Source organism: Azolla caroliniana, unplaced genomic scaffold (assembly GCF_043228905.1).
Source record: "Azolla caroliniana isolate FFs.n. ecotype wild unplaced genomic scaffold, voAzoCaro1.0.p SCAF_7, whole genome shotgun sequence".
Classification (NCBI taxonomy): Eukaryota; Viridiplantae; Streptophyta; class Polypodiopsida; order Salviniales; family Salviniaceae; genus Azolla; species Azolla caroliniana.
Window position 1 is genome coordinate 8,490,955 of NW_028230442.1, and position 60,948 is coordinate 8,551,902.

A 60,948-nucleotide genomic window follows, 5' to 3' on the forward strand; every position below is an offset into this window, starting at 1 on the left:
TTGATAGATTTTTTGTCACTATTATCATTGGTTATATTTGTTGGTGTGAAAGCAATATCGGCGTAGTAATATTTAATTTCGCCAAACATTTATATTTGTTGGCGTTAAAACAATATCGTGGTAGTACTATTTAATTTTTGTCAAGTCACTTTGGCAGAGTGGTTAAGGCGGGTGCTTGCTAAGTACATGGGGTCTCCCCGCGAGAGTTTGAATCTCTCAGGTGATGACTTCATGGTAGACAAAGCATCCATACATGCAAAAAATTGAAACTATACCGTGATCGCTTAGAATGATTTGTATAAATATTGTGATTGGTTATATTTCTTGGTGTGAAAATAGGATCGAATTACTACAATTTAATTTTCCTAAATATTGTGGTGTCCCTTTCATTCAAGAGCATGCATTTGAACACACCACTCTTTTAGCCACTCCCGTTTAGCACATCACCCATTTTAGTCCACCCTTTTAGCACACCATTTTGGGACACGTGTAGCTAGGCCGTCCCAAAATGGGTCCTTTGTATCTTCTATATATTGAATGATAAGTATGAAGCTAGCTAGGTTGGTTTGGTTTCCTTTTATGTGCATTTCACATAATTGGTGGAGATGCGAGCTCAAATTTTAGCCATTACTACCTTGTTCATGGCATCCTAATTTTTGTTTACCGGCCAGACAATCAGTGCACTTCTCCAAGTGCACGTTCTTCATTGGAATGAGGTTCTCGTCTGCAAGCCTCTTCATCCCCTTGTCGCTCATGTGACACAGCTCACCGGCAGTGTTGGATGCCACGTTCACTTCCTCCGGACATAACCAGGCATTCATCAGGTACAATGTGTTTACCGTCCGGGCCCGAGCCACAATCAGGCTCCCTTTGCTGAACTTCATCACACCGTTCCGGATGCTACCCGTGTAGCCTTCATCATCTAGCCGACCGGCTGATATCAGGTTCAGACGAACCTCTGGAACGTGTCAGACATCCTTCAACATCATCTTGCATTCGGTTGGTGTTGTCAGCCACACGTCTCCTATGCCGACAATTCGGCATGTACCTTCATTCCCCATTCGGACACAGCCGTGATCAACGGCTGAGTAGGATGAGAAGCATTTCCGGTCCGGGGTAAGGTGGAATGACGCTCCGGAGTTGACCACCCAGGTCATCTCGTCACCGGCAAGGTTTATCTCACTCTCCTTGGTGATGGGCATCAACTCTTCTTCACTTGCTGCGATTGCCGTTGTTCCCTTCCGGTCTTTACCGTTCCGGTCCGGTGTCCGCTTCGAATCCGTACCGTCGGTTTCCTTGTCTTTATGGAAATGCCGACAGTTCTTCTAGAAATGTCCCGGCTTGCCGCAATAGAAGCAAGTAGGCCTCCCTCTTGACTTTGACCGTGTCCCCGACTTTACCCGGTTCTGGGGACTACGGTTTCTATGTCTTCCGCGTTCCGATTTGGTAAGGAGCGCTTTGGAGTCTGAGCTCGTATCCTTATCTTTCGGACGCACCTCCTCATCTAGCAAGCTCGACTTCACTCTTGCTAGGGATAACCGTTTCCCTTCCGGCCTGGCGTTGCCCAAGGTGAACGTCTCCCAGCTATCTGGGAGGGAACCGAGCAGGAGTAGTGCTAGTACCTCATCGGCAAGAGGTACTTCCAATGATGTTGCATGGTGGATCAGCCCCTGGAAGGCATTCATGTGCTCCGCCATGCTGGAGCCATCTTGGTACCGGAGTCTCACTAGCTTCCGGAATACCGAAACCTGATTAACAACATTTTTGTTTTGAAACATAATGTCGATCTTCTCCCAGAGCTCATGAGCCTTGCTCTCTTCATTGAAGTTGTTGTATAGGCTCATGTCGATGAAGCACCGTATGTACGCCGTTGTCTTCATGTGCATCACCTCCCATATTGTGGCGTCGATTTTGTCCGGTCTCTTGTCCCCAAACTGAACCGGCAACCAAAGATCTTTAACCATGAGCATGTCGCTCATCTTCGACTTCCACACCGAATAGTTGGAGCCGGTGAGCTTGAACATGCCTCCCAACGAATTGTCCATTTTCTGTGTCGTTTTGCTCTGATACCACTTTGACAGGAACTGCACGCTCCGATGAACACCGCTCGGCCACAACCGAGTCTAAGATCAAACACAGAAAACGGGAATGAAAGCACGACACAAAGGAGAGAAGACAACACAGGATGTTTACGTGGAAAACCCAAACTCAAGAAAAAACCACGGCAGCCCATAGACCACAAACTACCACTATATCAGAATGTACAACAAGAAAGCACCGAGGCCACGACCTCGAGCTTGCTATCTTCGCCACAGGCGGTGGTTACAATCAGAGGAAACGACCTCTTCCTCTCTCTCACTCTCTCTGTACACAGTTTCACTCTCTAATCTTGCGCCAACAAGAACGACAACATCTCTCTCAAAAGTTTGCCCTAAGTCATATTTATACTAATATGACTTTTCGGCTATTTACAAATATAGCCACGATGGACTCTCAGAAACATATTTACGAATATTTCTCTTCATCCGGTGAGTACTCCTCACCGGGCCTGCATCATCCGGCTCTCCGTAGCTGGGTACTCGTCATCTGGTTCTCACCGGGTCTGCAACATCCGGCTCTCCGTAGCCAGGTACTCGTCATCCAGTTCTCACCGGGTCTGCAACATCCGACTCTCCATAGCCGGGTACTCGTCATCCGGTTCTCATCGGGTCTGCAACATCCGGCTCTCTGTAGCCGGGTACTCGTCATCCGGTTCTCATCGTCTTCCGTAGTTGGGTATTCCTCATCCGGTTTTGGCCTTGGCCGAGTTTGCTCATCAATATTGTTCTTCTAACTTCCCATCCGGAGGGACCTGTTTCCTAATAATTAGTTCGAAAGATTTTTCTTCAATATTGTCATTGGTTATATTTCTTGGTGTGAAATCAATATCGAAGTAGTAGTATTTAATTTCCGTAAACATTTAAACTTTCTCGCGAGTAGACTGTGCTTCCATACATCCAAAGAACGGAAAGGATGCACGTGATTGCTTGGAAAGATTTGTGTCACTATTGTCATTGGTAATATTTCTTGTTGTGAAAAGAATATCGGAGTAGTATTATTTAATTTCCCTTAATTTCATAACTAGTAATTAAGTTTATCAAGTCACTTTGGCTGAGTGGTTAAGGTGTGTGCCTGCTAAGTACATGGGGTCTCCCTGCGAGAGTTTGAATCTCTCAGGTGACGACTTCTTGCAATATTGTGTTTACATACATCCAAAGAGTTGAAGGGTTACATGTGATTGCTTCGAAAGATTCTTTGTCACTATTGTCATTGGTTGTATTTGTTGGTGTGAAAACAATATCGTGGTGGTACTATTTAATTTCCCTAAACATTTAAACTTTCGATTTAATTTGTATAACTAGTTTTAAATTTAATTTTTGTTAAGTCACTTTCGCCGAGTGGTTAAGGTGTGTGCTTGCTAAGTACATGGGGTCTCCCCGTGATAGTTAGAATCTCTCTATTACCGATTAGGAACATGGTCTACGGTTAGTCCTTGGACCTAGACCTCAAAGTGACTGTGTTGCAACGAATGGTATCGTCGTAGTGGGATACCTCCCGTATCCTAGTAGTGTATACTAGAGACGGTTACAACCGAACTCCTTAGATAGTGGACTAGCAACCACACTGTTACTCACGCCTACACTCTTATGACTGTGCTACGCCATCGAAGGATCACAGACACACAGTAGATTAACCATAGGTACGGACAGAATCAGAGAAGATAGAACTCTATTAAAATACGCCTTTTACATACAAAATTACATGCTCCCTCTATCAGAGGTTTCCTGCCCTTTATATACCCAGGGTCTTTTAGCCATTCACGCTTCCCGCGTGAACCGTTTACATGCGTTACAATATTACTCTATTCTATAGTACTGCGCTCTTGTCCGCCGGTTACTATTCCGGCAGACAACACCTGGCACGCCTGTGGGACAGTGCCATGGCACCTTGGACCCACCCCTTTAATCTTCCTCCAAAATGGCCCTGATGTTTGGTTCTGCTACGGTGTCCGTGTCCGAGAATGGCGTAGCGCCCGTGAGACGTGTCGTTGTGTGGTTTCCCTGCTTGGTCGGGAGGGCTTCCCATGGTGTCATTGACTTCATGTATGGGCGTTCCGGGTTCTGCTAGCTCTTGTTGGGTTGTTGGGGTTGGTTTAACCGTCCGCGGGCTTGCGGTAGGTCGCGGCTCTGTTTCGTTACGTCCTTCGTGATGTCGGTCGTAGTCGTACGCTTTGGAGAGTGGGGTTGGGGTTCCTCTTGGTCCAGAACGTCCTCCGTGATGTCGGCCGTAAGCGTATGCTCCGGTGGTTGGGGTTCCTCTTGGTCAACAGTTTCGTTGTCTGGTATTGCAGGGGGCTCCGCTCGCCGTTCCGTGCTGTTCACCGTAGTGGTAATTTCCAATGACATGGGCTTAGGTTCCTCTTGTTCGGCAGTATCCGGAATTGGTATCACGATGGATTCCACGTTTATTCGTGTGCTACCAGCTTGCGTGATCTGGTGAAATAGGTCCTCCTGACTTTCACCAAAATCATCCAGTAGCTGCGCGAGTTCCTCAGAATGTTGGTCCGCTAGCGTGTGATAGTCCTGCGCTAGGACCTCATGTACTGCTGCAATGCTTTCCTTATTGAGTTTGTAGAACTCTTGGCCATCTTTCCTTCGGTTCTCCCAGTCCACTTGGTACGTATGCAATTCCTCCGCTTATGTAGCCCACGCCATCCATCCTTTGTCTAGCGCCAATTTTAATTGCGTCATAAACCTCTCTCGATTCATTTGCAGAGGGATGCACACGTTGTCTGTTATGGCTTGGCAATGGTTGCGTGCTTCTTCTACGAATTTCTTGTTTACTAACCGCCGCCGCTTCATCATAAGTGCTCCTCATTCCTGCCCAGAGCTGAGATTCCTTCGAATGTAGTTCTTCCAGTTTTCCCATTTCATTGTTTAGGCGGATTTCTAGCTAATGCCTCCTCTCCTGTTTTCCAACCAGTTGCTCGTCGAACCATGCTTTCTTCTTCTCCAATAAGGCACGGAGTCCCGGGATTGCCGCTTCCGATTTTTTCGCTTCCTCCCGTAATTTGGCATTTTCTTCTTTTGTTTGGGTGTGCTGTGCTGTCTCCGTTGCGAGTTTCTCTTCAAGGGTATTCACTGTCTTTCGGCCGTTGGCCCGGACGTCCTTTTCACTGTCCAAGGACTGGCGAAGTTCGGCGCGGAGAAGGTCAATCTCTAATTCCGCCAGTTGCACGACCCGTTTCGCTTTCGAGGCAATGGCAGTCTGAGCTTCAATTCCTTGCCTCAGGGCTTCGACGACGTTGGTTGTTGGTGGAGTTGCCTGTTGCGCCGTAGTTGCGTTATTTTCCAACTCCGTGATGCGTTCATTGGCCTTTTGTAGCTCGGCTTGGGTCAGTTTAACCTTTTTCCAGACATTTTTATTTTTAATCGCCATATCCTTGGCGCCCATACTGACCTTTGCCAGTTCCCTATGAATTTCGACAGGGGCCGCATTTAATGGGGGTAGTTCCATCCCCATTCCACGTATATCGGCGTTCCTTTGCCTGCCTACTCTGGCTAACTGATCCTCATCGTCGCTTTCCACCGTTTGTGTTAACACGCACTCGATCATTTGGTGCTCCGCGTGCTCCTCGGCCATTCGTTGTGAGACTTTTATCTATTGCGTTTGCAAGAATTCCATGAGTTCAAAAGTGGTTCCGAATTGTAATAGTGCACCGAACTCATGGGCCGTGTCCGGAATTTCCGGACACGCCAGGACCTCGCTTTCCGTTGTCAATACAGCTTTCCCCCACTGTGACTTGGCCATAATGATCGGCCGTGGTTCCCGGATTACTTCGAAGGTGGTGTTGCGCTCCGTAGCTACGGAGCTGTCGCCCACGGTCGTCGTCTCCGTGGCCGTGAGTGTGTCTTTAACTAACCCGCGCCTATCTTTCCTGTCTAGTCTCCGTCGTTTTGGCCTCGGGCTTTCGTGCTGTGGTTCGGCTTCCGGCTCTGGTGCCGCTTCCTTGGTGCGCTCAGCCTGCTCTACCTGTGTTGTTCGCGTGTTCGGCTGGGCGGGTTGGGGTTCATCCTCCCACTCTGTGGTGGCTAACTCCGCTAACATTCGCTTCGTGGATCGAGGGGCCTCTGACCGGAAGATATCAAATTCGTATGCTTATATTAAACAATTAATGGAAAATGAGAAAAGAAAAATTACAATCAATCCCAAGATTGGGATTACAAAAGTTTTAGCTTATGGAGATTACTAGAATAATAGATTATAGAATAATAGATTAGAAGAAACTAAGATACGGATTCGATAGGAAAATTATATGGCTTATGTAGGGAAAATTAGAGTTTATGCCTTCCGAAAGGAAATTTAGGGTTCTTGGTTTCAATAAGATAAGGGAGCTTAGAAGGAAAAGAAAAATAATTAAGATAATACGGAGAGAGCCTAAGTGTAGGAAAAGAAAAATGGAATTTTATATGGAGTTCTCCCTTGATAATCTGCATGTCTAGTTTTTGTTGCATGGCTTCTACTTTTAGTTGCTTAGATTTTTCTTTTAGTTGCATCTATTTTTAGTTGCATGCCTTTTTCTTTTAGTTGCATGCGACCGTCCACATGACCTTTACTTTAGTTTTCTTCACTTCACTTTAATTAACCACATGATCCTTTTATCTGTTTGGTTTGCGTCCAGCCTTGTCCGGTCGCCGGTTCCGTTCAGTCGCCGATTGCCGCCACCTCGCCGGCTCCGCCACCGGTTCCGGTTTGCTTATCGGCCGGTTTTTGGTTTTGCTTACCGGCCCAGTTCCGGTTTTGCTTATCGGCCCGGTTCCGAATTGCTTACTGGCCTGGGTCCGAATTGCTTCCTGGCCGGTTCTGGTTTGCTTCCCGGCCGGTTTTCGGTTTTGCTTATCGGCCCGGTTCCGGTTTGCTTCCCGCCTGGTTGATACGTGAATGTTGAGAAAGAATTAACCGAAATGAGAAAGATGTCGTGAAAATACGACGAGGATACGTGAACGTTGAGGCAAGACCCCGTGGTCTTTGACTAGAGGATATCAAATTTGTGTATTTATGTACTAAGAATTAACCGAAATGAGAAAGATTAACAAATTTCATTAACAAGTAAAAAGAAAGATTACAATTAATCCCATGATTGGGATTACAAAAAGTTTGCTAATGGAGATGGCTAGAGTAATAGATTAGAAGAAATGAGATATGGATTTAATTAGAATATTAGGGGTTTTAGCTTCAATTCGAAAATTAGGGTTTTTGAGTTGTATGGCTTTGATTAGGAAATTAGGGTTTTTGAGTTCTATGGCTTTTATTAGGAAATTAGGGTTTACTTGAGAGATAGCTTCCTTCCCCTCTCAAAGAGAATTATGAGTTTATGAGTGATTAGCCCTTAATTCACGGATTCTTCCTTTTTTTTTCTCTCCTTCCCTTGCATGCGTCCACATGGCGTTTGCTTTGGTTTTCTTCACTTTACTTTAGTTTGTTGCATGATCTCCATCTTTTTGTTGCACACCTTCCACATCACCTTTACTTTTTGCATGCACTCCAACTTTAGTTTGTTGCATGATCCAATCTTCTGTCCGTTCGCGTCCAACCTCATCCGGTAGCCGGTTCCGCCCGATCGCCGAATCCCTCGCCGGCCGGTTCCATTTTGCTTGCTGGCCGGTTCCGATTTTGCTTGCCGGCCGGTTCCGGTTTGCTTGCCAGTTCCGGTTCCGGTTTTGCTTACCAGCTAGTTTCCGGTTTCTAGTTTTGCTTACCAGCCAGTTTCCGGTTTCCGGTTTCCGATTTTGCATAGTGGCCACTTTCTGGATTTGCATACCGACCAGTTTCCAGATTCCGGTTTTGCTTACCGACCGGTTTCTGGTTTGCATACCTGCATACCAGCCAGTTTTTGGTTTTGCATACCGGCCGGTTTCTGGATTTGCTTACCAGCCGGTTTCCGGATTTGCTTACCAGTCGATTTCCGGTTTTTGGGAACTTGGCCACCATCATCCATCAAGACAAAGTGGCCAAAGTGCTCTTAGCACAAATGAAAAATGAGAGAGCTCAAGGTGCTTATATAGTTAGGGTCTTAAGTTTCCTATCTATGTGGGATAGTTCTAATTTCCCTATCTTCTCAAACTTCATTTTCACATAACTTGATATGTATTTCTCCATTTTGTATATAGTAAAATATGTTTTGAAGCTCTTGAGTACATCCATATTTCTATAACAAGCTACTGTCATGATATGGCAAGACTCGAACCCATGACCTTATGGTATATGGGTCGAGCTCGTAACCATCACACCATCTATTGTAATGCATAGGATATTATTTGCATTTATGTTTTATTATAAGAAAGTAATGTATATTCCAGATTTCTCTGGAACATTCTAGAAGTTTCAGGATTACTCCTGACAACACTATAAAAGAAGGCACTAGACATTATGTTGAACCAAATTGGTTCAACGCAAGTGTTAAGCCTCTTAGCTGCTTTGTACTTATCTTTTCACATAATATATTAGCTTCTGTCATCATCTTTCTCTCTCTCTCTCATCCTCGCTATCTCTCTCTCTCCTCTTCTCACTTCCTCTCTCGGGAATCTCACGCAATCCCGTCTTCTTAGTACTAATAGTACTTCCCTTCTTAGTACTAATTCCATCTCTACTTTAGTACTATTCCTGACAGTTTGAACCAATTTTTCTTCCTTTCCTCCTGCCTACTTGTCGTTCTCCCTCATCCTCCTACCCTTTTCCCTATACTATGGCTACTGTTAGTGCCCAAGAATATCAATCCGTTTTCTCCGAGTTACAGTGCCTAAAAGAAAAGTTTGTTGCCCGGGAACAAGAAAACCAACGGTTGATAGGGTATCTGCAACAAATCGCTCTCGAAAAACAACAAACGCAACAACAACATGGGAAGTTAGCGTTACGGGTACAACAACTCGAAGCAGCGTTGCCACAACAAGGATCAAGTCCCCAAGGATTTCATAAAGAGCCCAAGATTGGACTTCCTGTGAAATTTGATGGAACACGATCGCAATTCCGGGGATTCCTTAATCAGGTACACTTAGTCATCCAGATGCATCCTTCCCGATATCCCACTGATGCATCTCGAGTCGGGCTAATAGGCACGTTACTTAGCGGCTCAGCCTTGGCATGGTTCGCTCCACTTCTAGAAAAACAATCACCCTTGCTTAATACCTTTGAAGATTTTATTGGTGAGTTTAAAGCCTACTTTGGAGATACCGACAACATGAGGACGACGATCAACAAGATCCGAAGATTGCGTCAAGGCGATCATCCAGCCTCGGCCTACGCGGCAGATTTCCGTCTACTCGCCTCAGATATCCCCTGGGATGATTAGGCCCTCATGGAGCAGTTTCGCTACGGCTTGCGCAACGATGTCAAAGACTTGCTTTTAACCTTCCCCGAGGAACCAAAGTCTCTTATGGAGGCAATAAGTCGAGCGGTCCGATGCGACAGCCGCCTTTTCGAACGACGTTCGAAATGTTAGTTACAAATACCATGCTCTCGGCCGGAACCCACATACGCCTCAGTCACGGCTTAAACCGTTTGCATGCGATGTACCTAAAGCCAATATTCCGACACCGATGGAGATCGACACCATGCGTCGACGCGGCCCGTTATCGGAAGAACAAAAGCAACGACGACGTGCCAATCGATTATGTCTTTATTGCGGTGGACCAGGGCATATCGCCATCAATTGTCCCCATAGGCCAAGAAGACAGGTAAATCAAATTGTCGCCTGTACTAAACCCGAGTCAATTATTCCCTTCGAAGTGTTTGATAGTATTAATAGTACTAATAGAGTGTCAGATAGTATTCATAGTACTAATAGCCCAAGTATCTCAAATAAATTTGAAATCCTTAGTCAATTAGATGAAGAGTTAAACGATTGAGTCCAGCCAAAATAGGAGCCGTTTGGTTGGACAGCAGCCCTAGATCTGTACAGCCCATTAGTGGTTCCATTCTTTCTAAGCAAGTTAGCAATGTGTTCCTAGCCCAAGTCATTGTTAGTACTAAAAGTACTCCTCCAGTACCCGTCCTAGCAATTTTAGATTCCGGAGCTAATTCCTGTTTCATGGATCGAAATTTTGCCCAAGCTTCTCAGATATCCTTAAGAAAACTTCCTTGTCCCGCATCTGTAGTAGTCATTGATGGTCGTCCCATTGCTTCCGGGAATATTGTAGAAGAATCAGAACCCATTAAAGTTGTCCTAGGTAGTTTTGTGTGTGTAATATCATTTAATATAATTAGTAGTCCAGAGCATCCCATTGTCCTAGGATTAGCTTGGTTTGAATTACATAATCCAGCCATAGATTGGAGAACAAGAGAAGTCCGATACCGACCACCCCAAGAATCTACTCACCGAGTTTCGACCATTTCACTCCATCAATTACGCGAAGAAGGACACAAGGAGGCAATGTTCCTATTTGCAATATCAGTACATCCTTCCAACACTATTAAGAAGGACTCCTCAGTACAACTTCCGGCAAAATATCATCCTTATGCCGATGTATTTGACAAGGTAAAAGCCGGTACCCTTCCTCATCACCGTCCCTATGACTGTCCCATCGATTTACAACCAGGAACCGAGCCACCATGGGGACCAATTTACAACTTTTCACCCACCGAGTTAGAAGTCCTTCCAGCCTACATAGAGGAGAACTTGGCAAGCGGGTTCATCCGTCATTCGAAATCTCCGGCCGGTGCACCCATCTTCTTTGTCAAGAAGAAAGATGGCTCACTTCGTCTCGTCGTTGATTACCGCGGATTGAATAAGGTCACCATCCAGAATAGGTATGCACTTCCTCTTATATCAAGTCTTTTGGAGCGAGTTAATGGTGCCAAGTTTTTTACCAAAATCGATCTACGAGGAGCGTATAACCTGGTGCGGATCCCACCGGGAGATGAATGGAAGACCGCCTTTCGCACGCGATATGGCCATTTCAAGTATACTGTTATGCTGTTCGGCTTAACCAATGCACCCGCAGTCTTCCAACACATGGCAAATGATATATTCAGAGACCTCTTGGATATCTGTTTGATCATCTATCTGGATGATCTATTGATTTATTTGAAGACCCAGCAAGAGCACGATTCTCATGTACTATTAGTACTAAAACGACTCTGCGAGAATGGTCTTTATGCCAAGCTAGAAAAATGTAGCTTTGACTGCAAGCAAGTGGAATTTCTAGGCTACGTCATCTCCTCAAAGGGCATCGCCATGGATTCAGCTAAAGTCCAAACTGTACTAGAGTGGCAAATTCCACGGTCAGTACGAGATGTACAATGTTTTCTAGGTTTTGCTAACTTCTACCGTAAGTTTATACAGGATTACTCGAAGATTATTTTACCCCTCACACAACTTACGAAGAAGGGCCAAGAATTTCTTTGGTCCATTGAAGCAGATATGGCTTTTCGACATCTTAAGAAAGCCTTTACATCAGCACCGATTCCAGCTCATGTGGATACCAGCAAACCATTCATCATGGAGGCCGACGCTTCAGATTTCGCTCTCGGTAGCATCCTTTCTCAACAAGGAGATAAAGAAGAGTTGCATCAGGCGGCTCTCCATTCGTGCAAATTCGATGTCGCGGAAATCAACTACGAAATACATGACAAGGAGTTATTAGCCATCGTGGATTCATTTGTGCAATGGCGGCATTTCTTAGAGGGCTCTCCACATCAGGTCATTGTCTTTAGTGATCATAAAAATCTTGCTTATTTCCAGAACGCTCGTGTATTAAATCGACGGCAAGCTCGGTGGGCACAATTCCTCACGCATTTCGACTTCAAAATCACATATCGACCGGGGAAGCAGCAAGGAAAAGCAGATGCACTATCACAACGTTCGTATCTTACACCTCGTCCTGGTGATCCAACATTTGATAATCAAAAGCAAGTAATCTTGGGACCAACACGATTGCACACGACACAGATTTTTCACATCCCGATGGATTCACGGATTACCGATGACATACATGCAAACTTGAAGACAGATAGCTTTGCTCAAGACATCTTGGCGCACATTGATACTTCTCGGGCATCCTGTTCTCAGTCTCAACAACCAGGTATTGACTACCGACAATTCGAATATCATGATGGATTGTTATTCTGTAAAAAGCGCGTATATGTCCCCGATTGCTCCTGTCGCCTTCAAATCGTTCAGCATTGGCACGACACCCATACAGCGGGACATTTCGGTAAAACTAAGACGTTGGAGCTAGTGCAGTGATCTTTTTGGTGGCCCCACATGCGCCGTTTTGTTGACGACTACGTTCGGACCTGTGATGCTTGTTGCCGAGCAAAGATGCCACGACACCATCCATATGGCTTGTTGGAACCCTTACCGATTCCAAGTAAGCCGTGGCAGTCTATTTGTCTTGATTTTATCACAGATCTGCCGGTCTCGTAGGGGTTCGATGCTATCTTAACCGTCGTCGATCGATATACGAAGATGGCACATTTCGTTCCGTGTACTAAGGCCATCACTAGCGAGGAAACTGCCGCCCTAGTCATGCGTGAGGTATTTCGGCATCATGGCCTCCCAGACAGTATCATCAGTGACCGAGGACCGCAATTTGTCTCCAAATTTTGGCAGCATCTCTTCAAGATGCTCAAGGTCTCTTGCAACCGCTCCTCCGGCTACCATCCTCAGACCGATGGGCAGGCGGAACGAACAAACCAAACGTTGGAGCAATATATCCGGTGTTTCCTAAGTTATCAGCAGAACGATTGGGCCGAGATTCTCCACTATGCGGAGTTTGCGTATAATAATGTTGTTCACTCCTCGATTCGAGTCTCCGCATTCTACGCTTATACCAGTTCTCATCCTCGTTGGTCGGTGATCGACACCCCGGAACTACATTCCAATCCTCGTGCCGGGAATCATTTGGAGAGACTATGCAAGTTCCAGACAGATCTCTCGACTCATCTTTGTCATGTTCAACAGACACAGAAGACTTACGCGGATCGTCATCGGCTTCCCTCCTGTTTTGCCATCGGAGATCGAGTATGGCTCTTACGTCGTCACATCAAGACTACTCGACCGTGCGACAAGTTGGATTATCGACGACTCGGTCCTTTCCGTATTATGGGTAAGGTTAATGATGTCACATTCCGCCTTGATCTCCCTCCACAGCTTCAGATACATCTAGTTTTCTATTGTTCTCTTCTTGAACCTTATAAAGCAAACACCATTCCCGATCGTGTTACACCACCGCCACCCCCGCTCGAGTTGGACGCCGGCCCGGAGTATGAATTTGCTGCCATCCTCGATTCCAAACTTATTCGCAACAAACTTTATTATTTGGTCGATTGGCTTGGTTATAGTCCGAGCTTCTTGAACCTTATAAAGCAAACACCATTCCCGATCGTGTTACACCACCGCCGCCCCCGCTCGAGTTGGACGCCGACCCGGAGTATGAAGTTGCTACCATCCTCGATTCCAAACTTATTCGCAACAAACTTTATTATTTGGTCGATTGGCTTGGTTATAGTTCGAGCGAACGCACTTGGGAACCCGTCGAGCATGTTGTCAATGCTCAGGATCTGCTTGCTGATTTCCATCGAAAGTATCCGGACAAACCCGGTCCGCAATCAACACCGACTCATTCCACTCGTCTTTAAGGGGGAGATAGTGTCATGATATGGCCAAACTCGAACCCATGACCTTATGGTATATGGGTCGAGCTCTTAACCATCACACCATCTATTGTAATTCATAGGATATTATTTTCATTTATGTTTTATTATAAGAAAGTAATGTATATTCCAGATTTCTCTAGAACATTCTAGAAGTTTCAGGATTACTCCTGACAACACTATAAAAGAAGGCACTAGACATTATGTTGAACCAAATTGGTTCAACGCCAGTCTTAAGCCTCTTAGCCGCTTTGTACTTATCTTTTCACATAATATATTAGCTGTTGTCATCATCTTTCTCTCTCTCTCATCGTCGCTATCTCTCTCTCTCCTCTTCTCACTTCCTCTCTCGGGAATCTCACGCAGTCCCGTCTTCTTAGTACTAATAGTACTTCTCTTCTTAGTACTAATTCCATATCTGCTTTAGTACTATTCCTGACAGCTACTAATCTAATCAAAATAATTGTTTCATTATTTATATTTATTTTTTTACATAATTTTTATATCGTGTGTGAAAAACCACACGACATTCACCCCCACCAAACCTGCACATCCACCGGTATGTGCCAATTTTGGTGACTCTCCACTTTTGATTACTTTACTTTTTTATTGATGTACTCGAATCGCCATTGTCATCTGATCCACCATATTCTTCGTTCAGTCTTTGCATTTCCATGACCGATTGTCATTGCTCTCTTTGCTCCTCTAGAGCATAATGCTTCACTCTTTATGCATGTGCCACCTTCATCTCGGCCATCTCCTTGGTCATCTAATTTTCTCTTATCATTCTTTCTTGTTCCATGCATGTCTTTCAAAAGCCTTATCGAAATACTATGGTTGTGTCATGAACACATGACCATTATGGCGTCACCCGGACTTGAACCTCGAACCTTGCAATTCATACTTGAAAACCTCAACCATTAAGATAGCTTACTGTTATATAAAACAATAAAAGCTACTTCTTATATTACATTGATTATTGTAAAAACTCTAGATTATTCTAGAATGTTCTAGAATGTCCTAGAGCATTCTAGGTCTAGAACATTCTAGAACATTCTAGAAATCTCTAAGCTATTCTATAGGAACCTATAAATAAGCGCATACATGTATTCTCAAATCAATTCGAATCAACACCAGTCTTTAGCTCTCATTACATATCTTGTATCCATTCTCTTTCTTTCTCTATCTTATACATCCATTCTTCTCTATCCTTCTTCCATCACTCTATCTTTTATCCTTGGTTCTGACAGTTTGATTCAAATTCTTTCTCTCTCTCTCTCTCTCTTATCCTCCTTTGTAACCATCCTGAAACCATGGTTTCCATTAACTCAGAAGAATATCTCACCCTTGTTGCAGAAATGGAGAACCTTATATCCAAGTTCGCATCTCTTGAAGTAGAGAATCAACGTCTACTTGGGGATCTACAAAAGGTTACTATAGAGAAGCAACAACAAGAAGAGGAGTTCACGCGACGAGTGCAACAGTTAGAGTTGACAATTGTTGTGTTACAACAACAAAGGGTTGAAGGTCAGGGACTTATCAAGGAGCCCAAAATTAGCCTCCCAGCTAAATTTGATGGGTCGAGGGCGCATTTCCGAGGTTTTTTGAATCAAGTACGGTTGGTGATTCAAATGCATCCCGCACATTATCCAACAGATGCATCACGAGTCGGGCTAGTGGGCACTTTATTGACTGGCATAGCGTTGTCGTGGTTTGCTCCATTGCTAGAGACCAATTCTCCTCTACTGAATAATTTCAAGGAATTTATCAAGGAATTTAAGTCTTGTTTCGGAGATACTGATGGGGCGAGAACAACTATCAACAAGATTCGTACACTTCGTCAAGGCGATAAACCAGCTTCAACATATGCTGCCAATTTCCGTCTCATCGCAAGCGATATTCCTTGGGATGAACAAGCCCTAATGGAGCAATTCCGTTCAGGCCTTCGTAGTGATGTCAAAGACTTACTTCTTACCTTCCCCGAGGATCCAAGGTCACTTACAGAAGCTATTAGTCAAGCAATACGGTGTGATAATCGCCTTTTTGAGCGTCGATGTGAGCGACAACAACAAATAACAAGATCTAGATTCACACCAACTTATGCATCAGTAACGACGCAATCATCCCCAAGGCAAATGTATAGCCCTGCTCCAACTCCAAGGCAAACACGTAGTCCAGTCCCAATGGATAGTCCTACACCCATGGAGATCGATATGACTCAACGACGAGGGCCGTTGTCAGACGAAGAGAAGCAACGTCGTCGAGCAAACCATCTGTGCTTATATTGTGGAGGTCCAGGACATATAGCCATTCATTGCTCCCGTAGGCCGAGACGTCAGGTAAATCAAATTCACTATGACAATAAAAATGAGTCCAACATTTTAGAAGTAGTTAGTGAATCTAATATTATGAATAATCCACCCTTGTCCAATAAATTTGAAGTCCTAAGCCAATTAGAAGAGGAGTCAAACGAATAAGTCCGGCCAAAATAGGAGCCATTTGGTTGGACAACCCTAGATATGTACAACCTAGTGTGGGTTCCATTTCTTCCAAGCATGTTAGTAGAGTCTTCTCAGCCCTAGTACAAGTTAGGACACCCAGTTGTCAAATTCAAGTCCAAGCCCTCTTAGATACTGGAGCCAATTCTTGTTTCATGGATAGAGATTTTGCCCAAAAACACCAAATATCCTTGCATACACTTCCTTGTCCAGTTTCCGTAGTAGTGATTGATGGACGCCCCATAGCTTCCGGGAAGATATTTGAAGAGTCTGAGCCAATACACATACTCTTGGGTGATTTAGGATGTGTAGTTTCCTTTAACATAATCCGTAGTCCTGAGCATCCAATTGTCCTCGGTTTGCCATGGTTCGAGCTACATAACCCTAGAATCGATTGGAGGAAGCGAGAAATTAGGTGCCCTTTAGCAGAAAATATCATTGCCAAGGATCGAACTCGGGATTATCCTCCCAAAGTATATAGTTCTACCGATACACCATATCCTTCTCATCAAATTTCAGCCATCACATTGCAACAATTGCACCAAGTGGGAGGCAAGGAGGACCTTTTCTTATTTGCAGTATCAGTGACACCTTCTAGTGTCACTCAAGGGAATTCAGACATCCAAATTCCCAAAAAATATCAAGACTATGCTGATGTTTTCGACAAAGTCAAAGCTAGTGTTCTTCCAAAGCATCGGCCGTACGACTGTCCTATTGATCTCCAACCAGGAAAAGAGCCTCCGTGGGGTCCGATTTACAATTTATCACCCACTGAGCTTGAGGTTCTTCGAGAATACATCGAGGAAAATCTTGCACATGGGTTTATTCGACATTCAAAGTCTCCAGCTGGTGCTCCTATCTTTTTTGTGAAGAAAAAGGACGGCTCCCTTCGTTTGGTCGTGGACTATCAAGGCTTAAATAAAGTCACCATAAGGAATAGGTATGCTTTACCTTTAATCTCCAATCTCTTAGAACGCATTGGTGGGGCAAAGCATTTTACCAAAATTGATCTAAGGGGTGCATATAATCTTGTTCGAATTCGGCCAGGAGATGAGTGGAAAACAACATTTCGTACTCGGTTTGGTCATTTCGAGTATACAGTCATGCCTTTCGGGCTCACAAATGCACCTGCCGTATTCCAACATATGGCAAATGACATCTTCCGGGATTTCTTGGATATTTTTCTTATCATCTACCTAGATGATCTATTGATTTACTCTAAAACACAGGGGGAGCATGATATACATGTGCGGCAAGTACTTGAACGCCTAAGGAAGTATGGTCTTTACGCCAAACTTGAGAAATGCAGTTTTGATTGCAAACAAGTCGAATTTTTGGGATACACTATTTCATCCCAGGGTGTTTTCATGGACCCGGCAAAAGTCCAAACAATATTGGAATGGAAACCCCCATGCTCAGTTCGGGATGTCCAGTGTTTCCTCGGATTTGCGAACTTCTATCGCAAATTCATACATAATTATTCAAGCATTGTGTTGCCCCTTACTCAACTCACCAAGAAAAATCAAGCATTTTTTTGGAGTATCGAAGCGGACAAGGCTTTTACGCAGCTAAAAGAGGCATTCACATCAGCACCCATCCTAGCACATATTGATCCTGCACATATTGAGGCGGATGCATCAGACTTTGCATTGGGAAGTATCCTATCGCAACCAGGCGAGGACGGGCAGATACATCCAGTCGCGTTTCACTCGAGAAAGTTTACTGTTTCGGAGATAAACTATGAGGTGCATGACAAGGAGTTACTAGCTGTGGTCGACTCATTCGAGCAATGACGTCATTTTCTAGAAGGATCACCTCATCAGATTATCATTTATAGTGATCACAAAAATCTCACATATTTTCAAACAGCTCGAGTATTAAATAGACGACAAGCTTGGTGGGCCCAATTTCTAATGCGTTTCGATTTCAAGATCATTTTTTGCCCCGGAAAACAACAACGGAAAGCAGATGCTTTGTCTCGGCGTTCGTATCTAGCACTTCGACCTGGAGATCCGGCCTTTGACAATCAAAAGCAAACTCTCCTCGGGCCATCAAAGCTACAGGTAACAACAATTTATGCCACACCACTTGATTCTACCCTTCTTGACACTATTCGGCAACAACTTCATTCGGATGATTTTGCTAAGGATGTCTTAGCCCACTGTGGTTCAAGTCGTCCATCTTGCTCCACATTGCCAGGGTCATCTCAACATTATAAGGACTTCAAGTGGCAAGATGGTTTACTCTTCTACAAGAATCTCCTTTACGTCCCCGACGGATCACCCCGACTTCAAGTGTTGGAACATTGTCATGATGCCCCCATGGCTGGACATTTTGGTATTTCCAAGACCATTGAGCTGGTGAAACGTTCGTTTTGGTGGCCTCACTTGCAAAAATTTGTCGAAGATTATGTTCGCACTTGTGACACCTGCTGTCGCGCCAAAATACCCCGGCATCACCCTTATGGCTTACTACAACCATTACCCCCTCCCAACAAGCCATGGCAGTCTATTTCTATGGATTTCATTACGGATCTGCCACCTTCCAAAGGCTTTGATACTATTTTAACAATAGTGGATCGGTTCACCAAGATGGCACATTTTGTACCATGTGTAAAGACCATCAATAGTGAAGAAACTGTAGATCTCATTATGCGTGAAGTGTTTCGCCATCATGGTCTCCCGAATGATATTATTAGCGATCGAGGTCCTCAATTTATCTCACACTTTTGGAAGCACCTATGGGCAGGCCTCAAAATATCTTGCAAACTCTCTTCGGCTTATCATCCACAAACTGACAGACAAACAGAGCGCACAAATCAAACGCTCGAGCAATATCTTCGATGTTTCATTAGTTATCAACAAGATGATTGGAGTAAAATTTTACATCTTGCTGAGTTTGCATACAACAACACAGTCCACTCTTCTTCCAAAGTTACACCTTTCTTTGCCTACACCGGCAACCACCCTCGATGGTGTATACTGGATCTTCCGGAGGTGTCACGAAACCCTAGTGCGGCGCATCACCTCCACCGACTACAACAAATCCAGTTCGAGTTATCGTCACATCTTCAGAAAGCGCAAGCACACCATAAGACCAATGCCGATCGACATCGTCTTAAGTCTCCGTTTAAGGTTGGTGACCTTGTATGGTTGCTTCGTCGTCACATCAAGACTACCCGACCATGTGCTAAGCTTGACTATCAACGCTTAGGTCCTTTTGTCATCACGGCGCAGATTAATGATCCAACATTTCGTCTTAACCTTCCTGCACATATGCGGCTTCACCCTGTCTTTCATAGCTCTCTTTTGGAACCTTGCCACACCTCTTTAATTCCTGATCGTGTCGTGCCACCACCGCCTTCTGTACAACTTGTGGACGGCCCCGAATACGAGGTAGCTTTCTTGGTATACTCTTGTGTTGGAATTGACCATGACTTCTACGCTAGTATTATCCTTGTTAAATTTTGTGATCACATCTTTCATATCCGCTTGGCCCACTTGGCCCATATCTTTGCTTTTTGAGGTTTGCTTGGTCTCTTTGTCGCACACATTAGCTTTTGTCTTTGTGCTTTGCTCGACCTCTTTGTCGCACGCATGGACTTTCATCATGTTTCTTTGCTTTACTTCCTTGTTGCACACATTGGCTTTCACCCTTGCTTCCTCGCCGCCATCGTCCTTCTCTTGGATCTTACATCGGTTAATGCCCAAGTCTCTCAAACGAGTGTGGAGGAATTTTGTAGTTTGGCATTGCCTTTGTCGTGCTACCCTTAGCCACTTCCACCTTATGGTTGTTCGCATTGGCTTTGACCTTTGTTTCTTTGCCGCCACCTTCTGTCTCTTGGGTCTTACATCAGTTAATGCCCAAGTCTCAAGAACTTTTGTGGGGAAAGTCTCTTCATGATGGTTGTCTACCGTCTTCGGCTTGATGTCATTCTTCATGGCTATCTCTTTAGACTCATGGGCCTCGTACCCATTAATCCTCTTGTTCGAGCAAGCCTCGATTATTCTCCTCTCTTCTTTGCATGTGTTAATTTTGGCCTTCACTTCCTCGCTGCCACCTTCCATCTCTTGGGTCTCATGTTTGCTTTCCGACGCATCTGCCCAAGTCTCTAGAACAAGTGTGGAGAAAGTCTCGACACGGCCATCCGCCATTGACTTGTCCATACCCACCTCTGACTCGATGTCGTTTTTCGTGGCTATCTCCTTAATCATGTTGACTTCACACTTTTTATCTCCCTTGATCATGCAAGCTTTGCTCATGCTTGCACCTTCATCACTTGATGTTTCAGACACGATACATGTTTCGAAACATTTGTCTTCACTTGAAGTTACATTCGCCACCCTCAATTCATTGGTTTCTTTCTTCATCATTCTTTCTTTGCAAGATGAGAAAGTATCTTGTTCCACACCTTCTTCCGTGGTTACATCGTGGTACCGAACCTGGGCCTTTGTATCAACCGTAACATTAATCCGCATTTGTTGGGGGGCCTCTTCTTCTTCGCTCATCATTTGCTTCAGTTTTTGCTCCTTTTGAAGCTTCTCTTCAACCTCAACTTGCGCCTTTAAGTTCTCGAATGCCTCTTCCATCAAGACTTCTATGTCGAGTATTGTTGAACCTTCCCTCTTCGAGTTTTCTTCTTTAGGTGGAAATTTGTAGTTGCATTCCGTCCTCCTTTCACCATCCGTCGTGGGTTGTTTTGTTGTCGATGAGAATCTTGTCTTCCTCTTATCATGTAGTTGACATACTCTTTCCACTTTCATCCAATCCTCGGTGAGGCCATTTTCACCATCATCATCCTCAAGTCGGATTCCAATGGCCTTCCTTTCCTTCCGATCGATTGACTTCACAAACATTAGGACTTTTTCCACCCCCACCAAACTTTGATCCCGCTCCGAGAGTTGTGCAAAGCAACACTCGAACTCAACAAAAGCATGCATGGCACTTTGGTGGGTCTCTAATGATGATACCCATTGGTCAAACTCGTATAGTTTGCATCTCTTCGGCTCTTTGTATCTATATGCCTCCATGAGATATCCTCCTACTGCCTCGTTTCACGTCGGGTTCACCAAAGATGTCACGAAAATACGACGAGGATACGTGAACTTTGAGGCAAGACCCCGGGGCCTCCGACCGGAAGATGTCAAATTCGTATGCTTATATTAAACCATTGATGGAAAATGAGAAAGATTGAAAAATTTCATTACCAAATAGAAAAGAAAAATTACAATCAATCCCAAGATTGGGATTACAAAAGTTTTAGCTTATGGAGATTGCTAGAATAATAGATTAGAAGAAACTAAGATACGGATTCGATAGGAAAATTATATGGCTTCCGTAGGGAAAATTAGGGTTTATGACTTCCGTAAGGAAATTTAGGGTTCTTGGCTTCGATAAGATAAGGGAGCTCAGAAGGAAAAGAAAAAAAATTAAGATAATACGGAGAGAGCCTGAGTGTAGGAAAAAAAATGGAATTTTATATGGATTTCTCCCTTGATCATCTGCATGTCTAGTTTTTGTTGCATGGCCTCTACTTTTAGTTGCTTAGCTTTTTCTTTTAGTTGCATGCCTTTTTCTTTTAGTTGCATGCGACCGTCCACATGACCTTTACTTTAGTTTTCTCCACTTCACTTTAATTAGCCACATGATCCTTTTATCCATTTGGTTTGCGTCCAGCCTCGTCCGGTCGCTGGTTCCGTTTAGTCGCCGATTGCCGCCGCCTCGCCGATTGCTGCCGCCTCGTCGGCTCCGCCGCCGGTTCCGGTTTACTTACTGGCCAGTTTTCGGTTTTGCGTACCGGCCCGGTTCCGAATTGCTTCATGGCTGGTTCCGGTTTGCTTCCCGGCCGATTTCCGGTTTTGCTTACCGGTCGGTTTCGGTTTTGCTTACCACCCGGGTTCCGGTTTGCTTACCGGCCGGTTTCCGGTTTTTGGGAACTTAGCCACCATCATCCATCAAGACAAAGCGGCCAAAGTTCTCTTAGCACAAATAAAAAATGAGGGATCTCAATGTGCTTATATAGCCAGGGCCTTAAGTTTCCTATCTATGTGGAATACTTCAAAATTCTATTTTCCCTATCTTCTCAAGCTTAATCTCCACCTAACTTGATATGTAGTTGTCTATTTTGTATTTAGTAAAATTCGTTTTGAAGCTCTTGAGTACATCCATATTTCTATGACAAGCTACTAATCTAATCTAAAATAATTGTTTCATTATTTATATTTATTTTTTACATAGTTTTCATATCGTGTGTGAAAAACCACACAACAGGGCAAGTGTGAGCTCTGTGATAGGATGGAGAAGAGGGTGAGACAGGGAAGCGATGAGAGTGATGAGAGTTAGAAGGTTGATTTTTATGTTGTGTAGAAAACTTTCTATTTCCTTCTTTCTGTGGCCTAGGGTTCGTTGGTCGGTGAGCCATCGTGGTGCCTCGTGTTCTTGGCCTAGAAGTTTGTGCATGCCTTAAGTCCTTTTAATATCGTCGTTATCTTCTCTTTCTTTCTTTTTCGTAACGGTTACATACAATACTATTTTTACACTATAATACAAGTGGGGCCATCTACTTACTCCGCGGATTCTCCGGCTTTGTTTGATCCGGTAGGGAACAAGTTAGGTGGCGTAGGTCCCAGATAAGGTTTAAGGCGAAATCCATTCACTATTTGTCGTAACACTTCCCCGGCCAACATGCACAGTTGAAACGTGCCCTGTTCTGCTCCTACTATCCAGTACGGGCCTGTCCAGCGGAATCTTAATTTTCCTGGCATATGCCCCATGCGTGTTTGGAAAACTAATACCGCTTTTCCAACCGTTAAATCTTTTTCACGTGCATGCCGGTGTTAGTCCATGAATGCTTTGCGCCGCCGTTGTTCCTGCTCTAATATGGCCATACTACGTAACCTTGTTTCTCCTAGCTATAGTAGTTGTTCTAGCCGTACTTGTTCGGATTTGCCCTCTGGTAGCCGGGCTCGTACTTGAATCCGCAGACTGGGTACTTGGAATTCGACTGGCATCACGACCTCTAGACCAAATGCTAGCCTGAACGATGTTGATTGTATGCTGATCTTATAGGTGGTACGGTATTCCCATAACGCGCTATGCAACTTGGTGTCCCAATCTGTCCTGTTCTCATTGACTATCTTTTTGAGGATAGTTTGGAGGGTTTTGTTCGTGGATTCCGCCAAGCCATTTGCCTGCAGGTAATACAACGTACTATTTTTGTGCACCATAGTGTAATGTTGGGTCAGTTCGCTGATGACCGTATTCAGAGAGTGACTCCCTTGGTCACTAATGAGCTCGATAGGGCAGCTAAAACGACACCAAATCTGTTCGTAAAGGAATTTCGCCGTGACTTCCGCGGTATTCTCACACAATGGTTTCGCTTCTACCCACTTGGTACAGTAATCTGTGGTCACCAGGATATACTTATTACCTGTTCGAGCAGCCGCGGCCCCCACTTTTGGAAAGGATCCAATGGTAACACTGGTTGGTGTGGCATTCTCACGACTTCCGTGGGCTGGCCCAGTCGTTGACATGAATCACACTGTTTGCAATATTCATACGCGTCCTTTTGTGTCGTTGGCCACCAAAGTCCTGCTAGCCAAATTTGCCGGGCCATAACATCGCCCGCGTAATGTCCTCCTGCTGTACCAAAATGGGCTTCGCGTAGAACCGCGGCCTTCTCATCCTGCCGTATTCCGCGCCTCAAGATGTTGTCACTGCCCTTGTGGTATAGTATGTCTGCCACTAAACAGAAGTTTCGACTTCGTACGGCCAACCGTTTTTTCTCGTCCGTCCATAATTGAGGTGGCGGTAACCCTATGGTCAGGAAGTAGGTCATTTCCATGAGACACCGATCCGGGACAGTCTTTTCCGTTCGTTCTGCTAGCGTTGCTACCCGCAGAATGTCCGCATCTGGAAAGTCATCGTCATCCTTCTGCGACGTTTCTCCATTATCGAGTCTGCTCAAAAAATCTGCCACTACGTGTTGTGTACCTGGGCGGTCCTGAATTCCAAAGTCGAATTCTTGAAGCAACAACATCCATCTCGCCATTTTCCCCGTCAGCGCTTGTTTCCCTACCAAATATAGCAGTGCCGAATGATCCACGTGAAACGTGAATTTTCGCCCTAGCAGATAATGTCGGAACTTATTGATGCTATAGATCATACCCAATGTGTCACGCTCCGTTGTGGGATAGTTACGATCAGCCGTTGGTAATTTCCGACTAGCGTAGTACACCGGCCGGTACCAATTCGGCTCCGTGAGCTGCATTAGCGCACTACCTATTTCTATGTCTGAGGCATCTACGAACACGTGGAATGGCTTCGCCCAAACTAGTGCTTGTATGACGGTTGCCTACGTTAGCATTACCTTTAGCGCATCATATGCCTTCTCTTCCGTAGATGTCCATTGGAAGGGAGTTTGATGAACGGTGGCATGTAACGGCGTGGCGAAGTCCGCCAAATAGCGTATCATTTGATTATACCATCATATTTGCCCTAAAAACTGTCAAGACTGAGAGAAAGAAAGAGAGAGAAAAAGAGATAGAGAGATAATTGAAAGAGAATTATTATATTGAAGTGTAAAATGAATTACAAAGAGTAGGCTACAAAATGGCGTTGAACCAATTTAGGTTTGGGATGGGTGGTAGATCCCTATTTATAAGTAATAGAGAACACTCTAGAATATTCTAGGTTATCCTAGAATGTAGAGTAATCTAGAAGATCTCTAGAGTATTCTAGAAGGTTCTAGTGGTATAGAACACTCTAGAATATTCTAGGTCATTCTAGAATGTAGAGTAATATAGAATATTCCTATGATATTAGATTTCATATTCTAGAGACTATACATATAAGAATATTAATACAATGGTTAAAGATTTGACATGTGTACAACAAGGTCGTGGGTTCAAATCCTTTCGAGTCATAATGTGAGTGTCATGATCCTTTCGATGCATGATGTGAGTGTTATCATGACACTATCCCCCTTCTTTGACGACACGTCTCACGGGTCGTAGGGTTTGTATTAGGACTTGGTTTACAAGGATATTGGCGATTAAATGCATTGGAAAGATTTGCGGCAGGTTCCCAAGTTCGATCATTGGGGGTATAGCGTAGCCAATTGACTAAGTAATACAGCTTGTTGCGCACAATTTTAGAATCAAGAGCGGCAGCAATTTCAAATTCAGGTCCGTCCAAGAACTTGACAGATGGTGGGGGTGTCGTAAGATGGCCCGGAATTGAACTTGTAGTATAAGGTTCCAAAAGGGATACATGAAACACCGGATGAAGATGCATGGGCGGAGGGAGGTCAAGACGAAATGCAACCTCACTTATCTTACCAGTGATCATGTAAGGGCCAAAACGTTGGTAATCCAATTTACTACAAGGTCGAGTGGTCTTGATGTTGTGTTGGAGAAGCCATACATGATCCCCAATGCGGAACTTTTTTGAGGAGTCTAGACGATGATGATCGGCAAGCCTCTTGTGTGTAAATTGAGCATCATGCAAATTGTGGAGAATGTTAGCTTGAATTTCTTGGAGGTGACTAAGACGATCCTCGGCAACAGGGTTGTGACAGGAACTTGTCGTTCCTTATGCGCAAGACTCGGCCACAACCGAGATTCTTTTCATACACAGAAAAACAGGTAATGAAACGCGACACAAAGAAGAGAAATGGTACACAGGAGGTTTACGTGGAAAACCCCAAACTAGGGGAAAAACAACGGCAGCCCACAGGCTGCAAACTGTCACTATGTATGAATGTACAAAACAGTGAGTTCACGGAGGCAACGACCTCGAACTCACGCTCTTCGCCACAGGCGGCGGTTACAACAGAGGCAACGACCTCTTTCTCTCTCTCTCTCTCTGTACAACGTTACGCACACTAATCTCGTGTAATACAGAAAATTGACAACAACCTAATATTAGTTTGCCCTAAGTCATATTTATACTAATATGACTTTTCGGCTATTTACAAATATAGCCACAATGGGCTCTCAGAAACATATTTACGAACATGTCTCTTCCTCCGGTTCATACCGGGTCTGCACCATCCGGCTCTCTGTAGCCGGGTACTCCTCATCCGGTTCATACCGGGCCTGCACCATCCGGTTCTCCGTAGCCGGGTACTCCTCATCCGGTTCATACCGGGCCTGCACCATCCGGCTCTCCGTAGCCGGGTACTCCTCATACGGTTTCGGCCTCGGCCTATCGGCCTTGGCCGAGTTTGTTCATCGTCACTGATCTTCCCCCTTCCCATCCGGAGGGACCTGTCTCCCAACAGGTTGGTAGGAACTTCTGGATGCGCATTCATCGTCCACCGAGGATGGCAACCCGTATTTGCAAAAAATGGGGAATATCATGTAGAAGAATGGGCTGAGTTGTTGTAAGCGAATTCCGCCAAGTGCAAAAAATCAACCCAATCATCTTTTTGATAGTTGATGAAACAACGAAGATATTGTTCCAATGTCTGGTTGGTACGCTCTGTTTGGCCATTTGTTTCAGGATGATAGCCCGAAGAAAGCTTAACTGAAATGTGGAGAAGTTTGAACAGGTGCTTCCAAATTTTTGAGATGAATTGTGGACCACGATCACTAATAATGTCATCAGGCCGACCATGATGCTTAAATACATCCCGCATAACGAGATCAACTGCCTCTTGACTAGTAATCGACTTTGTACATGGCAACAAATGTGCCATTTTGGTAAATCGATCAACCACTGTGAGAATTGCATCAAAACCTTTTGAAACTGGGAGATCAGTAATGAAGTCCAAGGATATAGACTTCCAAGTAGTTTCCGGAATGGGAAGTGGTTGTAGTAAGCCATAATGTCGGTGATGAGGATTCTTTGATCGACAACATATATCACAACTTCGAACATACTCCTCAACAAAATGACGAAGGCGAGGCCACCAATAGTGTCAAGAAATTAATTCTAGAGTCTTGTGAACTCCAAAATGACTAGCCATTGGTGAGTCATGGCAATGTTGCAAAACTTGTTGCCGTGGGGGACCATCAGGAACATACAATAAATTTTGTCGAAACAGAAAACCACCATGCCAATTGAATTGACAATAGTCATTACGAGGATTTTTCGACCGTGAGCAAGAAGCACGATCCAGGACGATATGATCCAAAACATCCTTGGCGAAATCATCCGTGGCCATATGATCTCGAATGGAATCAAGAAGAGTGGAATTTTCAAGAGTTGTTATGGCGTTAACTACCATTAACCATAATCGATTAGGACCCAAAAGGATTTGTTTTTGATGCTCAAATGCAGGTTCCCCTGGACGAAGTTCCATATAAGAGCGCCGAGAAAGAGCATCTGCTTTGCCTTGTTGCATCCCAAGGCGATATATGATGATAAAGTCGAAGTGAGTCAAAAATTGCGCCCACCGGGCTTGTCGTCGACTCAAGACTCGAGCATTTTGGAAATAAGTCAGGTTCTTATGATCATTGTAGACAATGATCTGCTGAGAAGAACCTTCTAGGAAATGTCGCCATTGTTGAAACGAATCCACGATTGCAAGAAACTCTTTGTCATGGATCTCATAGTTGATCTCTACAGCTTCAAACTTTTGTGAATGAAAGGCGACAGGGTGTAATTCTCCATCATCTCTAGTCTGCGAGAGGACACTCCCTAGTGCAAAATCGGATGCATTGGCTTCGAGGATGAAGCATTTTGTTGGGTCGACATGTGCTAAGATAGGTTCTGTTGTAAATGCTCGTTTTAAGGTTTCAAATGCCTCGGCTGCATCTGAATTCCATATAAATGGTTGATCTTTATGTGTGAGTTGAGTAAGCGGAAGCACAACCTTGGAATAATCTTTAATAAATTTTGGATAAAAATTTGCAAACCCGAGAAAACATTGCACATCACGCACTGAAAGGGGCGTTTGCCACTCTAAAATTGCTTGTACCTTCATGGGGTCCATAGCAATACCATTTGACGATACAACATACCCCAAAAATTCCACTTGATTCTGGCCGAAACTACACTTTTCTAATTTTGCGTAGAGACCATATTCTCGAAGTCGACGCAGTACTTGACAAACATGTTCGTCATGCTCCTCTTGGGTCTTTGAGTAGATTAAAATATCATATAGGTAAACTATAGTGAAGATATCAAGAAAATCTCGAAAAATATCGTTCGCCATATGTTGGAAAACAGCAGGTGCATTCGTGAGACCGAATGGCATCACTGTATACTCAAAATGTCCATAGCGAGTGAGGAAAGTTGTCTTCCATTCATCCCCTGGGCGAATCCGAACTAGACTATATGCTCCACGAAGGTCCAACTTCGTGAAATGTTTTGCACCATTGAGACGCTCCAAAAGATTCAGGATTAATGGTAGAGCATATCTATTTCGTATATAGTCACTTTGTTTAGCCCTCGATAATCCAGGACCACTGAAGAGTCCCATTCTTCTTCTTAACGAAGAAGATAGGTGCACCAACAGGGGATCTAGAATGCCGAATGAATCCGTTTGCCAGATTCTCATCAATATATTCCCGCAAAGTCTCTAGCTCTACAGGGAAGAGATTATAAATTGGGCCCCATGGAGGTTCTTTCCCTGGTTGTAAGTCAATAGGGCAGTTGTATGGCCGATGCTCCAACAATGTATTGGCCTTCACCTTATCAAAGACATTTGAAAACTCCTTGTATTTCTCTGGTAGTTTAATGTCTGCTTCACGTGAAGTGGATGATGGAGTTGCTATTATTGCAAAGACGAACATGGCCTCGTTCCCCCCTTCCTTCCGCAATTGTCGTAAAGAGATGGGCGATAACTCTGGGGATCTATTATCACATGTAAGAGAGAGGGATGCGGGGTTTGTGCTTTTTTCCCGGGTCTCCTAAATTGTTATTTTCATCCAATCAATCTTCGGGTTATGGAGTTCAAACCAGGGGAGACCTAGAACTATTGGGTGTTCCAGACTACGAATAATGTTGAAAGAGATTATGCTTGCCAAATTGCCAAGAACTATCCTAATTGGCTCGGACTCCTCGACTATATCTCGTGATGCTATGGGACGTCCATCAATGACCCCTACGACGACTGGGCTGGGAAGCTTATTCAAGAGGATGTTTTGTGACAAGGCAAATTCACGATCCATGAAACAAGAGTTGGCTCCAGAATCTAGAAGGGTAGAGGCTAGGACTCGATGACATGTAGATGTGGTAAGCTCGACTTGTGCTGAAAAAACTCGACTCACTTGATTTGATGAAATGGAACCACGACTAGGAACTAACTCTACATAGCTAGGATGGTCCAACCAAATGGCTCCTATTTTGGCCGGACTTACTCGTTTAACACATCCTCTAATTGACTCAAGACATCGAATCTATTCTCATGGCATGGACTATGAGGCTTATTTATGTTATTAGAAGTAACAATAGAACTCGATGTAGGGTGTTCATGGGCACTTACTTGGTATACTTGATGCCTAGGTTTATGTGGACAATTTACAGCTATATGTCCTGGACCGCCACAATACAGGCAAAGGCGATGTGCTCAACGTCGTTGCTTCTCAGCATCTGATAACGGCCCACGACGTTGTGTTGACTCTATTTCCATCGCAGTTGGGTCATCCCCTGTAATGGGTCTAGAAACTTGTGGAGGCGTTGTGACTATGGAAGCGTAAGTCTACTCAGGTTGGCGGTGTAACATTTGTTGGCGCTCAGAACGTTGCTCAAATAGGCAATTATCAATCGCATGGCTCGACTAATGGCTTCTGTAAGTGACTTCGGATCTTCAGGGAAAGTAAGAAGAAGATCTTTGACATCATTTCTCAAACCTTGATGGAATTGATCCATTAAGGCTGCCTCATCCCAAGGGATATCGCATGCCAAGAGACAGAAATCGGCTGCATAAGCCGACGTGGGACGATCTCCTTGTCGAAGCCTTCGAATCTTGTTTATCGCGGTCCTAGTGTTGTCGGTGTCTTCGAAACTAGCTTGAAACTCTTTAACAAATGCCTAAAAATCCTCCAGCAATGGTGATTTCTTCTCGAGAAGTGGTGTGAACCATGCTAACGCCGTACCACATAGTAAAGTTCCCACTAATCCCACACGAGCAACATCAGTTGGATACCGATTGGGGTGTAGCTGAATAACTAGACGAACTTGATTACAAAAGCCTCGAAATAAAGATCTCGTACCATCAAAGTTGGCAGGGAGGCTGATCTTTGGCTCTCTAGGGGAGTTCTGAGCCCCTGACGCTTGCTCTCGTAATGACAATATAGTCACCTCGAGTTGATGAACCCGCTGTGATAACTGTTCATATTGTTGAGCTTTTTCGGCACTCACGTGTTGTAGATCTCCAAGTAGCCTTTGATTCTCATGCTCTAATGCCAAAAATTTATTTGTGAGCATGTCGAGCTCAGAAAGAACACGCATGTATTCTTGTTTGCTCACGGACTCCATAGCTTACGAGGGGAGAGGAGAAGGAAGAAGAAAACTTGTTAGGGTTTGTGGAAGACGAAGACATAAAAAGAAAAAAATTGGTTCAAACTGTCAAGACTGAGAGAGAGAAAGAGAGAGAAAAAGAGGTAGAGAGATAATTGAAAGAGAATTATTATATTGAAGCGTAAAATGAATTACAAAGAGTAGGCTACAAAATGGCGTTGAACCAATTTAGGTTTGGGATGGGTGGTAGATCCCTATTTATAAGTAATAGAGAACATTCTAGAATATTCTAGGTTATCCTAGAATGTAGAGTAATCTAGAAGATCTCTAGAGTATTCTAGAAGGTTCTAGTGGTATAGAACACTCTAGAATATTCTAGGTCATTCTAGAATGTAGAGTAATATAGAATATTCCTATGATATTAGATTTCATATTCTAAAGACTATACATATAAGAATATTAATATAATGGTTAAGGATATGACATGTGTACAACAAGGTCGTGGGTTCAAATCCTTTCGAGTCATAATGTGAGTGTCATGATCCTTCCGATGCATGATGTGAGTGTTATCATGACAAAAACCGGCTGAGTGATTTCGCGTTTGTCGATGTTTTAGCGTGAGTAATCACGGAGATTTTATTCGGATCGACCGCTATCCCTTGCTGACTATATGGCCGAGGAGAGCCTCGCTGGTAACGCCGAAGCCGCATTTGGTGGGATTCTGGCTTAGGCGTGCGGTTTGGCAATGCTCAGGCAAAGCTGCAGATGCGTAAAATGGTCGGTTGTTGTGCCATATAGCCCAAAATCGTCTAAAAGAACTTGCATGAAGGCCGGAATATATTCTCCAAAAATCTTCGTGATTGTCTGTTGAAATGTCGTCGGCGCCGTCTTTAGCCCGAACATCATGACGACTATGACATAGACTCCCCAGTCCGTGGCAAATGCCGTCTTCTCTTGGTGGTCGGGGTGCATGCGTACTTGGTTGTACCCACTGAAGCTATCTAAACAGTTGTACATGTCATGCCACGTGACAATGTCCAGTACGCTATCGGTGAATGGTAAAGGGAATGCGTTCGTAATGTTTACAACGTTCAATTTCCGGTAGTCCATGCATACATATATTTTTCTATTTTTCTTTGGTACAACTACTCTCGGGCTTAACCATGTAGCTTGTTTAACTAGTCGTATGAATCCGGCCTTGAGGAGTTTGTCGATTTCTTCTTTTACGCGGGCCGCGTAGTTTGGGTTCATACGGTATCGACGCTGCTAGACCGATTTCGCGTCGGTTGCTAAATTGATCTTATGTTGATAGAACTTTGAATCTAACCCCTTCATGTCCTCGTGGGTCCAGGCAAACACATCTTTATACTTCCTGAGTAGTGCTATCATCGCAGCTCTCTGATTCGGCAACAATTCTTTTGCGATGGAAGGGGAATCGGGGTTCTCACGCCGTACCCACATTTACTTCTTCCACGGCTGAAGCGGTGACTTGCAGTGAAATTTCCATTTCCCTCTCGAACGCTGCCCGTGCTCTGCTTAGTTCTAACATTGACTCCGGGTTGGGTTCGTAAGCCTCGTCGTGGAGTGTAGCGGGCGTGGCATATTCCGACGCGGTTTCGATGACGTCGATTTCGAACAACAGAATAATCCGAGGGTACTCGTCCAAAGAATGTGTTTCAACACATCCAAAGAATGGAAGGGTTACATGTGATTGTTTCGAAAAATTGGTGTCACTATTTAATTTTTGTCAAGTCACTTTGGCCGCGTGGTTAAGGCGTGTGCTTGCTAAGTACATGGGGTCTCTCCGCGAAAGTTCGAATGTCTTAGGTGACGACTTCATGGTAGACAAAGTTTCCATACATGAAAAAAATTGAAACGATACACATGATCGCTTAGAATGATTTGTATCAATATTGTCATTGGTTGTATTTCTTGGTGTGAAAATAGTATCAGATTACTATAATTTAATTTTCCTATATATGTAAACTTCCTCGCGAGTAGACATTCAAAGAAATGAAGGAATACATGTAATTGCTTTGGAAGATTTTTTGTCACTATTATTCTTGGCTAGATTTCTTGGTGTGAAAACAATATCGGAGACGTACTATTTAATTTCCCTGAACATTTAAAGTTTATATTTTCTTTTTATAAGTACTTCCAATTTATGTTTAATAAGTCACATTGGCCGAGTGGTTAAGGCTTGTGCCTGCTAAGTACATAGCGTCTCCTCCTGAGAGTTCGAATCTCGTAGCTGAGAAATTATTGCAAGATTGTGTATTCATACATCCAAAGAATTGCAGGGTTACATGTGATTGCTTTGATAGGTTTTGTGTCACTATTATCATTGGTTATATTTGTTGGTGTGAAAACAATATCGGAGTAGTACTATTATCATTGGTTATATTTAATTTTTGTCAAGTCAATTTGGCTGAGTGGTTAAGGCGTCTGCCTGCTAAGTACATGGGGTGTCACTGCGAGAGTTCGAAACTCTCAGGTGACGACTTCATGGGAGACAAAGTTTCCATACATGCAAAAAGTTGAACCGATACACGTGATCAGTTAGAATGATTTGTATCAATATTGTCATTGGTCGTATTTCTTGGTGTGAAAATAGTATCAATATTGTAATTGGTTGTATATTTTCGTGCGAAAAAAGTATTCGAGTAGTACTATTTAATTTCCCTAAACATATAAACTTTCTCGCGAGTAGACTGTGTTTCCCTACATCCAAAGAACGGAAAGGATGCATGTGATTGCTTTGAAAGATTTGTGTCACTATTGTCATTGTTTATATTTCTTGGTGTGAAAATAATATCAGACTAGTACTATTTCATTACATTTAGACTTTTTAATGAGTAGACTTTGTTCCATACATCCAAAGAATTGATAGCATACATGTGAATCCTTAGAAAGATTTTTGTCAATATTGTCATTGGTTGTATATTTTCGTGCGAAAACAGTATTTGAGTAGTACTATTTAATTTCCCTAAAGATATAAACTTTCTCTCGAGTAGACTGTGTTTCCATACATCCAAACAATTGAAGGAATGCATGTCAATTGTTCAAAGATTTTTCTTTACTATTGTCATTGGTTATATTTCTTGGTGTGAAATCAATATTGATGTAGTCGGGCATGACCATTTAATATCCTGTGGTGAGAATTTACCGTGGTATTCTATACACGTGGATAAGTGTCAGGGTTAAACGAGAGTGTAAAGAAGGGGAGGATTACTTTAAATCCTCGGGATTGAGACAACCCATTAGGTCAAGTGTGAACTTGCCTGGGGGCCTTGGGTATTGCTATAAATAAGAGGCTTAGCTACCCTCATTTGATCATCTTTTGACAACATCGAGACTCTGCTCTTGTGGTGGGTCAACTCTTGTAGCGAGCGCGCCAACACCAGGTACGACTCGACGCCACGGCGGTGGTATGGGACGCCGATCGACGCTCGAGTCCGTCTCGATCCCTTCGCTCGGGGGTGGTCGGGTGGATCGGCACCCTTCTTTCTCTTTCTCCTTTCTATCTATCATTTGTTTATCCTTATCTTAAGCTTACTTTAGTACCTAGATCTCTAATATAGTAGTATTTAATTTCCCTAAACATTTAAACTTATACATCCAAAGAATGTGTTTCTATACATCCAAAGAACGGAAAGGATGCATGTGATTGCTTGGAAAGATTTGTGTCACTATTGTCATTGCTTATATTTCTTGGTGTGAAATCAATATCAAAGTAGTAGTATTGAATTTCCCTAAACATTTAAACTTTCTCGTGACTAGACTGTGTTTCCCAACTTTAAAAGAACGGAGTGGATGCATGTGATTGCTTCGAAAGGTTTGTGTCACTATTGTCATTGTTATATTTCTTGGTGTGAAAACAATACACTATTTAATTTTCCTAAACATTTAAACGTTCTCGCGAGTAGACTATGTTTCATACATCCAAAGAACGGAAAGAATGCATGTGATTTCTTCGAAAGATTCATAACATTCTTGGAATTTGTTATATTTCTTGGTGTGAAAACAATATCGAAGTAGGTCTATTTATTTCCCTACACATTTAAAATAACTAGCTTTAATTAATTTTATCATGTAATTTCGCCGCGTGGTTAAGGCGTGTGTCTGTTAAGTACATGGTGTGTGCCCTCAAGAGTTTGAATTTCTAAGGTGATGATTTTTTGCTAGAATGGAAAGGATGCATGGGATTGCTTCGAAAGATTTGTATCACTATTGTCATTGCTTATATTTCGTGATGTGAAATCAAAATCGAAGTAGTAAAATTTAATTTCCCTAAACAATTAAACTTTCTCGCATGTAGACTGTGTTTCCCTACATCCAAAGAACGGAAAGCATACATGTATTTGCTTCGAAAGATTTGTGTCACTATTGTCATTGTTTATATTTCTTGGTGTGAAAACAATATTAGAGTATTACTATTTAATTACATTTAGAATTTGTAAGGAGTAGACTTTGTTTCCATACATCCAAAGAATTGAAAGCATACATGTGAATCCTTAGAAAGATTTGTGTCACTATTGTCATTGGTTGTATATTTTCGTGCTAAAACAATATCGGAGTACACTATTTAATGCCCCTAAATTTCACCACTAGTAATTAAGTTTATCAAGTCACGTTGGCCAGGTGGTTAAGGCGTGTGCCTGCTACGTACATGGGGTCTCCCCGCGAGAGTTCAAATCTCTTAGGTGATGACTTCTTGCAATATTGTGTTTCTATATATCAAAAGACTTGAAGGGTTACATGTGATTCCTTGGAAAGCTTTCTTTCACTATTGTCATCGCTTATATTTCTTGCTGTGAAATCAATATTGAAGTACTAGTATTTAATTTCCCTAAACATTTAAACTTTCTCGCGAGTAGATTGTGTTTCTATACATCCAAAGAACGGAAAGGATGCATGTGATTGCTTGCAAAGATTTGTATCACTATTATTGTGAAATGCTCAAGATGTGAAATGCTCTCAAGAATAGCCTCCTTTTCATTATGTCTCAAGTTACATTTTATAGACTCTCTCTTAGCGTGGAGGGTGTTCTCCCGCTCCAATTAGCTCTACTAATTATGGGGCTTGGTGGGGGCCTAGTTTGGGTGTGGTGCATGAGGCTTGGTAGGGGCCTAATTTGGGTGTGGTCTATGTGTGGTGCATGGGGCTTGGTAGGGGCCTAATCTAGGTGTGGTCCATGTGACCACCACAATTCCCCCTTGTAAAAAAAAAAGTTATTGTGCAGTCGAAGCGCGACGAGGCGTGGACGACGGTTCCAGACGAGGGGATGACACGGGCGTGGTCGTAGGCATGAGTGTGGGCGGGGGCAGTGGTAGTTGATGGAAGGGCTTCATGCGAGACTGGTGAGCAAAGGTAGAGCGGTTGTTGGAGGCGCGGCGGAGGAGGTATGTAGTGTCGCGTATCTGCTTTTGAACTTCGAAGGGACCGATCCATCGGTGCATGAGCGATTCGCTGAGACCGCGACGACGGATGGGGAAGTAGACGAGGACTTTGTCACCGACGTGGTATTGATGGTCGACACGGCCTATATCGTGTTGTCGTTTTTGGCGTAGTTGTGCCTGGTGCAGGTTGCTCGTGATGGCTTTGCGGAGGAGGGGCTGAAGTTGTTGTAGGTGGGACCACCAAGACACTGTGTCAGCGTGGAGTCGTGTGGTTGGTTGCGGGACTGCCACTTCTGGGGGTCGTGTGCTGGGGTGGCTTGCCCGTCATCTCCACCAAGATGTGAAATGCTCAAGATGTGAAATGCTCTCAAGAATAGCCTCCTTTTCATTATGTCTCAAGTTACATTTTATAGACTCTCTCTTAGCGTGGAGGGTGTTCTCCCACTCCAATTAGCTCTACTAATTATGGGGCTTGGTGGGGGCCTAGTTTGGGTGTGGTGCATGAGGCTTGGTAGGGGCCTAATTTGGGTGTGGTCTATGTGTGGTGCATGGGGCTTGGTAGGGGCCTAATCTAGGTGTGGTCCATGTGACCACCACATTATCATTGCTTATATTTCTTGTTCTTAAAACAATATGGGAGTAGTACAATTTAACTTTCATAAACACTTAAAGTTTCAATTTAAATTTTTTAACTAGTTTCAAATTTTATTTTTGTCAAGTCACTTTGGCCGAGTGGTTAAGGCGTGTGCCTGCTAAGTACATGCGGTCTCCCTGCGAGAGTTCGAATCTCTGAAGTGACGACTTCAATCTAGAAAATATTTCCATTCAAGCAAAAATCAGAAACGAACCAGGTGATTGCGTAAAATGATTTGTATAAACATTGTCATTGGTTGTATTTCGTGGTGTTAAAACAGTATCATAGTAGTACTATTTAATTGCCCTACACATTTAACATAACAAGTTTTAATTAATTTTATCATGTCCCTTTCGCCGAGTGGTTGAGGCGTGTGCTTGCTAAGTACATGGGGTCTCCCCGCGAGAGTTTGAATCTCTCAGGTGACGACTTCTTGCCATATTGTGTTTCCATATATCCAAAGACCGGAAGGGTTACATGTGATTTCTTGGAAAGCTTTCTGTCACTATTGGCATCGCTTATATTTCTTGCTTTGAAATCAATATTGAAGGAGTAGTATTTAATTTCCCTAAAGATTTAAACTTTCTCGCGGGTAGACTGTGTTTCTATACATCCAAAGAACAGAAAGGATGCATGTGATTGCTTGCAAACATTTGTATCACGATTATCATTCCTTATATTTCTTGTTCTGAAAACAATATGGGAGTAGCACTATTTAATTTTCCTAAACATTTAAACTTTCAATTTAAATTTTATAACTAGTTTCAAATTTAATTTTTGTCAAGTCACTTTGGCGGAGTGGTTAAGCCGTGTGCCTGTTAAGTAGATGGGGTCTCCCTGCAAGAGTTCGAATCTCTCAGGTGACGACTTCATTGTAGAAAATATTTCCATTCAAGCAGAAAATAGAAACGATACAGGTGATTGCATAAAATTATTTGTATAAACATTGTCATTGGTTGTAGTTCGTGGTGTTAAAACAATATCACAGTAGTAATATTTAATTTCCCTACACATATAACATAACTAGTTTTAATTAATTTTATCATGTCCCTTTGGCCGAGTGGTTAAGGCGTTTTGTCAAGTCACTTTGGCTGAGTGGTTAAGGCGTGTGCCTGCTAAGTACATGCGGTCTCCCCACGAGAGTTCGAATCTCTCAAGTGACGACTTCATTGTAGAAAATATTTCCATTCAAGCAGAAAACAGAAACGATACAAGTGATTGCGTAAAATTATTTGTATACACATTGTCATTGGTTGTAGTTTGTGGTGTTAAAACAGTATCACAGTAGTACTATTTAATTTCCCTACACATGTAACATAACTAGTTTTAATTAATTTTATCAAGTCACTTTGGCCGAGTGGTTAAAGCGTGTGCCTGCTAAGTACATGGGGTTTCCCCGCGAGAGTTCGAATCTCTCAGGTGACGACTTCCTGAAATATTGTGTTTCAATATATCCGAAGACTTGAAGGTTACATGTGATTCCTTGGAAAGCTTTCTTTCACTATTGTCATCGCTTATATTTCTTGCTTTGAAATCAATATTGAAGGAGTAGTATTTAATTTCCCTAAAGATTTAAACTTTCTCGCGAGTAGATTGTGTTTCTATATATCCAAAGAACGGAAAGGATGCATGTGATTGCTTGGAAAGATTTGTATCGCTATTATCATTGCTTATATTTCTTGTTCTTAAAACAATATGGGAGTAGTACTATTTAATTTTCCTAAACATTTAAACTTTCAATTTAAATTTTATAACTAGTTTCAAATTTAACTTTTGTCAAGTCACTTTGGCGAAGTGGTTAAGGCGTGTGCCTGTTAAGTAGATGGGGTCTCCCCGCAAGAGTTCGAATCTCTCAGGTTACGACTTCATTGTAGAAAATATTTCCATTCAAGCAGAAAACAGAAACGATACAGGTGATTACGTAAAATTATTTGTATAAACATTGTCATTGGTTGTAGTTCGTGGTGTTAAAACAATATCACAGGAGTAATATTTAATTTCCCTACACATATAACATAACTAGTTTTAATTAATTTTATCATGTCCCTTTGGCCGAGTGGTTAAGGCGTGTGCCTGCTAAGTACAGGGGGTTTCCCCGCGTGAGTTCGAATCTCTCAAGTGACGATTTCCTGAAATATTGTGTTTCCATATATCCAAAGACTTGAAGGTTACATGTGATTCCTTGGAAAGCTTTCTGTCACTATTGTCATCGCTTATATTTCTTGCTTTGAAATCAATATTGAAGTAGTAATATTTAGTTTCCCTAAAGATTTAAACTTTCTCGCGAGTAGATTGTGTTTCTATACATCCAAAGAACGGAAAGGATGCATGTGATTGCTTGGAAAGATTTGTATCACTATTATCATTGCTTATATTTCTTGTTCTTAAAACAATATGAGAGTAGTATTATTTAATTTTCCTAAACGTTTAAACGTTCAATTTAAATTTTATAACTAGTTTTAATTCAAATTTTATTTTTGTCAAGTCACTTTGGCCGAGTGGTTAAGGCGTGTGCCTGCTAAGTACATGGGGTCTCCCCACGAGAGTTCGAATCTCTCAGGTGACGACTTCATTGGAGAAAATATTTCCATTCATGCAAAAAACAGAAACGATATAGGTGATTGCGTAAAATTATTTGTATACACATTGTCATTGGTTGTAGTTCGTGGTGTTAAAACAGTATCACAGTAGTACTATTTAATTTCCCTACACATGTAACATAACTAGTTTTAATCAATTTTATCAAGTCACTTTGGCCGAGTGGTTAAGGCGTGTGCCTGCTAAGTACATGGGGTTTCCCCGCGAGAGTTCGAATCTCTCAGGTGACGACTTCCTGAAATATTGTGTTTCAATATATCCGAAGACTTGAAGGTTACATGTGATTCCTTGGAAAGCTTTCTTTCACTATTGTCATCGCTTATATTTCTTGCTTTGAAATCAATATTGAAGGAGTAGTATTTAATTTCCCTAAAGATTTAAACTTTCTCGCGAGTAGATTGTGTTTCTATATATCCAAAGAACGGAAAGGATGCATGTGATTGCTTGGAAAGATTTGTATCGCTATTATCATTGCTTATATTTCTTGTTCTTAAAACAATATGGGAGTAGTACTATTTAATTTTCGTAAACATTTAAACTTTCAATTTAAATTTTATAACTAGTTTCAAATTTAACTTTTGTCAAGTCACTTTGGCGAAGTGGTTAAGGCGTGTGCATGTTAAGTAGATGGGGTCTCCCCGCAAGAGTTCGAATCTCTCAGGTTACGACTTCATTGTAGAAAATATTTCCATTCAAGCAGAAAACAGAAACGATACAGGTGATTGCGTAAAATTATTTGTATAAACATTGTCATTGGTTGTAGTTCGTGGTGTTAAAACAATATCACAGTAGTAATATTTAATTTCCCTACACATATAACATAACTAGTTTTAATTAATTTTATCATGTCCCTTTGGCCGAGTGGTTAAGGCGTGTGCCTGCTAAGTACAGGGGGTTTCCCCGCGTGAGTTCGAATCTCTCAAGTGACGATTTCCTGAAATATTGTGTTTCCATATATCCAAAGACTTGAAGGTTACATGTGATTCCTTGGAAAGCTTTCTGTCACTATTGTCATGGCTTATATTTCTCGCTTTGAAATCAATATTGAAGTAGTAATATTTAGTTTCCCTAAAGATTTAAACTTTCTCGCGAGTAGATTGTGTTTCTATACATCCAAAGAACGGAAAGGATGCATGTGATTGCTTGGAAAGATTTGTATCACTATTATCATTGCTTATATTTCTTGTTCTTAAAACAATATGAGAGTAGTATTATTTAATTTTCCTAAACGTTTAAACGTTCAATTTAAATTTTATAACTAGTTTTAATTCAAATTTTATTTTTGTCAAGTCACTTTGGCCGAGTGGTTAAGGCGTGTGCCTGCTAAGTACATGGGGTCTCCCCACGAGAGTTCGAATCTCTCAGGTGACGACTTCATTGGAGAAAATATTTCCATTCATGCAAAAAACAGAAACGATATAGGTGATTGCGTAAAATTATTTGTATACACATTGTCATTGGTTGTAGTTCGTGGTGTTAAAACAGTATCACAGTAGTACTATTTAATTTCCCTACACATGTAACATAACTAGTTTTAATCAATTTTATCAAGTCACTTTGGCCGAGTGGTTAAGGCGTGTGCCTGCTAAGTACATGGGGTTTCCCCGCGAGAGTTCGAATCTCTCAGGTGACGACTTCCTGAAATATTGTGTTTCAATATATCCGAAGACTTGAAGGTTACATGTGATTCCTTGGAAAGCTTTCTTTCACTATTGTCATCGCTTATATTTCTTGCTTTGAAATCAATATTGAAGGAGTAGTATTTAATTTCCCTAAAGATTTAAACTTTCTCGCGAGTAGATTGTGTTTCTATATATCCAAAGAACGGAAAGGATGCATGTGATTGCTTGGAAAGATTTGTATCGCTATTATCATTGCTTATATTTCTTGTTCTTAAAACAATATGGGAGTAGTACTATTTAATTTTCCTAAACATTTAAACTTTCAATTTAAATTTTATAACTAGTTTCAAATTTAACTTTTGTCAAGTCACTTTGGCGAAGTGGTTAAGGCGTGTGCCTGTTAAGTAGATGGGGTCTCCCCGCAAGAGTTCGAATCTCTCAGGTTACGACTTCATTGTAGAAAATATTTCCATTCAAGCAGAAAACAGAAACGATACAGGTGATTGCGTAAAATTATTTGTATAAACATTGTCATTGGTTGTAGTTCGTGGTGTTAAAACAATATCACAGGAGTAATATTTAATTTCCCTACACATATAACATAACTAGTTTTAATTAATTTTATCATGTCCCTTTGGCCGAGTGGTTAAGGCGTGTGCCTGCTAAGTACATGGGGTTTCCCCGCGAGAGTTCGAATCTCTCAGGTGACGACTTCCTGAAATATTGTGTTTCAATATATCCGAAGACTTGAAGGTTACATGTGATTCCTTGGAAAGCTTTCTTTCACTATTGTCATCGCTTATATTTCTTGCTTTGAAATCAATATTGAAGGAGTAGTATTTAATTTCCCTAAAGATTTAAACTTTCTCGCGAGTAGATTGTGTTTCTATACATCCAAAGAACGGAAAGGATGCATGTGATTGCTTGGAAAGATTTGTATCGCTATTATCATTGCTTATATTTCTTGTTCTTAAAACAATATGGGAGTAGTACTATTTAATTTTCCTAAACATTTAAACTTTCAATTTAAATTTTATAACTAGTTTCAAATTTAACTTTTGTCAAGTCACTCTGGCGGAGTGGTTAAGGCGTGTGCCTATTAAGTAGATGGGGTCTCCCCGCATGAGTTCGAATCTCTCAGGTTACGACTTCATTGTAGAAAATATTTCCATTCAAGCAGAAAACAGAAACGATACAGGTGATTGCGTAAAATTATTTGTATAAACATTGTCATTGGTTGTAGTTCGTGGTGTTAAAACAATATCACAGGAGTAATATTTAATTTCCCTACACATATAACATAACTAGTTTTAATTAATTTTATCATGTCCCTTTGGCCGAGTGGTTAAGGCGTGTGCCTGCTAAGTACATGGGGTTTCCCCGCGTGAGTTCGAATCTCTCAAGTGACGATTTCCTGAAATATTGTGTTTCCATATATCCAAAGACTTGAAGGTTACATGTGATTCCTTGGAAAGCTTTCTGTCACTATTGTCATCGCTTATATTTCTTGCTTTGAAATCAATATTGAAGTAGTAATATTTAATTTCCCTAAAGATTTAAACTTTCTCGCGAGTAGATTGTGTTTCTATACATCCAAAGAACGGAAAGGATGCATGTGATTGCTTGGAAAGATTTGTATCACTATTATCATTGCTTATATTTCTTGTTCTTAAAACAATATGAGAGTAGTATTATTTAATTTTCCTAAACGTTTAAACGTTCAATTTAAATTTTATAACTAGTTTTAATTCAAATTTTATTTTTGTCAAGTCACTTTGGCCGAGTGGTTAAGGCGTGTGCCTGCTAAGTACATGGGGTCTCCCCACGAGAGTTCGAATCTCTCAGGTGACGACTTCATTGGAGAAAATATTTCCATTCATGCAAAAAACAGAAACGATATAGGTGATTGCGTAAAATGATTTGTATAAACATTGTCATTGGTTGTATTTCGTGGTGTTAAAACAGTATTAACATAACTAGTATTTCCCTACACATTTAACATAACTAGTATTAAATAATATTTTCACGTTACTTTGGCCGAATAGTTAAGGCGTGTGCCTGTTAAGTACTTGGGGTCTCCTCGCGAGAGTTCGATTCTCTTAGGTGACGACTTCTTTCAAAACTGTGTTTCCATACATCCAAACCACGGAAAGGATGGATGGGAATCCTTTGAAAGATTTGTGTCACTATTGTGATATGTTATATTTCTTGGTTTAAAATCAATATTGATGTAATAGCATTTATATTCCCGAAAAATTTAAACTTCTCGTGAGTAGACTGTGTTTCCATACATCCAAGGAACGGAAAGGATGCATGTGATTTCATCAAAAGATTCGTAGCAACATTGGAATTTGTTATATTTCTTGGTCTGAAAACAATATCGAAGTAAGACTCTTTAATTTCCTTCCACATTTAACATAACTAGTTTTAATTAATTTTATTATGTCCCTTTGGCCGAGTGGTTAAGGCGTGTGTCTGCTAAGTACATGGGGAGAACTAATCGGTTATTTCACACTCAAGAATATATCACATGCTAATGAATATATGACGTCTGCATACATATCCTCTATGCAATCAAGAATATTCCTACATGGTTACATAGTTGTGCACACATAAAATTGAATTAAGTTATGAGAGGAAGAGAATGGATTGTGTAAACACAATAAACTACACTATTTCCTCATGGTGTAATGATTAGATTCCTTGCCATACACTTAGGGGTCCATAACAATAAGATGACATGATGATGCACAATTAATTAAGAAGATAACGAAAGACCCATCTTCAATGAATGTGAAGCCTTGAGTAATGTACCAAAGCATACATTTTAGCCAACAAGTATTAGTAGATTAAGGTATGTTACAATGAATAAGGATTTATCCAATACACGATTATCCCCAAGAACGGAAAGGATGCATGGGATTGCTTTGAAAGATTTGTGTCACTATTGTCATTGCTTATATTTCTTGGTGTGAAATCAATATCAAAGTAGTAGTATTTAATTTCCCTAAACATTTAAACTTTCTCGCGAGTAGACCTTGTTTCACAACTTCAAAAGAACGGAGAGGATGCATGTGATTGCTTGGAAAGATTTGTGTCACTATTGTCATTATTATATTTCTTGCTGTGAAAACAATATCAGAGTACACTATTTAATTTTCCTAAACATTTAAACTTTCTCGCGGGTAGACTGTGTTTCAATACATCCAAAGGACGGAAAGGATGCATGTGATTGCTTGCAAAGATTTGTATCACTATTATCATTGCTTATATTTCTTGTTGTGAAAACAATATGGGAGTAGTACTATTTAATTTTCCTAAACATGTAAACTTTCAATTTAAATTTTATTTAATTTTTGTCAAGTCACTTTGGCCGAGTGGTTAAGGCGTGTGCCTGCTAAGTACATGGGGTCTCCCCGCGAGAGTTCGAATCTCTTAGGTGACGAGCTCTTGCAATATTTTGTTTCTATATATCCAAAGACTTGAAGGGTCACATGTGATTCCTAGGAAAGCTTTCTGTCACTATTGTCATCGCTTATATTTCTTGCTGTGAAATTAATATTGAAGGAGTAGTATTTAATTTCCCTAAACATTTAAACTTTCTCGCGGGTAGACTGTGTTTCTATATATCCAAAGAATTGAAAGGATGTATGTGATTGCTTGGAAAGATTTTTATCACTATTATCATTGCTTATATCAATATGCGAGTAGTACTATTTAATTTTCGTAAACATTTAAACTTTCAATTTAAATTTTATAACTAGTTTCAAATTTAATTTTTGTCAAGTCACTTTGACCGAGTGGTTAAGTTGTGTGCCTGCTAAGTACATGGGGTCTCCCCGCGAGGGTTCGAATCTCTCAGGTGACGACTTCATTGGAGAAAATATTTGCATTCATGCAGAAAACAGAAACGATATAGGTGATTGCGTAAAATGATTTGTATAAACATTGTCATTGGTTGTATTTCGTGGTGTTAAAACAGTATCACAGTACTATTATTTAATATCCCTACACATTTAATATAACTAGTATTAATTAAGTTTATCACGTTACTTTGGCCGAGTGGTTAAGGCGTGTGCCTGCTAAGTACCTGGGGTCACCTCGCGAGAGTTCGATTCTCTTAGGTGACGACCTCTTGCAAGACTGTGTTTCCTTACATCCAAACCACGGAAAGGATGTATGGTAATCCTTTGAAAGATTTGTGTCACTATTGTGATTGGTTATATTTCTTGGTTTGAAATCAATATCGAAGTAGTAGTATTTAATTTCCCTAAACACTTAAACTTTCTCACGGGTAGACTGTGTTTCAGAATTTCATAAAACTGAGAGGATGCATGTGATTGCTTCGAAAGATTAGTGTCACTATTGTCATTGTTATATTTCTTGGTGTGTAAACAATATCAGAGTACACTATTTAATTACATTTCGACTTTCTAACGAGTAGACTTTGTTTCCATACATCCAAAGAATTGAAAGCATACATGTGAATCCTTAGAAAGATTCGTGTCACTATAGTCATTGGTTGTATTTTTTCGTGCGAAAACAGTATTGGAGTAGTACAATTTAATTTACCTAAACTATTGTCATCACTTATATTTCTTGCTGTGAAATCAATATTGAAGTAGTAGTACCTTTTTCCCCTAAACATTTAAACTTTCTCGCGAGTAGAGTGTGTTTCCATACATCGAAAGAATATAAGGGTTACATGTGATTGCTTCGAAAGATTTGTGGCACTATTGTTATTGCCTATATTTCTTGGTGTGAAATTACTATTTATTTTCCCTAAACATTTAACCTTTCTCGCGAGTAGACTATGTTTCCATACATCTAAAGAACGGAAAGCATGGATGGGATTGCTTCGAAAGATTTTTGTCACTAATGTTATTGCTTATATTTCTTGGTGTCAAATCAATATTGAAATAGTACTATTTATTTTCCCTAAACATTTAAACTTTCGTGCGAGTAGACTATGTTTCCATACATCCAGAGAACTAAAAGGATGCATGTGTTTGCTTCAAAGAATTTGTGTCACTAATTTCATTGGTTTTATTTCTTGTTGTGAAAACAATATCTGAATAGGACTATTTAATTTCGCTTAATTTCATAACTAGTAATTAAGTTTATCAAGTCACTTTGGTCGAGTGGTTAAGGCGTGTGCTTGCTAACTTCATGGGGTCTCCCAGGGAGAGTTCTAATCTCTGAGGTGATGAATTCTTGGAGTACTGTGTTTCCATACATCCAAAGAGTTGAAGGGTTACATGTGATTGCTTCAAAAGATTTGCGTCACAATTTTGATTGTTTATATTTCTTGGTGTGAAACCAATATTTAAGTAGTACTATTTATTTTCCCTAAACATTTAAACTATGAATTCTTCTAAAGGATGAATGTGAATTCTTCTAAATATTTGTGTCACTATTGTCATTTGTTATATTTCTTGTTGTGAAAACAATATTGGAGTAGTACAATTTAATTTCCCTTAATTTTATAAGTAGTTTCAATTTACGTTTTATCAAGTCACGTTGGCCGAGTGGTTAATGGTTGTGCCTACTAAGTACATAACGTCTCCTCCTGAGAGTTCGAATCTCATAGCTGAGAACTTATTGCAAGATGGTGTATTCATACATCCAAAGAATTGAAGGGTTACATATGATTTCATAGATTTTGTGTCACTATTATCATTGGTTATATTTGTTGGTGTGAAAAACTATCGTCGTAGTACTATTTAATTTAGCTAAACATTTATATTTGTTGGTGTGAAAACAATATCATAATAGTATTAAAAATTTAATTTGTGGTTATGGCGTGTGCCTGCTAAGTACCTGGTTTGTCACTGCGAGAGTTCGAATCTCTAAGGTGACGACTGCATGGGAGATAAAGTTTCCATACATGCAAAAAATTGAAATGACACACGTAATCGCTGAGAATGATTTGTATCAATATTGTCAATGGTTGTATTTCTTGGTGTGAATATTTTCCTAAACAGTTAAACTTTGTTGCGAGTACACTGTGTTTCCATTCATCCAAAGAAATAAAGGAATACATGTAATTGTTTCGGAAGCTTTTTTGTCACTATTGTTATTGGTTTGATTTCTTGGTGTGAAAACAATATCAACGTCGTATTATTTAATTTCCTTGAACATTTAAAGTTTCTATTTTCTTTTTATAAGTATTACCATTGGTTATATTTCTTGAACATTTAAAGATTTTGTGTCACTATTATCATTGGTTATATTTCTTGGTCTAAAAACAGTATCGGAGTGCTAGGTCCGCTAGCGTGCAATAGTCCTCGCATACTGCCGCAATGCTTTCCTCATTGAGTTTGTAGAACCCTCGGCCATCTTTCCTTCGGTTCTCCCAGTCCGCCTGGTACGTATGCAATTCCGTCGCTTCTGTAGCCCACGCCATCCATCCTTTGTCTAGCGCCAATTTTAATTGCGTCGTAAACCTCTCCCGATTCGTTTGCAGAAGGATGCGCACGTTGTTTGTTATGGCTTGGCAACGGTTGTGTGCTTCTTCTACAAATTTCTTGACGTTTGCAATTTCTTGTTTACTAACCACCGCCGCTTCCTCATAAGTGCTCCTCATTCCTGCCTAGAGCTGAGATTCCTTCGAATGTAGTTCTTCTAGTTTTCCCATTTCATTGTTTAGGCAGATTTCTAGTTGATGTCTCCTCTCCTATTCTCCAACAAGCTGCTTTCTTCTTCTCCAATAAGGCCCGGAGTCCCGCGATTGCCGCTTCCGATTTTTTCTCTTCCTCTCGTAATTGGGCATTTTCTTTTTTCGTCTGGGCGTGTTGTCCTGTCTCCGCTGCGAGTTTCTCTTCGAGGGTTTTCACTGCCTTTCGGCCGTTGGCCCGGATGTCCTTTTCTCTGTCCGAGGGCTGGCGAAGTTCGGCACAGAGACGGTCAATCTCTAATTCCGCTAGTTGCACGACCCGTTTCGCTTTTGAGGCAATGGCGGTCTGAGCTTCAATTTCTTCCCTCAGGGCTTCGTCGTCGTTGGTTGTTGGTGGAGCTACCTATTGCACCATAGTCGCGTTATTTTCCAACTCTGTGATGCGTTCATTGGCCTTTTGTAGCTCGACTTGGGTTAGTTAAATCTTTTTCTAGACATTTTGATTTTTAATCGCCATATTCTTGGCGCCCATACTGACCTTTGCCAGTTCCCTATGAACTTTGACAAGGACCGTGTTTAATGGGGGTAGTTCCATCCCCATTCAGGGTATACCAGCGTTCCTTTGCCTGCCGACTCTAGCTAACTGATCCTCATTGTCGCTTTCTGCCATTTGTGTTAACGTGCGCTCGATCATTTGGCACTCCGCATGCTCCTCGACCATTCGTTGTGAGACTTTTATCTGTTGCATTTGCAAGAATTCCATGAGTTCAAAAGTGGTTCCAAATTGTAATAGTGCGCCGAACTCATGAGCCGTCTCCGGAATGTCCGGACATGCCAGGACCTCACTTTCCGCCGTCAATACGGTTTTCCCCCGCTGTGACTGGGCCGTAATGATCGCCCACGGTCGTCGTCTCTGTGGCCGCGAGTGTGTCTTTAACTAACTTGTGCCTACCTTTCCTTTCCAGTCTCCGCCGTTTCGGCCTTGGGCTTTCCTGTCGTGGTTCGGCTTCCGGCTCTGGTGCTGCTTCCTCGGTTCGCTTAGTCTACTCTTCCTGTGTGGTTCGTGTGTTCGGCTGGGCGGGTTGGGGTTCATCCTCCCACTCTGTGGTGGCTAACTCCGCTAACCTTTGCTTTGCGAATCGAGGCGACAATGTGGGTTTGTTGGGTTGCAGTGCCTGTAGACCTCGAGGTGGGAATAGTATCGTCAGATACTGTTGTATGATAGGCCTGAGCTGTTTGCCTCCTTGATACGTGTGCAGGCCTTCCCATAACGTTGGCCCCGCAATGACCCCCCAATCGACCATACGCCCTTCAAAGGTATCAATGATGATACCTGCGTTCTGCTTGGGCATCCCATATGTGTTTACATGTACGCATCCGACCTCCAACAGGAACATGGTGATTTCGCGGAAAAAGGGATCGGGGATCTCCTTCGTTCTATATGCCTTGGCAGATGACGAATATGGACCGAAATATCTCTACAGGGATTCCATAGGAGGGATTTCGAAATGCCTTTCACCCAGTGATGACAGGTCTAGCTTTTGTGGATGGATGATTTGGTGACCGTGTCGATGTTGAACTTCCTAACGATGTCCAGTGCGTCTCGGTGTGGAGGTGCCTCAGCGACTCTGATGTACCCATCCAAGCGTTTCTCCACGAGCCATCGACGCAAGGCGGTAGAGATGGGTATCGGCATAGTCGGAATAAGCTTGTGGCTAATGGGGTGAAGACTGGTGGTTGTGGCAAGCATGAGCTCTGTGATAGGATGGAGAAGAGGGTGAGGAAGAGGAACGATGAGAGTGATGACAGTTAGACGGTTGATTTCTGTATTGTGTAGAAAACCTTCTATTTCCTTCTTCTTGTGGCCTAAGGTTCATTGGTCAGTGAGCCATCGTGGTGCCGCGTGTTCTTGGCCTAGAAGTCTGTGCATGCCTTAAGTCCTCTTAATATCGTCGTTATCTTCTCTCTCTTTTTTTTTCGTAACGGTTACATACACTACTATTTTTACACTACAATACAAGCGGGGCAGTCTACTTACTCCACGGATTCTCCGGCTTTGTCTTGTCCGGCAGGGAACAAGTTAGGTGGCGTAGGTCCCAGATAAGGTTTAAACCGAAACCCATTCACTTTTTGTCGTAACACTTCCCCGGCCAACGTGCCCTGTTCTGCTCCTACTATCCAGTACGGGCCTGTCCAGTGGAATCTTAATTTTCCTGCCATATGCCCCATGCGTGTTTGGAAAACTAATACCACTTTTCCAACCGTTAAATCTTTTTCACGCGCATGCCGGTGTCAGTCCACGAATGCTTTGTGCCGCCGATGTTCTTGCTCTAATATGGCCATATTGCGTAACCTTGTTTCTCCTAGCTCTAGTAGTTGTTGTAGATGTAGTTGTTCGGATTTTCCCTCTGGTAGCCGGGCTCATACCTGGAATTCGACTGGCATCACGGCGTCCAGACAAAATGCTAGCCTGAACGGTGTTGATTGTATGCTGGTCTTATAGCTGGTACGGTATGCCCATAACGCGCTATGCAACTTGGTGTCCCAATCCGTCCTGTTCTCATTGACTATCTTTTTGAGGATAGTTTGGAGGGTTTTGTTCGTGGATTCCGCCAAGCCATTCGCCTGCAGGTAATACGACGCACTTTTTTTTGAGCACCACAGCATAATGTTGGGTCAGTTCGCTGATGACTGTATTCAGAAAGTGACTCCCTTGGTCACTAATGAGCTCGATAGGGTAGTCGAAACGACACCAAATGTGTTAGTAAAAGAATTTCGCGGTGACTGCCGCGGTATTCTCGCGCACTGGGTTCGCTTCTACCCACTTGGTATAGTCATCCGTGGCCACCAGGATATACTTATTGCCTGTTCGAGCGACCGCTAGGGTAAAGGGTCCCACAAAATCTAGCCCCCACTTTTCGAAAGGATCCAATGGTAACATTGGTTGGTGTGGCATTCTCGCGACTTCCGTGGGATGGCCCAGTCGTTGACATAAATCGCACTGTTTGCAATATTCATACGCGTCCTTTTGCGTCGTCGGCCACCAAAGTCCTGCTTGCCAAATTTTCTAGGCCGTAACATCACCCGCATCATGTCCTCCCGCCGTACCACAATGGGCTTCACGTAGAACCTCGGCCTTCTCGTCCTGCCGTATTCTGCGCTTCCAGATGTCGTCACTGCCCTTGTGGTATAGTATGTCTGCAACTAAACAGAAATTTCGACTTCGTACGACCAACCGTTTTTTCTTGTCCATCCGTAATTGAGGTGGCGGTAACCGCATGGTCAGGAAGTAGTTCATTTCCATGAGACACCGAACTGGGAAAGTCTTTTCCGTTCGTTCTGCAAGCGTTGCTACCCGCAGAATGTCCGCATCCGGAAAGTCGTCGTCATCGTTCTGTGCCGTCTGCTCAAAAAATATGCCATTACGTGTTCTGTACCTGGGCGGTGCTGAATTACAAAGTCAAATTCTTGAAGCAACAACATCCATCTCGCTAATTTCCCCGTCAGCGCTTGTTTCCCTACCAAATATAGTAGTGCTAAATGATCCATGTGAAACGTGAATTTCCGCCCTAGCAGATAATGCAGGAACTTATTGATGTTGTAGATCATACCCAATGCCGCACGTTCCGTTGTGGAATAGTTACGCTCAGCCGTTGATAATTTCCGACTAGCGTAGTACACTGGCCGGTACCAATTCGGCTTCGTGAGCTACATGAGCGCACTACCTATTGCTATGTCCGAGGCATCTACGAACACGTGCAATGGCTTCGCCCAAACTGGTGGCTGTACAACAGGTGCCTGCGTTAGCATTACCTATAGCGCATCATATGCCTTCTCTTCCGTAGTTGTCCATTGGAAGGGAGTTCGATGAACGACGACATGTAACGGAATGGCGAAGTCCGCCAAATAGCGTATCATCCGGTTGTGCCATCGTATTTGCCCTAAAAACCGGATGAGTGATTTCGTATTTGTCGGCGTTTTCGCGTGAGTAATCGCGGAGATTTTATTCGGATCGACCGCTATCCCTTCCTTGCTAACTATATGGCTGAGGAGATCTCGCTGGTAACGCCTAAGGCACATTTGGTGGGATTCAGGCTTAGACATGCGGTTTGGCAACGCTCCAGGCAAAGCTGCAAATGCGTAAAATGGTCGGTTGTTGTTCCATATACCGCAAAATCATCTAAAAAAACTTGCATGAAGGTCGGAATGTATTCTCCAAAAATCTTCGTGATTGTCCATTGAAATGTCGCCGGCGCCGTCTTTAGCCCGAACATCATGATGATTGCGACATAGACTCCCCAGTCCGTGACAAACGCCATCTTCTCTTGGTCGTCGGGGTGCATGCGTACTTGGTTGTACCCACTGAAGCCATCTAAAAAGTTGTACATGTCATGCCCCGTGACGGTGTCCAGTACGCTATCGGTGAACGGTAAAGGGAGTGTGTATGTAATGGTTACGACGTTCAATTTCTGGTAGTCCACGCATACAGATATTTTGCCATTTTTCTTTGGTACGACTACTATCGGGCTCAACCATGTAGCTTGTTTAACTGATCGTATGAATTTGGCCTTGAGGAGTTTGTCAATTTCTTCTTTTACGCGAACCGTGTAGTTTGGGTTCATACGGCATCGACGCTGATGGACCGGTTTCGCGTCGGTTGCTAAATTGATCTTATGTTGATAGAACTTTGGATCTAACCCCTTCATGTCCTCGTGGGCCCACGCGAACACATCTTTATACTTCTTGAGTAGTGCTATCATCGCGTCTCTCTGATCCGGCAGTAATTCTTTTGCGATGGAGAGGAATCGGGGTTCTGACGCCATACCCACGTTTACTTCTTCTAGGGCTGAGGCGGCGACTCGTCGTGAAATTTCCATTTCCCTCTCGAACGCTGCCCGTGCTCGGCTTACTTCTAATATTGGCTTCGAGTTTGGTTCGTAAACCTCGTCGTGCAGTGTAGCGGGCGTGGCATATTCCGTCGCGGTTTCGATGACGTCGATTTCGAACAGTGGAATAATCCGAGGGTGCTTGTCTAGGTATACCTCTAATTCTGTATCATCCACCCCAACCAACATATTTATATCCTCCATGTACAATGGTCTCATGCCCTTGGGTTGTGCTGCCATTTACTCTGTTGGTACGCGGACCTTGGGCGTCCACGTCGAAAGTTGATACACTTGTGTTGCGAGCTCTGCTTGATATTCGCTGAACGAAGCCACGGTCTGCCCATCAGCATAGGATACGCTCCTGGGGCGTGAAGGGCGAGGACTACCGCCGAGATGTCGAAGCGATGTCCCCCCACGATAATGCCTACCTTGTGTATCAAGCCCAATGGTCGTACTTAGCGGGTATCCGCCATGCGAAGCCAAAACGGGCAAGCTTCCCATTCTGAAATTCCCAATTGTTCGCATGTCTTTGCGCTAATTACATTAACGCCCGAGCCGCCATCGATTACACATCCTAGGATTTCCTGACCGTGTAGTATCAACTTAATAGCCGGATCGTGGTCATCGACCACTGATGGTCCGACGCTAATGTAAATTTGCGGCGACGCTTCCCCAGGTCTGCCCGTCATCCGCTCTTCCACGGCCTGGTGGAATCGTGGGACTAGTTGCAGTAGCTTCTCCATGGTTAACGTTATCTCGCATCTTGTCAGTGCTTGCCATATGGGATCCGGAGATGGTCCTTGTTCCTCCAATAGTTCCACCATGTTTGCGGACTCCTTCCGCATGCGTTCCGTATTTGCCGAGTTTGCTAAACCCTAAACCCTTGCCCTTGCGTACTGGGCATTGTGTAACATAATGTTCGGGTTGTTGACAAACAAAACAATGGATGCTAGACTCACCCTTCTCGGCCCCTGGTGGTATGTGCCGATCCCCAGGTGTGACTTGCTCCTCCCGGTACTGATTCGTTCGTCAGAGCGTACGCGGTGGTTGTTGTTGGTCCCGACGCGGTTCCTAGTGCAGGTCATCGTCCGAACTTTCGTCGTACCGCCGTTGGTCCTGATATTGGCGATGCTTTCCGCGAGGCCCATGGAAGCTACCACGTTTGTTCGTCGGACGGTAATTCTCATAGCGTCGACCCCCTTTAGTATTTCAGTAGTTGCCACGGTAGTCTTCATCCTCCGGTTAGTCTTCCTCGAAATCGTTGTGATTCTGGCGATTCCGGTAGTGCCGGTCATCGCGTGGGTTCCGATCCATATACCGTGGTCGTTCTTCTTGCCGCCTTTGTTCATTAGGGCGTGGGGGACGCTGTGTTTCAACGCTGCATATTGTGGGCGTGTGATCTGTTCAACATATTGTACTCGCACTGCTCAACTATGTGAGCGTTCAAGTGACAGATTGGACAGTGGATTCGCATGTTGCATTCAACTGCGGAATACCCCGAATTCAAGCAAATCGTGCACTGGATCGCTTGGTGAAAATGTCCTTCCTCGTCCTCAAGTAACGCTTGTCGTAATGAGGACATGGAAAACCTTTCCTCTTCTTCGTCTAGCTCGAGTTGTAGCGCTCTTTCTATGACCATATCGGTTGTTTCCCCTTTGACGCTATTTTTGTTGAGCGTTGTCCATATGGGTCGTCGTAATGCTGCCAGAAATGTCTCCCTATCCTCGTCCTCCGTTGGGCCCCGTTCTAATTTCCGCCGTAGATTTTGGAAGCGTAAACTAAAATCCACTACTATCTCGGTCGGCAACTGTTTAATTCTGTAAAACTGCCTGAGGATTTTGCGTTGCAACACCCTCCGATGAAAAAACAACAGAAAGGCTGACTGCAACTAGTCGAAGGTCGTGATTGATGGCAGATCCATCTGCGAATGCCAAAACGCCGCTCGGCCATCCAAGGTTAATCTGAACTCCGTCATTTTGGACTGGTGCACTACTGCTTCGGAAAGGGTCTGCGCCATGTGGTTTGCATTCTAGACATTAAGGAACAATCGGATGTGGGTTACGGCATCGGTTTCGCCGTTGAAACGGGGATAAGCAAAGGCCATGCTGGATGCTACGGCGGGCAGGTAAGGACCATAGTACTTTTGTAGTGAGCGGGCTTCCTGCGTATCGCCGAGGTATTTAGGGAGCGAGAAATCGTCTTTGTGGTTCCAAGAGGTATCACTGAGATCACTGAGGCGCGGCTTTTGCCATGCGCGTTGCTCTGCCTAGCGTGTCATGGACCTTGTGATTGGTCGGTCTTGTCGTGTTAGTTCTGTAAGGCGTTTGCGGCTAAACATCCATTTGTCGATGCTCGTCTGTGAGAAGACATAGATCACTAGGCATGCCAAAAGTGTTACTGATTAGGAACACGGTCCACGGTCAGTCCTTCAACCTAGACCTCAAACTGACTGTGTTGCAATGAATGGTATCGTCGTAGTGGGATACCTCCCGTATCCTAGTAGCGTATAAGGGAGACAGCTACAACCAAACTCCTTAGACAGTGGACTAGCAACCACACTGTTCCTCACGCCTACAGTCTTACGACTGCACTACGTGTTAGATATAATCAATGATCAGCCCCAAGTTGTATATCTATCCCCATATGTGCTCTTAGAGTGCACATTTTGTGATAGCGCCCCAAATGAGGAGCGGCTAGTGTGCAACTCGACCATATGGGTCGATAAGGTGTTAATCTAGGAAACCGTAGATGCGTAGGACACAATATATTTAGGAAAGAGAGAAATAGATAAAAGGATTGGCTAATGAAGTCAGCTAGAATATTTAGTGGGCAAGTTACGATGTACTTAGTCTTGAAGTATGCGTCATTGACTTCAAGATAAGTATTATCTAGCACTAGCCTGTACCTAGGGAGTTGGGTCATATTAAATGACAAGTCAGTTGACAGAAAAGGAATATCTCCACTACTGTCAACTGACTTGCACATTTATACTAAGACCAAACATAGATTATAAGTCACTTTTCTCACACAGTGGTGAGATTGATCATTAGTCTCCACTAATTTTGTAGTGAGCCGGTCCATATCCTATCTAAGCTCTAAGGTGTGAGCGCATGGGAAAACTACCATTTTGAACTACTCTCATATGTAATAGAAATTCTGTTTTCATATATCCATCTCTGCAGTTGTAACTCTATATACCTATCTACTCGATTCTCAATATTTCTAATATGGTATCAGAGCGAAGAGGTTGATCTAGATTAGGTATATACGGGTAGTTGCTGTCTAGCAACAGAGAGAAATAGAGAGAGAGAGAGAGAGAGACAGAGTATCAATGGCCTTGTCCACGAATGTTGCAGCTGCTCCATTGCGCATTCGCCCACCTCCATTGTCTGATGGAAAGCTAGATGGAACCAACTACACTCTATGGAAGTTCAAAATGTCTGCCATTTTGGATTCCTACGAGTTGTTGGAAACAATCATGGGACCCACAGGGGGAGACCCTGAGCCCATGGCAACCTTTGACCCTACACACCCTACCACATCAATTCCTCCAAATGCTGATCTACTTCGAGCCTGGAAGAGAAGGAATGCTGATGCGCTATGTACCATAGTCACTGGTGTATGTGACTCCGTACTAACACTAGTGCAACATACAACTAGGGCACATGAAGCTTGGAGCATATTGGCCAGCCAGTATGAGACCAGAAACTATACAAGGATACAAAACCTCGAAAATCAGCTTGCTGCAGAGAAGCTCGCTGATGGAGAGAAAGTAGAATCCTTTGTAAAAAGGATTAAGGATCTTCAAGATCAGCTGGCGGCTGTTGGAGTAGTCGTCTCTCAAGAGGATATGGCTCGTCGGTGCATTCGAGTACTTCCTTTCAAGTATGATGGCATTGTGACAGCATTGAACACTCAGGTTCGACCCACTCCTTTAAAATTTGATGAACTAAGTGCAATGCTGCTTGAAGAGGAGCTTCGGCTGAAGACAAGAGAAGAAAGGGAAGATTTAGCATTTGTCTCTAGGACTAACGGTGAAGGGGCATCCAATTCAAACAATGCGAATAGGATACCGAAGAAGAAGAAGTTCAATGGATCGTGTTTCTACTGTGACAAGAAGGGTCACACAATCAAGGATTGTCGAAAGAAGATGGCGGATGAGAAGAATGGTTCTAATAAGACTTCTTGGAGAGAGCCCGAGTCCGCTAACAATGTCGTAGATGAACTAGAGTTATGGGTCGCAACTAAAGAAGTGTGTTCTTCAGTTGATACTCAAGTTGTTGATGAGTCTTGGATTCTCGATAGTGGAGCATCCCGACATATGACCAGTAATCGTGACTGGTACAGTTCTTGGACACCTCTACAAGAGCCCATCAATGTTGTGGTCGGGAACAATGCTCGATGTCCGGCCAAAGGAACCGGAACCGTCTCCCTCAAAGCAACGACCGGTGGGACAAAGCATCTCTCTCAAGTGTTGTACGTGCCAGATCTGAAGAAGAATCTACTGTCCATTTCTGCACTGACTGACAAGGGTCTTGATGTTCGATTCAAGAAGTCGGGTGCAGAAATAACAGATTCTGCTGGCAAGGTTGTAGGAATAGGGGTGAGGCGCAACAATCTCTATGAGCTGCGCGCGTTTACCATTTCTACTGACCACAGCACAAGTACCAACACAAAGCAATGGCATGAGAGATTTGGGCATCTCAACGTTGCTGTGTTGAAGGAGATGAAGAAGTCGAATATGGTAGTTGGGTTGCCAACCCTATCTGACTTAAGTCATGTTTGTGATGCTTGTATGATGGGCAAGCATCAAAGATCAGCCATTCCAAAAGAGAGTCAAAATCGGGCAAAGACTCCTCTACAGCTAATACACATTGACCTCTCTGGAAAAATGGTGACTCCTGCAATGGGTGGATCTCTCTACTAAATGCTAATAGTCGACGACTTCAGCAGAAAGATGTGGGTTTACTTCCTTCGGGAGAAGGCTGAAGCTTTTAAAATCTTCAAAAGATGGCATAAGTTTGTCGAGCGAGAGTTTGGAAAGTTAGTGAAGGAGCTACGCTCTGATCGAGGTGGAGAATTCTTATCAATAGAATTCTGTGAGTATTGCAAAGAGCATGGAATTAAGCGCCAACTTACAACTGCCTACACCCCACAACAAAATGGCGTTGTCGAACGTCGAAATCGAACAGTTGTCGAGATGGCTAGGTGTATGTTGAAGGCACAAGCGCTGCCCGACCCATTCTGGGCTGAAGCAGTGAACACAGCAGTTTACATCCTCAATCAGAGCTACACGAAGGCACTTCAAGGGAAAACACCCCAAGAAGCTTATTTAGGCAAGAAACCTTCAGTGCTGCACTTCAGAACCTTTGGGTGTATGTGCTACGCACATATTCCAGATGTGAGCAGAAAGAAGTTGGATGCTAAAAGCAAAAAGTGTATCTTTCTCGGATATAGTGAAGAGTCAAAGGCCTATCGACTCTACGATCCAGAGGCAAGAAAGATATTGACAAGCCGCGATGTGGTGTTCGATGAGGAACAACCACAGCTAGCTAAGAACAACGATTCTCAAGTTATCTCATCAACTGAAGAAGTATTTTACCCAATCCTGACCCATTATCCAAAAAAGGAAGCTGAACCATCTGATGGTAACGGTTCACTAGTTCAGCCTATGCCAGTCCCACATGTAAAGAAAATACCTAAGTGGGCTCAACAACTCTTCAATGATCATACTCCTAAAGTTGAGTTTCCTGAAACTTCAACTGATGGATTACGAAGATCAAGAAGAATACAGGAGCAAGGAAGAACCTCTGACCACATTGTCAACATGGCTCTGATGGTGGACATCATAGGCTCAGTGAGTGGGCCGACCTCGGTGGAGGAAGCTATGGCCGACCCGAAGTGGAAAGAGGCGATGATATCAGAATATGATAGCATCATGAAAAATGACACATGGGAGTTGATAGAGAGGCCAACAAAGAAGAAGGTGATAGGCACGAAGTGGGTATGGAAAGTAAAGTATAAAGCTGATGGCTCTTTGGAGAAATTCAAGGCCAGGCTAGTAGCGCAAGGATACTCCCAAATTGAAGGGTTCGATGTACAAGAAACATTTGCCCCGACAGCTCGCATGACAACAATTCGAATGGTCATAGCGTTGGCTGCTTCAAGAGGATGGCCGATTTATCAAATGGATGTCAAATCAGCATTTCTGAATGGGCATCTCAAGGAGGAGGTATATGTGACACAACCATCGGGGTTTGAGATACCGAATTCAGAAAACAAAGTTTGCAAGCTGAAGAAGGCACTATATGGTCTAAAGCAAGCACCAAGAGCTTGGAACAAGAGGATAGACAGCTTCTTACGATCAATCAACTTTAAGCAATGTGCTTCGGATGCAAGTATGTATGTCAAAATGAAGGACGGGAAACAAGTCATCATTATCATTTACGTGGATGATCTAGTACTTACTGGTGACCATGAAGAGTGCATTGGCCAAACACAAGAGTGTTTGAAAACTGAGTTTGAAATGACAGACTTGGGGATTCTACACTACTTCCTTGGAATTGAGGTTTGGCAAACCTCGGTCGGCATCTTCATGTCACAAAGAAAGTATGCAACAGAGATCTTGAAGACCTTCGGGATGATGGACAGCAAGTCGAAGTCAACTCCAATGGAGTCAAACTGCAAGCTATCCCAAGAAGACTCATCACCAATGGTTGACATAAGGAAGTATAGACAACTAGTAGGAAGTCTAATTTTCCTATGCAACACTAGGCCGGATATTTGTTTTGCAGTCAATGTGGTGAGTCGATTCAGCAACAAGCCGAAGGAGACTCATTGGAAAGCTGCTCTACGTGTATTAAAGTACATTGTGGGTACTTTAAATTATGGAATCTTCTACAAGCCAACAATTGACCAACTTAGTGGATATTGCGACTCCGATTGGGCTGGAGATAGTGATTCCAGAAAATCAGTTTCTGGATATTGTTTTTCAATAGGATCTGGAGCTGTTTCATGGAGTAGTAAAAAACAACCAACAGTGGCACTATCTTCAACGGAGGCAGAATACAAAGCAGCATGCATAGCGGCATGCGAGGTAGTTTGGCTAAGAAGAATCCTTATGGATGTGGCAGTCCCAATAAGGACGGCAACGGTATTGAGGTGTGACAATCAGAGTTGCATGGCCATTGCCAAGAACCCCGTATTTCATGCACATACTAAACACATAGAGATTCAGTATCACTATGTGCGGGAGCTAATAAATGATGAGATTGTGGAGCTTGAGTACTGTCCAACATCAGAAAATGCTGCAGATATCTTCACAAAGGCGCTTGGAGCAGAACAGTTGCAACAACACCTTCGACGACTAGGTGTTGGCCCAATTCCAAGTGAACTCAATGGGTTGATCATTGAGGGGGCGTGTTAGATATAATCAATGATCAGCCCCAAGTTGTAAATCTATCCCCATATGTGCTCTTAGAGTGCACATTTTGTGATAGCGCCCCAAATGAGGAGCGGCTAGTGTGCAACTCGACCATATGGGTCGATAAGGTGTTAATCTAGGAAACCGTAGATGCGTAGGACACAATATATTTAGGAAAGAGAGAAATAGATAAAAGGATTGGCTAATGAAGTCAGCTAGAATATTTAGTGGGCAAGTTACGATGTACTTAGTCTTGAAGTATGCGTCATTGACTTCAAGATAAGTATTATCTAGCACTAGCCTGTACCTAGGGAGTTGGGTCATATTAAATGACAAGTCAGTTGACAGAAAAGGAATATCTCCACTACTGTCAACTGACTTGCACATTTATACTAAGACCAAACATAGATTATAAGTCACTTTTCTCACACAGTGGTGAGATTGATCATTAGTCCCCACTAATTTTGTAGTGAGCCGGTCCATATCCTATCTAAGCTCTAAGGTGTGAGCGCATGGGAAAACTACCATTTTGAACTACTCTCATATGTAATAGAAATTCTGTTTTCATATATCCATCTCTGCAGTTGTAACTCTATATACCTATCTACTCGATTCTCAATATTTCTAATACTACGCCACCCAAGAATCACAGACACATAGTTGATTAACCACAAATACCGATAGGAATCAAAGAAGATAGAACTCTATTAAAATACGCCTTCTACATTGAAAATTACACGCTCCCTCTATCAGAGGTTTTCTGCCCTTTATATACGCAGGGCAGGGTCTTTTAGCCGTTCACGCTTCCCGCGTGAACCGTTTACATGCGTTACAATATTACTCTATTCTTTATTACTGTGCTTTTGTCCGTCACTTACTATTCTGGCGGACAACACTCTTAGGTGATGACTTTATGGGAGAAAATATTTCCATTCATGCAAAAAACTGAAACAATACATATGATCGCGTAAAATGATTTGTATCAATATTGTCATTGGTTGTATTTCTTGGTGTGAAAACAATATCGAAGTAGTACTATTTAATTTCCTTAAACATTTAAACTTTCTCGCAAGTAGGCTATGTTTCCATAAATCCAAAGAATTGAAGGAATACATCTAATTCCTTCGAAAGATTTTTTGTCACTGTTGTCATTAGTTATATTTTTTGGTGT

The 60,948-nt window shown here is 42.7% G+C and overlaps 15 non-coding genes across 15 annotated transcripts; all 15 read left to right on the plus strand.

Annotated features, from left to right (window-relative positions):
* The first annotated feature begins 3,140 nt into the window (after positions 1-3,140).
* TRNAS-GCU (transfer RNA serine (anticodon GCU)) lies at positions 3,141-3,222 on the plus strand. The gene has a single exon. It is a non-coding gene; the product is annotated as a tRNA-Ser (tRNA).
* Positions 3,223-36,716: 33,494 nt separating this feature from the next.
* On the plus strand, positions 36,717-36,798 carry TRNAS-GCU (transfer RNA serine (anticodon GCU)). The gene has a single exon. It is a non-coding gene; the product is annotated as a tRNA-Ser (tRNA).
* Positions 36,799-37,713: 915 nt separating this feature from the next.
* Positions 37,714-37,795, plus strand: TRNAS-GCU (transfer RNA serine (anticodon GCU)). The gene has a single exon. It is a non-coding gene; the product is annotated as a tRNA-Ser (tRNA).
* A 180-nt stretch (positions 37,796-37,975) lies between these two features.
* On the plus strand, positions 37,976-38,057 carry TRNAS-GCU (transfer RNA serine (anticodon GCU)). Its single transcript has one exon. It is a non-coding gene; the product is annotated as a tRNA-Ser (tRNA).
* Positions 38,058-38,674: 617 nt separating this feature from the next.
* TRNAS-GCU (transfer RNA serine (anticodon GCU)) lies at positions 38,675-38,756 on the plus strand. The gene has a single exon. It is a non-coding gene; the product is annotated as a tRNA-Ser (tRNA).
* Positions 38,757-39,116: 360 nt separating this feature from the next.
* On the plus strand, positions 39,117-39,198 carry TRNAS-GCU (transfer RNA serine (anticodon GCU)). Its single transcript has one exon. It is a non-coding gene; the product is annotated as a tRNA-Ser (tRNA).
* A 180-nt stretch (positions 39,199-39,378) lies between these two features.
* On the plus strand, positions 39,379-39,460 carry TRNAS-GCU (transfer RNA serine (anticodon GCU)). The gene has a single exon. It is a non-coding gene; the product is annotated as a tRNA-Ser (tRNA).
* A 617-nt stretch (positions 39,461-40,077) lies between these two features.
* Positions 40,078-40,159, plus strand: TRNAS-GCU (transfer RNA serine (anticodon GCU)). Its single transcript has one exon. It is a non-coding gene; the product is annotated as a tRNA-Ser (tRNA).
* A 360-nt stretch (positions 40,160-40,519) lies between these two features.
* TRNAS-GCU (transfer RNA serine (anticodon GCU)) lies at positions 40,520-40,601 on the plus strand. Its single transcript has one exon. It is a non-coding gene; the product is annotated as a tRNA-Ser (tRNA).
* A 180-nt stretch (positions 40,602-40,781) lies between these two features.
* TRNAS-GCU (transfer RNA serine (anticodon GCU)) lies at positions 40,782-40,863 on the plus strand. Its single transcript has one exon. It is a non-coding gene; the product is annotated as a tRNA-Ser (tRNA).
* A 617-nt stretch (positions 40,864-41,480) lies between these two features.
* Positions 41,481-41,562, plus strand: TRNAS-GCU (transfer RNA serine (anticodon GCU)). The gene has a single exon. It is a non-coding gene; the product is annotated as a tRNA-Ser (tRNA).
* Positions 41,563-42,179: 617 nt separating this feature from the next.
* On the plus strand, positions 42,180-42,261 carry TRNAS-GCU (transfer RNA serine (anticodon GCU)). Its single transcript has one exon. It is a non-coding gene; the product is annotated as a tRNA-Ser (tRNA).
* A 360-nt stretch (positions 42,262-42,621) lies between these two features.
* Positions 42,622-42,703, plus strand: TRNAS-GCU (transfer RNA serine (anticodon GCU)). Its single transcript has one exon. It is a non-coding gene; the product is annotated as a tRNA-Ser (tRNA).
* Positions 42,704-44,215: 1,512 nt separating this feature from the next.
* TRNAS-GCU (transfer RNA serine (anticodon GCU)) lies at positions 44,216-44,297 on the plus strand. Its single transcript has one exon. It is a non-coding gene; the product is annotated as a tRNA-Ser (tRNA).
* Positions 44,298-44,638: 341 nt separating this feature from the next.
* On the plus strand, positions 44,639-44,720 carry TRNAS-GCU (transfer RNA serine (anticodon GCU)). Its single transcript has one exon. It is a non-coding gene; the product is annotated as a tRNA-Ser (tRNA).
* Positions 44,721-60,948: the final 16,228 nt, after the last annotated feature.